Source organism: Salmo salar, chromosome ssa21 (assembly GCF_905237065.1).
Source record: "Salmo salar chromosome ssa21, Ssal_v3.1, whole genome shotgun sequence".
Taxonomy (NCBI): Eukaryota; Metazoa; Chordata; class Actinopteri; order Salmoniformes; family Salmonidae; genus Salmo; species Salmo salar.
In genome coordinates, this window is record NC_059462.1 from 27,920,561 (window position 1) to 27,992,649 (window position 72,089).

Consider the following 72,089-nt stretch of genomic DNA (forward strand, 5'->3'; position numbering starts at 1 on the left):
GTATTATTCTAATGAGCTCTCAAACTATTCATATTTTTATCAAATGTGACTTTTTGGGGGGGCGGAGCTCGTTAGAATAATACCCAGCAGTGTGCTTTGCAAGTGTTCATTTTTACATTTACATGTTGGTAATTTAGCAGAGGCTCTTATCCAGACCGACTTACAGTCACATGAATCTATGTGAAAGCTATGATCTCTTTTTGATGTCACTTGTTAAATCTACTTCAATCAGTGTAGATGAAGGTGAGCCAATTGAGACATGGATTGTGTAGGTGTTCCATTCAGAAGGTGAATGGGTACGACAAAATATTTAAGTGCCTTTGAACAGAGTATGGTAGTAGGTGTCAGGTGCACCGGTGTGAGTGTGTCAAGAACTGCAATGCGGCTCGTTTTTTCACGCTCAACAGTTTCCCATGTGTATCAAGAATGGTTCACCACCCAAAGGACATCCAGCCAACTTGGCACAACTGTGGGAAACATTGGAGTCAACATTGGCCTGCATCCCTGTGGAATGCTTTTGACACCTTGTAGAGTCCATGCCCGACGAATTGAATCTGTTCCTAGGGCAAAAGGGGGTGCAACTCAATATTAATGTTTTGTACACTCAATGTATATGTTTTATTGTCACATATACACAGTCATAGCAAGTAAAAAGATGATGTTACCTTTACCGAGAATGTTGTTGTAGTTAAGCGGGCAACTAATTAAACTGTTAGAAAATACATGAATTGTACTTCAGGCCAGTGAAATACAAATTACAAAATAGGTATTGAAATACCTATATCAAATACATGTTACAGAAATACTGCCCATCGTTGGTACTAGCTGCCTGCACTGTATATCTGCAACAGGTTACTAACCACTATGCTTCCAGAAATACACTGTAGATTCTAGAAATACAGCATGTTGCTGTAGTCAGGTGTTCGAGTAATATGCTGTAAATTGGTATTTTAGTAAAGGTCCTGTAAATCTACAGGCTTCTGTGCTGCCAGTATTTTACTGTATGAATTACAGGACATTTTTGACAGTTTAGATGACGCTGAAGCCAATCAGTAATGTCTGCAGAACCTTTCCCCTGCTCAGCTGAGTAACTTTACACACCCTGTTAGCAGCAACACAAACACCAACAGTGCAGTGGATACATGAACACCATGGCGCTTTAGATGGCAACAGAGCACATACACTGTACACAACAGGTCATTGATATGCAACACAAGTTGCTGTGTCATCAGTTTTCTGCAGAGAACAAGCTGTTTTTGAAAAAGTAAGGATGCACCTCTAAAAGAGACAAAGGCAGTCTACCATGATTACAAATGAGCTGGATCCAGACTGCCTAAATATACAGTAACAGTACCTCCCTAATACCCCACATTACTTACTTTCATTATCGCTGCTGTCTTCGGTAAGGTTGGGTTGGTTTGGTCGCAGTTGACTCTGGCCTCCAATCCACATCCAATCCAGTCTGGCTAAGACCATGATGTAGCAACACCGTATTTACAATGTCCGTCATGAAATACATAGTCCACAGCACAGCAAACAGATGATGCTCGAAGAAAGATCAGCATTTACAGGCACGCACTTATAGTCCACAACAGAGTTTCTCATCATCAGGACATTGACAACACTAATAATAAGCACATAATCAGCATTGTAAAAACCCAAAGCAATGTGAAAATAAGTAGAAGCTTTGCAAATGGTATTACTAATACTGTTCCTCAAGCTACTGCACTGCAACCCCATAGCTTATCATTCAGGAATACACCCCCCTACCAACACATAACCCTTTTATTCCACCCTAATATTAGTTCCCATCCTATCCTGTTTTAATGAGTCCCAGATGATAACGAAATAACTACATAGGCTAAATATACCATTGAATGAAACATTGTTTTCCATCACTTGGGACAAATACTAATGAAAAAGAGTGCTATTATATTTCCATTATTTTCTTTTGTTTTGCAACTATTAAACAATGTATAATTGTCCTTTTCCTTTGGGTATGTTGGGTATGCATTCTCCATGGATCATGAGTATTTTCCCTTTTTAATGGACTACAGGTTTGATCTACCCATTGACATAGGGTAGGTTAGTTTAACTAGATAATACATCTCTGAGCCAATTGGTCTTGACATTAGCATTACAGTCATGGTCTTGTGTTGATTTCCCTCTAGACTGTGTATTTTGAAATTCCGACGGTATGATTTCGAATACCGTAAATATCTAAATGCTACGCCACTGCCTATAAGTTAAATAACTCAATCCCCTCCTGGATCAAGATCCCTGCTGCCCAAATTTGTTTCATGAGTAAAAAAATAAGAATTGTTTAAATGTTTTGTTGGTGTTGTTTTTTTGCTTTTGAAAATAACTAGCGCCCCTTGTGTGCAATGTCGGTAATAATCTGTACCCCGGTATGATACAGGAATGGTAGGAAGGTATGAAAATCTGGATACTGCCCAAATCTAATCTCCCCCATACTTACTGACCACAGGTTAATGATTTCCTCTATAGAAATGACTAAACCGATCACATAACAACATATCTCTCTTGTCTCCCCTGTCCCCCAGTCAGTCAGTGGTCCCTCCCTCAGCACGCCCCATAGTGCTGACTGTGGTGTAACTAAACTTGGACATGGACACCCCCAAAGCCATTGCGTCCTCCTCTCCATCCCGCAGCCCTTGGTGTCGGCAGGGCGGGCGACAGCAGCAGGCGAAGGTGGCAAGCAGCGACTGGCGGAAGCGAGTGTTCATGAAGCAGTAGATGATGGGGTTAACGCAGGCCGAGGTGTAGGACAGAAGGTGGATGAAGGAGATGGGGGCACCAGAGAGGGCACGGCGGGCAGAGGCTGGATGGAAAGCCTTCCAGGTGTTGGCGCAGTAGAGTGGCATCCAGCACAGAAAGAACAGAGCCACGATCACCACCAGCATCCGGATCACACGCTTCTTGGCTAGGAGCTTGGCCTCTGAGGTGTTGCTACGGGCATGCTCCACTTTGGATGTGCTCGCTGTAGATGATGTCAGAGTGGACATCTCCATGGAGTGTGGACGCTTGGAGACCTGGACGTAGCAACCATCGCCGTCGTCGCTGCCGCAAGACACGGTGCCGGTCAGGCCATTCTTTAGACCTGTGTAAGGGACGAGCAAAGAAGAGGTCAAGTAGAGGTCCAAAACCGTGGTGAGGGGTCAGATCAATTCCGTTCCGTAACTAATCATTTCAGAAGTTCACAAAAGTCTATGATCCATTTAACACCCCATACATCTGAATTGAGGCAAAACGAGCCACACACATACACATCCCCTGCTTAACTGTACTTTCCACCTGGACCAGGTTTCTTCTCTTCCATGTCTGATAATTGGCACAATTTAAATATCCCAGTGGAAATTATTTCTGTGAATCATGCCTCTTAAAAACAGTCGCTCACCTTAATTGACACGGCGATGAATCACCAAAAAACCTGCGTCATCTTACATCTGAGGGCTAATGTGCCTTCACATTCTCTCTTTCTCTATATCACAACCCCCCTTGTCCCTCACTCTCTCATATTGGACAGACAGATGGTGAAGGCGAGGCATACTGCCATCAGCCAGTTTCATCCTCTAATGAAGCATCAGCAGCAAATACACTCTACATATTTGATCATCCTAGCTATTTCACTTAGGAGCCGATTACGACCCGAGTTAAACATGCTTAAATGGAACAAAATTTCCTTTTAATGCACCTTTCCCTCTATGCGTATTCTGATCTTGTACAGGTACGAGAATAGCATGCTATTCACCCACTAGATCAAAGAAGTTAAGGTGTGGCAGAGGTGCGTCTATAGATACGCCATATTTTGACCTTGACTTAATTCCCTAATAATTCCAGCACCTTTGCCCACGATGAAACGATGAGTAAGGTCAAGCAGCCTGTTGATTCCAAGTGGAACAACATCTACTTTTCTTTTCTTTACGATAAAAATAACACCATTCTCCATGCACTGTAATTTACAAATTGATAGTAGCTATTGATAAGAGTTAGGTAAATGAGTAAGCCATTTGGATAAGGGGATTGTAAATGACAATTGTTTTAATCTATTTTATCTTATGATCGCTAGAGACAAATGTGAAACCAGTTACATGGTGCAAACTGAAGTACATCATCATATCACCTTTTCCACAGTGAAGTTTATGAAATGCTGGCCTTATAACTTGCAGATATGAAATGTGGAAACCCAAGCTATAGGCTTCTGTAGCCATGTGCAAATTACAGTATAATGCCAACCTACCGAGTTGATTTATGATTTCTAGAATATTTTAATTATATAATATAATTATATTCCCAGACTTTTCACTGTATTTTTTACATTTTGTATTATGTTAAATACTAGCCACTATCAGTAGCCACCATCAGTTAAACCAACATACATTAATAACTGTCACTTTAGTGTTAGTTTCCTTACATTTTGCACCATTCTATTACATCGTTAGTTTACCTTTCTTTCCTCACATTTGTGTGGTTGTTCCTGAGGATTGCTAACAATAGTGCATGATATTAGGCTAACGGATTACACGTTGTGCAATCATTTGGAACATGTAACCTTTTTGAATCATTTTGGAACGTAGACCACACGTAGCAGTTTAAACCTGGAGCCTGGTATATGGTTCACTACGACTGAACAGTTGTCATCACAGTTCTATGGTTAGTGAGGATTATTAAGGTAGATATATAAGAATACTGGTCAACCACTATTGTACACTTTAATCACTTTCCAATATTTCATGGAAATAAACAATTGAATATGGCTACTTTCAGGATATATATTATGTTCATCAATATATTTTCTGTGCAAAGGCTCTCTAAATCATTTTTTTATTATTCATAAATACTTTCCTAACCCTAAATAATATACAAGATCAGAGTATCTACCAATTGGTACTGAAAAGGAGACAAATTTTCATGTATTTAGATGGTTTTCTTTTATTGATCCCTATTCTGAACCCGTTTTCTCAATATATATTCTAGTTTGTCTTTCTAGTTAATGGAACACCATATTTAAAGGAATGGCTTTAGATAAGTAAATGTACTGAAAACCCTGTTGAATGAAAACTCCATGAGAAAATCAGTTGGCCAGAAAGTGGGAGAGTTTTCAGCAGTTGAATTCAATTAATTCAGTGCGTGCCATGGAGCCCTTATAGTAAGTCTGAATACCAACTTCTAAGAAGTGCTTAAATCAAAAGGCTTAAAAAAAGATTTGATTTTGTAAATCTGAATTGAGCCCTTTCATACTGACTAAAGAGTATTTTGCTCAAACCTGCAACACATTACCATGATTGTACTGCTAATAAAATGTTTATTCTGTATGAGCATAATTAGGCTTATCATGCTGATAAACCAGAGAGAGAGAGAGAGAGAGAGAGAGAGAGAGAGAGAGAGAGAGAGAGAGAGAGAGAGAGAGAGAGAGAGTGCACTCAAATCCAAGATAATCTGAATCATAATTAAAACATCTGGGAAGCGCTAATGGGCAGAAACTAGAAGATACACAATATGTTCAGTACTAAAATTCTAACATTTGTTGTTCATGCCAATTCCACATTCTAATGTCTTCTCACTAACCCAGCTGCTGAAAGAAGTGAGTACATGTGTGAATAAATAAATAACAGTAATGAAGGACTCACCGGGGGATGATGTCTTCTGACCCAGCTCAAACTGGATTCCCCGGTACAGCTCTCTGGAGATGAGTCCATAGGCTACGATCATCACCACACCCGGAACAACAAAGAGCGTAAGCAGCAACATCATGTTCCTGGGACACACACAGGAACTGGGATTAACAAGTCAGTTGTACCTTACCCCTCTAATGATTAAGGTTAGGACTTTTGGAGGATAAGCTGATCCTATATCTGTGCCTGAGGCCAGCTTCCACAAGGAGTACTGATATTTTATTTTTTATTTAACTAGGCAAGTCAGTAAAGAGCAAATTATTATTTACAATGACGCCCTACCCGGCCAAACCCTAACCTGGATGACGCTGGGCCAATTGTGCACTGCCCTATGGGACTCCCAATCACGGCCGGTTCTGATACAGCTTGGAATTGAACCAGGGTCTGTAGTGATGCCTCTAGCAGTAAGATGCAATGCCTTAGACCACTGTGCCACTCGGGAGCCCATGATAGATGCATAAAGAAGAAGGCTCGCTCACAGAAGACTTCCAGAAAGAGGTTAGGCAGAGGAAGTTCTTGAATATCTTTGCTGGGATTCAACCGGTGGAGACATGACATAATGGTTACTACCAATGTTTCCTCTAAGCTGTGCGAGTGTGCGGGCTTGCAGCTCCCCTTGGACTGCCATGCAGAAGAAATATCAGCCCGCGCTGAGAAGCACGAGATTGAACTCCACTCAACTTTCTAGTTTTCCCCTTTAGTTAAGACTATCAACGTTTCCCTCTACTGTGGGAATTGCCAATATTAGCCACTTTCAATGCAACCTACCAAAACAAAACGAACTGTGCAAGACTTAGTATGCAAATCTAACTATGCAAGATATTTTACTCTGATAGGCCTACATTGTGATCAAATAGCCACAGTAGCCTACTTCGCCACTGTTATAACTGTAACTTAAAGCAGGTACAGCCTCAGTGTTCACAATAAACGCATGCCAGAAGTTGCACAGAATTTTCACAATGTTCGAGTTTATGCTCAGTAGATCTGAAATTTGTTCAGTGCTGAAAAGAATTACAGGGAATATTGTTTACTACCCTAACACTATAGAAGACACCACGATGTTGTTTTTTATACTATCCATTCCAACCAGTTGTTATCACGAAGGACAAAATATGTGGAAAGAGGAACTCTAAATACATTTGGAAGTGTAATGTCTTGATTGTGAATATTCTATATATTATACTCTATCTTCTCCAGAGGACACGTGGGACTTAGAATAAAATAACTCACAGGTTACAACAGATAAAGTATTTTGTCTTGTATTAGTTCTCCGCCACAAGAACAGCCAAGAATCACATCGACATCAAAGCTCCTTCTCCTTGACTCTGACACAAGCAGGTGGCTTCTGGAAATAATTAAGTGCTTCACAATAAAAGCCTTAAATGGGTACAATCAATACTAGTGACTAAATACAATTTCAGAATACAAGTAATAGTGCCAAAACCAAGGCTACATCTTTCTAGAAACATTGATGTGGTGAATTGAGAATGGGAATTGTTAGAATTAACCTATCACTCTGGGGAAAGTCACATGAATGATAGCCTTAATAGCTCATTGAAAAAAATGTGGGTTTTCCTTTGAAGAGTTACCACGGCCATTATAATTATATTCCTCAATCATAAGAGAGCCGGTAGCAGTTTAGAATAATTTGATTTGCATGCATTTTCCATTGAAATACATTTTCTTATTTTTGGTTCGTAGTGTTCTAGCCTTTGTAACTCACAATTTTTATGAAATGTATGCATTCACTACTGTAAGTCGCTCTGGATAAGAGTGTCTGCTAAATGACTAAAATGTAATGTAAATGTTAAACCCTGAGTGGAAGAAAAGATAAAGAGAACGTTTTGTGCATTTGATCTCAATAGCGATTTGAAATTGATGTCTGACAACTGAGAGATTGGAGAGGAACCCCAGAGAGCCCTGGGAATGACAGCACTGGACGTTAACACACAGTGGAAGACAGAACACACTTAACAAGTTAACATTTACATGTACGGTTGATTTATGTCAGAGTTCCTCAGAGAGCGGGGATGAGGGATGAAGGGTTGAGGGGAGGGAGAGAGAGAGAGAGAGAGAGGTAAAGAGAGACAGATGGACAGACAAACAGATGGAAAGGGATGAGGAGGCAATAGAAAGAGGGCTATGAAGAAGAGGGAGAAGAAGAATTAGAGTGAAAGAGAGTAAGGGGTTGAGAGGTTATGAGGTTAGCGAGGCCGAGAGCGGAGGTTGTACTGGTGGAGATACTGGAGGGCGATGCATAAACCGTGAGACACTAGGCTACCCCTGAGCCTGCTTTGGAGGGAAAGACCCAAATAAAACAAAACAAAACTGTTGAGGTGTGCTTCTCTCTCAAGGCTCTCTTACTGACTATAGCAATGGCAGTCGTGCCGTTTAAGATGAAGGAGGATGTACATTTTTTTTTATGAGCATGGCCTTATTTCTATTATAGCATATTGGATGACTGTTATTCATATTCCATTCACCTAGTTCAATGTAACATCAATGATACTCAATTTTTCCCTATACCCATCATGAGGTTACTAGAACCTAGTCTAGGAATGAAAGTTTACAGCATAGGTGCACACAGGTCGAGAGCAAGATTTGAGGTGACAGACATTGAGGTGACAGATGGACAGACAGTGACACATTCTATACTGCCTTGCACACTCTTGCCTGCGTCTAGCTGATCTAGGCTGTAATCATTAGTCCAACAGTTGCAAATGAGAAATTCTATAGAAAAAATGCAGGTATTTTTTTTCCTGTTTCGTTACGTTTGCTTCCATTTAAGAAATGTTTTTCTACAGAATCTACGGAATGAATACACCCATGATCACAAGCAAATAGTTCACTTTCATAGCCACAGAAACAGCCTGTTGTATTCCTTCTCACATCTACGTGCTCTCCTCCTCTCACCTTTCCCTTCACCTGTGGACTTCAATGCACAACACATTAGCTGTCTGTGACCAGGCAAAAAAAAAGAAATTCAAAATCAAGCCTTCAAATCATAACCGCTACAGACAGCCAACATTGTTGTCACCAAATTGGCTAAAGTAACGTCATAGTCAACATAGCTAATAGAACTAATGCATTAGTAAACCCGCTACAATCATGCAGTACAGTGTACAGTCAGTAAGCAGTTTAGCAGTTACACAGGCAGGCAATAATTTAGTCAAACCAAAAGCTTACCTGGAAGAGTTCCAGTGTTGGATAGTCATAGCCAGCTAGCTAACATAGCATCCATCTGTTTGAGCTGGGTGTTTGAGTTGGCAAAACTGGCTAGCTGCATTTGCTAGCTAAGTAAGTGAAAGTGAAAGAGAAAAAAAGGACAACATATAGCTAACGGTGACTAACCCCCTTCCGTAGAAAGGCTGCAATGAAAACTAATGGGACATCAAAATCTGGGGTGTGAACTACGTTTCTATTCAAGCGTTGATTGACATGGTAATGGCTCAATAGTATTGGAGAAAAGTTGAAAAAAACTGACCACTCCAACGCTGTACGTTAAATTGTGACGTGTCATGACGTAACGTACAGCACGCATAAAGCTAATTCTGTGTCTTACAGCCTCTCTCCACAAGGTGTAGTGCTTCTCTCACCGTTTAACAATAAGAAAGGGACAAGGACAGGGTAAGGGGGATACCTAGTCATTTTTTGCGTCATCACTGCAAGCCATCATGACTCTCAAAAAGCTGTGACAGCCGCTGTTTACTTCTGAAGATAACTTTAGCACCGCCCTAAAAAACAGATTCAAATTCGACACAAACCTTCAAATAGGTATGTAATGACTCATTATATAAACTCTTTATAGTGTTTTATTTACATTTTAGAGGTGATAAGGTGATAAGTTGGATAGATCGGGTGAAAAAAGCCTTTTCCCCACACAGAATATCTCTCCCTTTCACTATCACGCAATAGAGTTCGCTTCCCCACCCACCATTTTTAAAAAGACCCGACGGAGCTCATTGCCTTCTTGAATCATGCAGAGATGGGCATCATGACGGCTCGTCATTGATTTTGTTGGAAAGGGGAGAAATTGTGCTTTACAATGGTATTGATATTACAGTTGATCTGGAAGTATTACGTTTTTGGCCTTTAAAATAAGGTCAATTATACAGACCAGCGCGATGTACAAAAGTGAGTTAGTTAACATTAGTTCTCTCTCTCTCGCTCCTCATTCATTTTTTTATAAATTAATTTGTTCAAAACTGTTCAACTATTGTCTTTCTCTCCCTTTGAGTCTACTACTCACCACAGCTTATGCACTGCAGTGCTAGCTAGCTGTAGCGTATGCTTTCATTATTAGATTCATTCTATGATCCTTTGATTGGGTGGACAACATGTCAGTTCATGCTGGAAGAGCTCTGATAGGTTGGAGGATGTCCTCCGGAAGTTGGCAGAATTACTGTGTACGTCTATGGAATGGGGTGAGAACCATGAGCCTTCTAGATTTTGTATTGAAGTCAATGTACCCAGAGGAGGAAGGAAGCTAGCTGTCCTCTGGCTACACCATGGTGCTACCCTACAGAGTGCTGCTGAGGCTACCGTAGACCTTCATTGCAAAACAGTGTGTTTTAATCAATTATTTGGTGACGTGAATATTTTTTTGTATAGTTTTATGTAAAAAGGATAACTTTTGAAATGTTTCACTATTTTTATTTTTATGAAATTCACTGAGGAGGATGGTCCTCCCCTTCCTCCACTGAGGAGCCTCCACTGGACTATAGCTGTTCTTTTCTGTAGACTGGAAAGCCTCAAGTGTCTTTTTCTCACAGGACTCCACTCCACTCCACCAATAAGGGGTTATGGCAGTAGGCTACCAATATAAAATAATAATGAGAGAGCAGCAGTACGTCTTGTACACAGGCTGTGTCTAATTCCTCCCCCAGAGGAGCCCTACAGTCATCCACAATGCACCTGGTGACCTGGGATGCACTTCTACTATAATGACAGATTAATGGCTTCTCTGGTGGGAAATGGTCTGCTGGAGAACAAGTTTAAATTATTTTTCTGTTGAGAGCATTTTAGTGATCGGTTTATGTTCTACTGTGTATACAAACACAATATTTCTGTATCATCAATTCATAAGTGTAGGCAGATTTTCCTTTCTTTGTAAATACAGTTCCATCCAAACCCCATAAAATTAAGTATCAGGAAAACAGTAGTAAGCAAAAAGTAAGATGAGTATGAGTATGTACCCATCCACACACACACACACACACACACACACACACACACACACACACACACACACACACACACACACACACACACACACACACACACACACACACACACACACACACACACACACACACACACACACACACTCACCAGGTCTGCTCCACCTCCCTGTGGGGCCAGATATGGCGACACATGCGTGCGATGGTGATGTTGTCCTTCAGGGGGACATGGACCAGGTGGCTGAAGACTGGGTAGGGACTCATGATCATGAAGGACAGCAGCCAGGTGGCAGTGATCACCCGGTAGGCATGGGAACGGGTCTGCCACGCCCGTGACTTTAGTGGGTTGCAGATGGCGCTGTAGCGCTCGATTGCTATGGCAACCAGGCTGAAGGTGGAGATACTCACGGAAACACCTGTTGGAAAATAAAGGAAAAGAAACTAGATAACAAACAAAAAAGTTTAGATTATATACAGTTGAAGTCGGAAGTTTAGCCAAATACTTTTAAACTCAGTTTTTTACAATTTCTGACATATAATCCTAGTAAAAATTCCCTGTCTTAGGTCAGTTAGGATCACCACTTTATTTTAAGAATGTGAAATGTCAGAATAATAGTAGATAAAATGATTTGGGAATTTTTACTAGGATTAAATGTCAAGAATTGTAAAAATCTGAGTTTAAAAGTATTTGGCTAAGGTGTATGTAGACTTCCGACTTCAACTATATATATATGGGTATGTATGTATGTATGTATGTACATGGATATATATATTTACCCAAGAAATATATGGGGGATTGGAAATGATGCAGACAATTACATTGATGGAAGCAACAATCTATCCGCAATATTAATGCTGATCAACCCCTTAAAAACCCCTTAAAAAAACAATATATATATATATATATATATATATATATATATATATATATATATATATAACATTTTAAAACAAACAAAAAAATGCTAAAAATTAATACAAATTAAAATAAATTAAAAATAGTTTAGATTATTTTAAATGTTATCTCTTAAGTGAAGTTTCTGAAGGCTTAGATAAGTTTAAGTCTTGAAAGGTTCAAACTTTTCAAACCATCAGGGATCAGATTAAATGTGACCCTAACTGCAGCTCATGAATCAGAGATTAGTATGCACTGTGGACTTCTAAGTGAAGATGTGTTTTTAAGGTCGTGTGGATGTGTTAGTAAAACATGAGTGGGAGACGTTGGCTAGATAGAGATGGCCTGAGGGAGATTGCTATCTGGTGTTTGAGGAAATCACATTGAGAAGGGAAATAAATCCATATCCTCCTGCTAGCTGGAACATAAACATGACATGGGATTGTGATTGTGAGTGTGTGTGTGTGTGTGTGTGTGTGTGTGTGTGTGTGTGTGTGTGTGTGTGTGTGTGTGTGTGTGTGTGTGTGAGTGTGTGTGTGTGTGTGTGTGTGTGTGTGTGTGTGTGTGTGTGTGTGTGTGTGTGTGTGGACGTGTTTAAAAAAATTACCAACTTGGGACATTTTGTTAGTCCCCACAAGGTCAAATGCTATTTTTCTAGGGGGTTTAGGGTTAAGGTTAGAATTAGTGTTAGGGTTAGAATTAGGGTTAGGGTTAGGAGCTAGGGTAAGGTTTAGGATTAAGGTTAGGGTTAGGGTAAGGGCACAAGTTAGGGTTTCGGTTAGGGAAAATAGAATTTTGAATGGGATTGAATTGTGTGTGTCCACAAGGTTAGTTGTACAAGTCTGTGTGTGTGTGTGCGTGCATGCATGCCTGTGAGCCTGAATGCTTGTGTGTGCATCCATGTGTAATTTGCTATGTATGTCTGTGTGCAGGTCTGTGTGGGGTCCTGTGAGCACAGTGATGATCAGCCAACAGCAGATTCCCAGAGCCTACCCTTGACCCACTTTCTCTCTCAATGCATCCTAGTGATGATTCTCTTTCTAGTAATTCCTTCAATGCCACTGAGTGCCAATGGTCTTTTCTAACATCACTGTTCTACTCTACCCTCTACCTCGACCTTCTCAAGCTTCTATTGTTCGCTGAGTATAGGCATTCATTCTAAAGTGTAGGGAAGCTTGAAAATCATTCATGAGACCCACAATTCCCTGAAAACCAGAGACCCATGCATACAGTACCGTTGCTTTCTTTCTTTCACATTCCTTTTTCATGCTAACCGGGCTACAGTTCGTGGTCATATGTTTGGAGAAGTCTCTGGTTGATGAGGGGAGTAGACCTAGGTTTTGGATTTATACTTAGAGCATAACAGAGAGAGTTTGAGCAAGGCACTGAACGAGTGGGACAGAAAGTTAGACAGATATCCATCCTGTCTCTGTCACTCTTGTTGTTCTCTTACCATACCTCCATCACTCTCTCTTCCCATACCTCCTCTCTCTCTCTCAATAAGTCAATATTTTCTCCAGCCTCAATATCTCCCACAGCCGCCCTCAACATTTCCCGTCCACCATTCTTACCCATGAGGTAAGCCACTATCTTGCACATGGCGGGCCCGAAGATGAAGTCCTCCAGGAGGTTGGGGATGAGGGTGAAGGGCATGCAGAAGATGGCCATCATCAGGTCGCTGACCGCCAGGGACAGCAGGAAGGAGTTGGTGACCGTCCTCATGCGCTTGTTGACCGTCAGGACCACAATGATTAGCAGGTTGCCAAACACACTGAGGAGGAAGATTACCGAGTAGAGCAGGATACGCAGCGAGTCCACCTCTGGAGAGAGGAGGAGATGGAGGAGAGAGGAGGATAAGAAAGAGAGAGATAGAGGGGTGGTGGTGTAAAAGAAAGAGGGGGGAGCATGAGAGAGTGGGGGGTGACAAACAATGGTGGAGATAAAATAACATGTTAGATTCAAAACCTGATTGAAGCAATAAAATCCCACCAGTCACAATCCAACACAGTATGTGTGTTGTGTTCATCAGCCACAGATGGTTAGATACATGGTTATTATATCATGTCAACAAAACACTACTCTTCCCCCTGCCAAGCCTGGAGGAGGTCAGGTAAATTCTTTATAGAAGCCCATCGAGCGAGAAAGTGAGTGAGGACAGCCCTGGTCCAGTTTAACAGATTAATCAGCACTGTTGAACATACAGCTCAATACAATCACCCTGTTTCACTGTGTTTCTATTGATTTCTACATCTAACTGGCTTCTGGGTCTACCATAGTGATTTTGGTGGGAGGGAGTGTGTGTGTGTATGTGTATGTGTGTGTATGTGTATGTGTATGTGTATGTGTATGTGTATGTGTGTGTGTGTGTGTGTGTGTGTGTGTGTGTGTGTGTGTGTGTGTGTGTGTGTGTGTGTGTGTGTGTGTAAGAGGAAGGAGGGTAAATGAAAAAGAGAGATAATTCCAGTCCTTATTGACTACCTTAAAGGTACTTCTTCTGGTTTGGAAAGCAACTTATACTTTTTCTCCATGAGACACCATTCACTTGCAGACCATGGCCTAATGCACGCAATGAATTCACAATTACATTTCCAACTGGGTCGGTTAGTGATGAGAAAGTAATTGTGAAGAGAAGAATGTTTCCCTTAATGATTAATTAAAAGGGATAAGGAATGTTAATTGGAGAGAAGTGCTGATAGTGTACAGTAAAACACTATTTGAATGTCACAGAGTATGTTATCATGTATGTCTCTGACACAAACTCACTGTGGGCCAGATCAGATCTAGGTCAGCACAACTCAAATATTAATGTGACTATAACATACTTACATATCTATGTATAGTTTACGCAACCTCCTTTTTCAAACAAATGTCCTACCTACTGTACCAATGCTTTCTCTACCTTTCTGTTCCATTCAGACATCCTATCCACTGGGCTACCTACCCACTGGGCACACACTGGTTGAATCAATGTTGTTTCCACATCATTTTAATGAAATTAAGTTGAATTGACGTCTCCCCTCCACTGACTCTGGCAAAGAGTCCATGTTCTCTCCTCGTAGTATTTGGGTGGTCAGGTTATAGGAGAGCCAGCATGAGCTCTGAGGATTAGGATCCCCAGTGGGTCATATCCTGTTAGTGCCCCATCTTCCTCTGTCTGTATAAAACACCTCCAGTCTGTTCCACCATGTTGCTTTCACCTGCAAAATTATCAGACCACTGAAGGGGAGTCAATGAGGGAGGGAATAGATTAAAGGTGAGGGGGCAACTGTTTGAAATGAAATGCAGCTCAGGTTTAGAAGAGAAAGAGAGAGAGAGAGAGAGAGAGAGAGAGAGAGAGAGAGAGAGAGAGAGAGAGAGAGAGAGAGAGAGAGAGAGAGAGAGAGGTGTTTGGTTGGTCATGTTTTAGAAGATGCAGCGACAGCAGCCCCAGGGTATTTTGGGCTCCAGCAGGTCATATCCTGTTGAAGTCCCGTTTCTCTGCCTGTCACTCAAATCTCAGCCTGCCACCCCACCCATCCCCCGCTGACACACAGACCATCTGAGCACGCTCCAAGGCAACCATGCCCAAGGAATAAGAGTTGCTCTGTACGTTCAACTACAAACACTCACCCTCCGGGCCTGACAGCCTCAGGCCTGCGTGTTTGTTCATGTGTGTGGGTGGGTGTGTGCTTGTGTGTGCGTGTTTGCGTAAACGTGGCATGTGTGCATTTGTTGGTTGTGGTGCTAGTGAGCTGACACACTGGTATTGTAGATAGGGATGGGATTTACTCTTATGCAAGACTGCACCCCAATCAACAAACTGTCTCTGCTGCTCACTCTGATTCCCTTTCACACATACAGTACACTCTAGCTCTTATTCTCTGCATGCTATTATATCACAGGTCTTTCCTCTCCTTCTTTATTGCTGTATTTCTTTAGCTCTCTCTCTCTCTCTCTCTCTGTCTTTCTCTCTGTCTCTCTCTCTTTGTCCCACTCACCCATTATTGTGGTCTCTCTCTCTCTCTCTCTCTCTCTCTCTCCCTCTCTCTCTCATTCTCACAACTTCTACCCGTCTCTTTCCATGTCTATCACTGGCTCTCTCTCGCTCTCTTTGAGACCTCCCAGCTTATCATCCACCTGAAATGTAACAGTGAATTGTTCTCTCTGCTGGTGCTGGTTTACTCAATCTGAGCTGCATCGATCTGTTTATCTCAAGGCAGTTCTGATATCTGTGCCCTGTTTAAATACTTTTTTGGGGGGAGTGGGGGTCATCTTTCATATTGCTTATAGATTAATGGTCTACTTCCAGCTTATCCATACAGTACAATATATATTTACGGACACAGTATATTTTACATGAGTTATCTTTTGTTTGTTGTTGTCCCATCCTTCAGCTATTTGCCATATATTTTTCAACTGTGCTGTGATGTTTCACAAAAGTTCTAAACCTACAGATATTTTACGGACATCATTTTTTTTTACATTAGTTATTTTTTTATTTTATATTTTTCACCCTTCATATCCCCTCAACCCCTCCCATCTATCTCTGAACACTATCCAGTTTTGATTTCTATTTGCCATATTCAACTGTGCTGTGATGTTTCACAAAAGTTCTGAACCTTTCTATTCTCATAGTTTCTATAGATTGTAAATCAAATATAAACATTGAGTATTATTATATTATTGATCAATTGATTATGCCTTTTTAGATCACCCAGCAGTGCTATTTGCAGAGTGAACAGAAGGTAAATGTTGCAATTCTTCAGCCTTTCCTGAACCCACGAGCAAAAACAAGCTACATATGGACAGTACAAAACAAAGGATCTAATGATTCTGTCTCTTCACAGCAAAATCTGCAGAGCTCGGATGGTTGTATTCCCCATACATATATTATTCTATTGGTTGCAAGAATTTTGTATAATAATTTAAATAGAAAAACTCTATGTTGTGAATCCGGCGTCGTTGTGTGTCTCAGTTCATATACCATATGCCATGGAATGGGTACGTTGAAAATCTTTTCCCAACTATTTTGCAATCTGTATGGCACAACTGTCAAATTGTTGGTCCTTCAATGAAACTCGTATTCTTTTTTATTTCTCATAATTTTTCTTCAACCTATGTTGGTATTTAATGCAGGGTGGACAGACAAGTTCCTTACTTTCTCCCCCTGCTGCAATTAGTTGGTTGTAATTTTGGATAGAGCAGACATTTCCACATATTTTTGTTAGCTGCATGTGTGACATAACTCCACCAGTGGTATTTCTGATATCATTTTCAAAGATTATACTGTTTATAAACACTCTTTCTAAAAATAATGTTTTAAATATATATATATATATACAATTGAAGTCGGAAGTTTACATACACCTTAGCCAAATACATTTAAACTCAGTTTTTCACAATTCCTGACATTTAATCCTAGTAAAAATGCGCTGTCTTAAGTCAGTTAGGATCAACACTATATTTTAAGAATGTGAAATCTCAGAATAATAGTAGAAAGAATGATTTATTTCAGCTTTAATTTCCTTCATCACATTCCCAGTGGGTCAGAAGTTTACATACAATCAATTAGTATGTTGTCTGTCTGGCTAGACTGTAAACTCTCCTTCCAGACTCACATTAAGCATCTCCAATCCAAAATTAAATCTAGAATCAGCTTCCTATTTCGCAACAAAGCATCCTTCACTCATGCTGCCAAACATACCCTCGTAAAACTGACCATCCTACCGATCCTCGACTTCAGTGATATAATTTACAAAATACCCTCCAACACTCTACTCAACAAATTGGATGCAGTCTATCACATTACAATCCGTTTTGTCAGCAAAGTCCCGTATACTACCCACCACTGCGACCTGTATGCTCTCGTTGGCTGGCCCTCGCTTCAAACTCATCGCCAAACCCACTGGCTCCAGGTCATCTACAAGCCTTTGCTAGGTAAAGCCTCGCCTTATCTCAGCTCACTGATCACCATAGCAGCACCCACCTGTAGCATGCGCTCCAGCAGGTATATCTCACTGGTCACCCCCAAAGCCAATTACTCCTTTGGCCGCCTTTCCTTCCAGTTCTCTGCTGCCAATGACTGGAACGAACTGCAAAAATCATTGAAGCTGGAGACTCATATCTCTCTCACTAGCTTTAAGCACCGGCTGTCAGAGCAGCTCACAGATCACTGCACCTGTACATAGCCTATCTGTTAATAGCCCATCCAACTACCTCATCCCCATACTGTATTTATTTATCTTGCTCCTTTGCACCCCAGTATCTCTACTTGCACATTCATCTTCTGCACATCTATCACTCCAGTATTTAATTGGTATATTGTAATTACTTCGCCACCATGGCCTATTTATGGCCTTACCTCCCTTATCTTACCTCATTTGCACACACTGTATATATACTTTTTCTACTGTATTATTGACTGTATGTTTGTTTATTACATGTGTAACTCTGTGTTGTTGTATGTGTTGAACTGCTTTGCTTTATCTTTGCCAGGTCGCAGTTGTAAATGAGAAATTGTTCTCAACTAGCCTTCCTGGTTAAATAAAGGTGAAATAAAATAAATACAATTTTAAAACAGATATAGTATTTGGTAGAATTGCTGTTAAATTGATTAACTTGGGTCAAACGTTTCGGGTAGCCTTCCACAAGCATCCCACAATAAGTTGGGTGAATTTTGGCCCATTCCTCCTGACAGAGCTGGTGTAGCTGAGTCAGGTTTGTAGGCCTCCTTGCTCGCACATGCTTTTTCAGTTCTGCCCACAAATGTTCTATAGGATTGAGGTCAGGGCTTAGTGATGGCCACTCCAATACCTTGACTTTGTGGTCCTTAAGCCATTTTTACCACAACTTTGGAAGTATGCTTGGGGTCATTGTTCATTTGGAAGACCCATTTGCAACTAAGCTTTAAGTTCCTGGCTGATGTCTTGAGATGTTACTTCAATATATACACATCATTTTCCTACCTCATGATGCCATCTATTTGTGAAGTGCACCAGTTCCTGGTTATTCCTCACTTTGGTTTAAATAATGCAAAACAATGTGTTGGAGAAGAAAGTAAAAGTGCAATATGTGCCACTTGACGCAGTGCTGGCCAAACAAGATGTAGCGGCAACCATAACAGAGTTAAATCGTTCCAGTCGGCCGTGAAGTGTTCATCGGGTAAGAGTCTAGCTACATTTTCAAATATGCATTCCTAATTTTGTCATAAAGGTGTTTTCATTGCAAGGTAAAGCGTACTGTTCGTTAGTTAGAAAATGTTTGCATGCTGGCTCGCTAACTAACGTTACGTCTATGATCTGTGAAGTAATATTATTCTAATCAGAAAATGATTTGCATTGTTAGTTATAGACTAATGCTAGCTAGCTAACTTTGAACCTAGTTTGTTAGCTTTAGCTACCTGCAGATTCATACTACAACTATGACAATGTTTGTATTGGTATTAGTATGATTTGGGATTATGCCAGTTCATTGTTTAGCTAGCTACAGTAGCTAGCTAGCTACGTCTAATCAAAAGACTCCACTTCGGTCGGATTATTACATGACCCATCAAGATAGCCAGGTGTGTCTGGGGGTGAACACGGCCATCTATTGTATTTCATAAACATGTGTACATGTCTAGACAATAGTGAGCCATCCACTTAGCTAGATGTGGCTGGGGGGTGGTTATAGCATTTCCGTCAAATGACCCATCAATTTAGACAAGTGTGTCGGGTAAGCATCATCTAATAAGTAAAAATATTCAGTATATATGGTATATCTAGACAATTTTGTTTACCACATGGCCTCACATGAATCCTTAAAGAGATGGGTGTGGCTAAGGCTTAAGAGGGTGTGACTGATGTTAAATAGGTGTAGACAAAGATGAGCTCTCCAATAGGTATACCAAAACATTCAATGGTCATTTTCTCAAAGGTGGGGTTACAAGTTTATCAACTTTCAAAGCAGAATTACTTTCCTATTGTTCATCAACTGCAGTGTATGATATACCATTTTCTAGCTCTGAGTCTCGACATTTATCCAATGTAAAAAACACCATTTCAAATTTTGCTACAGGCCAAATCAAAGCATTCGGTCACATATAAGGTCCCACAGTTGACAGTGCATGTCAGAACAAAAACCAAGCCATGAGGTCAAAGGAATTGTCCGCATAGCTCCGAGACAGGACTGTGTCGAGGCACAGATCTGGGGAAGAGTGCAAAACCATTTCTGCAGCATTGAAGGTCCCCAAGAACACCGTTCCAGAAGGACAACCATCTCTGCAGCACTTAACCAATCAGGCCTTTATGGTAAAGTGTCCAGACGGAAGCCACTCCTCAGTAAAAGGCAAATGACAGCCTGATTGGAGTTTTCCAAAAGGCACCTATACGACTCAGTCCATGAGAAACAAGATTCTCTGGTATGATGAAACCAAGATTGAACTCTTTGGCCTGAATGCCAAGCATCATGTCTGGAGGAAACCTGGCATCATCCCTATGGTGAAACACGGTGGTGGCAGCATCATGCTGTGGGGATGTTTTTCAGCGGCAGGGACTAGTTAGGATCGTGGGAAAAAATGAATGAAGCAAAGTACAGAGAAATCCTTGATGAAAACCTGCTCCAGAGTGCTCAGCACCTTAGACTGGGGCGAAGGTTCACCTTCCAACAGGACAACCACCCTAACGACACAGCCAAGACAACGCAGTAGTGGCTTCGGGACAAGTCTCTGAATGTCTTTGAGTGGCACAGCCAGAGCCCGGAATTGAACCCGATCGAACATCTCTGGAGAGACCTGAAAATAGCTGTGCAGGGAATCTCCCCATCCAACCTGACAGAGCTTGAGAGGATCTGCAGAGAAGAATGGGAGAAACACCCCAAATACAGATGTACCAAGCCTGTAGCGTCATACACAAGACTCAAGGTGACCACAGGTAGCCTAGTGGTTAGAGTGTTGGACTAGTAACCAGAAGATTGCTAGATTGAATTCCTGAGCTGACAAGGTAAAAATCTGTTGTTCTGCCCCTGAACAAGGCAGTTAACCCAGTGTTCCTAGGACATCATTGTAAATAAGAATTTGGTCTTAACTGACTTGCCTAGTTAAATAAAGGTCAAATAAAAAAGAATAAAAACAAAGTATTGAGGAAAGGGTCTGAATACTTATGTTAATGTAATATTTCTGTTTTTTAATTTTAATACATTTTTGCTTTCTAACTATGGGTGTGTCTAGATTGATGAGGGGAAAAAAATGTGGAAAAAGTCAAGGGGTCTGAATACTTTCCAAATGCACTGTATAAATTATGTAAATAGAAAGTTGAATACTAATTATTTTATAACATTGCCTATCTTGAATGGTATAGTGTATCTGTAGTTTATTTCTTCATCAATTGTTGTATTTTATTGTTTTCCTGTTTTCTATTAAAATCCCTTCCATTGATAGTATTGGGTGTGCCATTATTTGTCTCCTCTATGGGAACTTTGTATTATTTAGAATGGCCATGGAGTAGACTTAGTGTCTCAGAACAGTTGGTTATCAATGTACAGTTTGGTTACTACAAGAGGTACATGTTTCCCTTTTAGTCTATTCACTTTGAAGAGTGGGTTCCGCTATTTCCTTCGGGAACTGATCATCCATGCCTATTTTCGTGCCAGCGAGTCTTTTGCCCAGGCTTTTAACCATTATTTTATCCTTAAAAAATGCAAATATGGCAACGGTTGGGCGTTCGTATCGATATCCGTTCTGTCTGAAACGATGTACACCTTCGAGCCTGATTTTTTTGGCCAGTATCTGTAGCGCTTTAACCAGGAAATCTCTTCACCACACTCTGGATCTTCACCCTGATTCTCTATAATACCAGTAAGTACCCGATTTTCTCACATAGATCTAGTCTGTATTTCAAGTAAGGCTTCGCTCAGAAACATGTTCTCTTTTTTAACTTCTTTAACGTCCATTTCAATAGTATTGACTGTACCTTTTAGCTTGTTTGTTTCTTTCTCCATTGTCGCAGCTTTTTTGTTTTTGTCACTCATCTCGAGGCTCGCCTTCAACTCCTTTATATCGTTACTGACTAGTTCAAGTATTCACAATTTATTATTTAGCGACTTTAGCAAGTCGGTTTCCACACTTACCATTCCAGGTGGTGAAAAGCATAAATCGTCAGTGTCAGTCGAGGAGTCTGGTTTTCTTTTGGGAATTGGTTCTCCATGCTTACTCTCTGACATGTTTTGGTGTTGACTGTGTTGGTAATATTGGTCGAAAAAATTCTCTGGCCTTATAATTTGTTTTTTCTTGTTATCCAGATTGAAGGTTATTGCCCACGAGTGTACGAGTATGTGGATTGAAGTGCTAATATTTACTCAGATTTACATATATTGAATATTATGTTTTCATCTTGAGGCATTCTGCTCCACTGTCTTCAGACCTGTTCTTCCCTACACTCCTGTTCCTGGCTAAAGACGTATAACTTTACCTGATACTGAAAACCCAATAGGAATGTTAGGAAGAACTCCAGGAGGAGGTCTCTCTCTGTTTCATCAGAACAGCTGTGTGCCCCTGATATCACACACTGAGGTTTTAAGAGGAAGTATTCCACCTACTTTCTCTGACGACGGTGAAAGTAACTTCAGTGAGCTTATGTGGTGCTGCGGAAGTTGGAATCCATCCACCCACTCCTATTACACAACACATGTCCTAAAAGATGACAATATGCAATAACAAAAATATCTTCACACACATGCACACAAACTTTCTCTCTCACATTACCCTGATGCTGTATCAGCTCTAACTTGGAAGAACCTCAGTGTTGGCTCAGAATGTGTTTGGAGGCACCTGCAAATAAACACATTCTCATTAATAAGTTGAGCCTAACTAGGGTGTGTGTGTTTGGGTTTGTGGTGTTTATGTGTGCGTGCGTGTATTTATGTCTGTGCCTACATGCACACCACAATCAGGTAATGGAGAGGGAAGACACAACTAAAATACACTCTGCCTCTCCTCTCTCTCACTCTCCCTCGTTCTTTTTTTCTGTCTCCCTAATGAAATATGTTACACCGGCTTCAGCCTAATCGAAGCCAATTACTTTCCTGTTTGCTCAGTGGCTGTGCAGGGAACAGCCATAACTCCCTGACCACATTTACTTCTGTCATCCTGCTGTTTGTACCAGGAGAGGAGAGGAGAAACCTCTCTCCTTAATCACCCCTGGTATACAACTTGGGGAGGTGGAGGGAAACAGAGACATAGGTAGAAAATAAAAATCAATACAGCCCATTACAAACTCATCCTTCTGTCACTGAGACAGAGGGCTTTGTTTTGACACAATGGTAAATCTTACCGTTGGCGGTAGTGCTATAGGTTCAAGGGAGTATCAGTATTTTTTTAGGAATTAGGAGCTCAATAGCTGCCGGTGGCATGAAAGGGCTGAGATCGATGAATAAATAAAATTGTAGGTGTGGCGAAGGCCTGGCAACTCACGGGCCAATCAACACATTTCATGGCTTAATACTGCATGTGTCTCACCTCCTCAAATAAAAAATATTAGGCTCCCATAAATTGTATGTGTGAGGCACCTTCTCAATAAGCCATATAGTTTAGCCTAGGACTGAATAATTTGAATATGTTTGGAGGAGCGCGTCTTTGGTTACCAGACAAGATTCCGATTATGATCACTGTATTGGTCAATTGCACACAAGGTCCAACAAACATTTGACTTCCACTTTTAACCCCTCCAAATGACACATTCAAGTTTTTTTGGAGAGGTGCGGGGGCTGCCACACTGGGCAAACTGTTGTTGTGTGCGGTTAAATGCCTTGCTCAAGGGCACAACGGCAGGCAATAGCATCTAGGATTTGATACCAGCAACCCTCTTGTTGCCAGCTCACTTCCCAACAGATTTTTTTTTTTACGTCTGATTCGGGATTTGAACTTTATGCTGGCTCACCTCTCTAACCAATATGCTGCCTGCCAACTACCTGCTGCCTACAAGAGGTGCTCTTTGGAAACGGTGATGAGGATACTTGGCTAATGCACTTGGCTCACCTCTCATTCCATGATCGGCATATGGACATGTAGCCTACATGGAGGGGGTTTTATGCACATCCAACACTTTTATTTTATTTTTATTTGACCTTTATTTAACCAGGAAGGGCTCATTGAGATTTTAAATCTCTTTTTTTCAAGAGCGTCCTGGCCAAGATAGGCAGCACCAAGTCATTACACAATTACAGACAGACAACATGAAAAACTACAAGTAATCTAGTTAAAACCATAGAATTCACAAGAGTATAACAAAGTCATAAAACAGCAAATTAAAAACATTGACAGGTCAGGGAATCAGCCTCAAATTCCTTCAACAGTGATTTAAAAACAGAAATTGGGACAAGTTCTTCCAGTTTAAAAGTATTTTGTAAGGCGTTCCAAGCCGATGGCGCAGAGTACATAAAAGCCCTTTTACCAAATTCAGTTCGGACATTTGGAACAGTTAGCAAGAACGAAGAGAGTACCCACCACATTTCTGAACAATAACAATGCCCAAATAAAATGGTAGTAAACCCAAAATGGCTTTGTAAATAAAAGTATACCAGTGACTGAGCCTACTAGAGAAGGCCAGCCAACCCTGGTATATAAAGTGCAGTGGTGCGTAAGAGTTTTGCAGTTTAAATAAAATCTCAATGCGCCATGGTAAACGGTGTCAATTGATCTCAATTACTTAGCGGAAGCATTCATATATCAAATATCCCCATAGTCTAGTAAAGGCATAAATGTAGCTGATACTAGCCTGCTTCTGGCTTCAGAAAAAAATCAACAGGAGCTGGCTGAAATAATGTACAATACATAGATAAAAAGTGGATGTCCGCTCACTGTTTTGCTGCTCCCAAACTCTATCTTTTAACCTCTAAAAGTCTAAGTTGTTGAATTTTAGGACTCCTTTAGGTATACAATTAAACAAATATAGATATATATTTAATAAAATATTTCATTTGGCCTTTACTACTATAGCCCATAGAAACGCATTGATTAACACATTCATAAATGGCAAAAAAGACAGTCAAAAAATAAATCCTAAGTAATAAGGTTTTGAAGTGTCTGTCCTATATCTAGGATAAATATTTTAGCTTTTTTGGGCACATATTTAACCCCTTATTTTTGTTGCCACAAAACTACTTCCATACTTCCATTTGTTTGTATAGGTTACCTTCAAACAAGTCCTGTGACACGTGTGGGGGTTGTAGAGCAAAATGGAGAACACCATCGTGTTCGTGTTCCGCGAAGCGCAAGAAGTATGAATGCACTGACTTCTGCAGAGGCCATATCACAGTAAATGCTGTATGGCCACTGCAGATTTCGGATTGAACATGCAGAACCGCAATGCACAGATATCTTTCAGTGTGTGCTTAGCTTAAACAGTCAGCAGGGAACAGGGTAGCAGATAAACATGACACCAACTGAGTCTGCTTCGTTAGAATCATACGATTCTTACCAGTGGTGGGAAAAGTACCCAATTGTCATACTTGAGTAAAAGTAAAGATACCTTAATAGAAAATGACTCAAGCAAAAGTGAAAGTTACCCAGTAAAATACTACACTCTAAAAATGAGGGGTTCAACAAGGGTTCTTCTAAGATCCTCAAAGTTCTTAGAAGAACCTTAGGGTTCTTGGCACTGAAAACTGCCCCCAAAGGGTTCTTCTAAGAACCCCATAGGAGGTGGGGTTCATCGAGGAACCTCCTTAGCTGTTGGGGGTTCTTGCAGGAACCTTACTGCCCAACTGAAACATTTGGATTTGAATTTGAAAGGACAGCAGGTGCAGGCACTTAACTGAGAAATGTAAAGATCTCAATTTAAGGTAAGGTTTGTCCCTTGTACGATCTAAATTCATATTGTTTTATGATGATACCATTTATCTTTTCAAATTTGTTCAAATCTTTCTAAAACAGAAAATGGACACAAGTCAATGGATATCAATCAACAAATAGCTAAGAATGTGTAGACTATAAGAATATCTTGAAGGCTAGCTGTATTGGGAGCAGATGACTGAACTGCTCACTTTTGTATCTGTGCCTGCCGGTATACAGATGATTAGGCATACAAAGGTATGTCTATTGGCATTGGTACGTTATGTTATGCAGATCACATTTACCATCCTCCTCCCTTACCTCTTCAATGAATATCCCATAGGCCTCTATATTATGGACAAGGTATGTGTATGAAAACCATTATCAAAATAGTTTTTTTTTTTTCATTCACATTACCTACAAAAACCAAGGTATGAATTCTGTCGAGTGCATGTTTTGTTAATCATCTGTATAATTACTATAACTCCCAGCAGAGCCTCAAGTTCAATGGGTTTATCCTCTGGCATGTGGATGTTAAAATGTGTTGATGTTCTCTGTATCCATAGCCAGAATTATTTTGCAGTGCATGGTGATCAAACAGGTTTCATGTTATATTCATCAGAGGTGGAGGGAGGGTGAAGTCTGTGAATCCATATTTGGATTTTTGAATACTGCCTTGCCACTAAAATCATAATAAACACTGACAACTACAATATTGGGTTATCGTTTTGCATATTATTATTATTAGTAATAACAATAACAATAATACTAGGGGAGAGGGGTAGTTCAAAAATTAACCCCAAAAGGTTCTTCAAAAGGTTCGTCATGGAACCATTAAAAGGAGTTCTTTGAAGAACCCTTTTAAAGGGTTCCTCTAAGAACATATAGGGGTTCCCCCATATGTTTAATTTGAATAAACCCTAAAGGAATATTTTCTTTTTAGAGTGTACTTGAGCAAAAGTCTAAAAGTATTTGCTTTTAAATATACTTAAGTATCAAAAGTAAATGTAATTGATCAAATATTCTTAAGTATCAAAATTTAAAGTATAAATAATTTCAAAGTCCTTATATTAAGCATCATTTTTTTATTTATTTTTTTTATTTACGGATAGACATGTCCACCCTCCAAACACTCAGACATAATTTACAAACGAAGCATGTGTTTAGTGAGTCCACCAGATAAGAGGCTGTAGGGATGACCAGGGATGTTCTTTTAAAATGTGTGTGAATTATACCATTTTATTGTCCTGCTAAGCATTCAAAATGTAATGAGTACTTTTGGGTCTCAGGGAAAATGTATGGAGTAAAAAGTACATCATTTGCTTTAGGAATGTAGTGAAGTAAAAGTTGTCCAAAATATAAATAGTAAAGTAAAGCACAGATACTTAAGTACTTTACACCACTGTAACTTACACACACATACAGAACACACACACACCCAGAACATCTGCATGGTTCAAATAACATTAGCATTACTATGAAACATGTGGTTGAATATATTATGAATTTCAACAACACCATCAGTATTTTAAATGAGCTGTTTCTCGCCTAACATAAATTATACTGTTTTACAGCTTTTTTCTGTGTTTTATGTGAGATGTCTGTCATGAAAACCTGATAATGTTACTATACTGCAGCTACAAAGGCTATAAGACTGTGAGTTCCTTTGTTTAGTTCCCAATTTGCTCTTTTCACCCTCATCACACTGTGCAAATGTAACAGAGTTAAGAGCGTACTGTAAGCTCACTCCACAGCTATCTTGAAATGTAGTGGATGGAGACATCCAATTAGTACCTTTTGGATGTCTCAAACCGTTGGAACGTTGTCAAGGAGGGCGGTCACGTGTTAGCAAAGCAGAGATTCTGAGTTCAAGCCAGGTATAAGTCAAATCGGGGAGGAAGTGGTACTCGCTAAGTAAGCAATGTGACATCCGTAACAGTGGTGCCGTGACCCAGATGCGCAGTTGGGCTTAGCTGAAGAAACGTTCTCCTCAGAGAGTAAGATACACGTAAATGTTATACCTAATGGCTAATCTACCACAGTAAATGTCATATCTGTCTCTTCTAACCCAAGGTGCTACTTAAATAGACCCGTTCAGCCAGTGAGGGAGATGGAGTGTTGTCCCCCCAACCTACTGAACACAAAAAAAACATACAGTGGCAAGAAAAAGTATGTGAACCCTTTGGTGTGTTCAATAAAGACATGAAAATGTGTGTTATTAGTTTAAGCACACTATGTTTGTCTATTGTTGTGACTTAGATGAAGATCAGATCAAATTTGATGACCAATTTATGCAGATATCCAGGTAATTCCAAAGGTTCACATACTTTTTCTTGCCACTGTATATCTACTGTATAAGCAGGGTACACTGTAATGGAAAACTGTCATTTTTGGTTTTATCAACAGTAAAATACTGTGAAACATTGATAGCATAAATTATTGTGCATTGTGGGAGATTATTGTGGGTGGGGAAATAATTGCTATTTTATGGTTATAGTGCCACATTGATTTAAAAGACAGGAGTTGCAGCAAGTCTTAAAACTTTAATAGTTGAGCATTTTGCCATGTCCTTTTGGTCTGTTTTTCCCCTGTAGTCGATGCCAGTCTGGAAGCCTTTTTTAAGGCCTCTTGAAGTGCAAGTGATATAAAACACAAAATATTCCTTGATATGCTGTACTGTGTAAACACATTAACTAGAAGCCAACCTGCTTGCACCTATCCCCTGTAATATCAGTAAAATACTCTAAAATATAATACAGTCAATTGTACGGAATTGTACTCTGTGTCACTACACAGTACTTGCTTTGATACTGTATTACGATTACAGGAGGTATACTATAATATGAAATACAGTAACTTACTTGTGAATTAGCTACCTATAAATTACTGTTAAATTCACAGCAAAACGCTACAAATTCACAGTGATGTGATAGACCACCTCCATTAGAGGAATACAACAGAACTTGAGCAATGTGTGTGAATGAGAGGGGGTTGAGCAAGTGTGAGAGAGAGAGAGCTAGAGAGAGAGAGAGAATTGTTCTGCAAGTGTGTGAGAGAGAAAATGAATGAGAGCAAGAAAGTGTGAAAGAGAATGATGGAGTATGTGCAAGAGAAAAATAATGAGAAAGAAACCAGGAGGTATTGTGCGAATATCTTACAGATACAAAACCTGAGTCTCAAATGCCAGCCTATTTTTACACAGTACACTACTTTTGACCAGGACCCATAGAGCTTTTATCAAACATAGTGCCATTTGGGACACTGAATTCTTCTTGTGACTGATAGCCTGTCTTTGGCACCGCTTGTCATGTCCACCCTATTACCACTATACTGCACTATGGGGCATAAGAATGAACTTTATTCTTTAATTAAACTATCAATATGAGTGCACGGGGGTATCATCCACTTTCCACTGGGAGAAGTTTTCTTAGTTTAATAAACATGTACCACAGTGATCGTCCATCATCCAACCTACTTTATGATGTCTTAAGCATGATACGACAGGTGTCAACTGTCAAGTACTTTCATAAGAGATAATATCCATTATGAGCAGCTATAACACTGTGATATTGTATGTAGTGATGTACTGTGGCTAGTGAGAGAGATTGCCATAAGACCTGAGTTGCTGTGTGTTTCATAGCCGTGTTAGATGACTTGTCGGGGGTCACATCTCTTGAGTCATGCATGATGGCAGGCTTTACCTTAACACAGACCAGGGTCAACTACATTTCAACTCCATCGATTCACATAATGAATTTAAATTTAATTGCTTGGCAACCGAAGTGAATTAATGTTGAAGTGATGGAATTGAAATGGAAACGATCCCAGTCCTGTGAAAAAGAGTTTAAATCAGGAATGGCCGTCTATTTTACAATGAGTAGAGCGTTGACAGTGAAGCTGGTGTGGGTAGTCTGAATCCGTTAGAGCTGAACCGATAGTCCTCTGGTCATGGAGGCTTGGCTTGCTATGAAATCACTCAACCCTCTATGTGATTCAACCAGCTGCACTGTATGTCTGTCTGCATCAGTCTACTGCTCTATAAATACTTTACATGGAGCAAAACACATAGGGACAGAGAGACAGTAATAGAAACAGAGGGACAGACTGAGAAATTGTTAAGGTGACTGAGTGAATAAAGATGATGGCAGCAGCTGCGGTCACAGTCTTCGTGTGCACGTGCACGTGCACGTGCGCGTGTGTATACGTCTATTCGGGTCTGATAATGTCTGTGTGGACCAGTTGGAACTTGTGGCTGATCCCGAGGGGTATGCTAAATATATAGCCAGATCACTCAAGATCCACTGCACTCAAAATTTCACGTCGGTCCAGATTAGTGGATAGGGATGGCGGATGGGCGTAAGCCACGAGTTCCGGCTCTGAGGGTTGCGTGTTCAAGGAGAACTTGTTTGTTAACTCTTAACTTCACCATTCAGAATTCATGCCTAGACTTAACCGTTGAGTTGTTTTTGTTTTAACCCTATCCCAATCCTTAACCCTTAATCATTCATAATGAATGCCTATACTTAACCTTCGACATTTGACGTTTATAGACAAACGTCGGATTCTGCAGTGAGACTGTGAGAGCTTGTTGAAATATAGTGTTTGTTACATACAGGATAGTGAAGGACACAAAACTCTCCCCTTTCCCTCCGCAGCCTCAGTTTGAACAAAATGCTGTTGTTGACAGAGCGCTGGTCAAACACACACACACCACACATACAGACATACACACACAGACCACTACAGAAAGGAACACAATGTGTGGTATGGACCAGTATCCTACAGGCTGGTGTCAAGACTGAATACACTGAACAAAATGAAGGTCCTTAAATGGTTATTCCTCAGCTCTTAAGGTTCCTTGGAGAACTCTTGGCCGATAAAGACTCTTTGAGGTAAGTGTGGGCTTCATGACGTGGCATCTACGGTTCTCCAGAATTCATATCACACAGCAAATTGGCTAGTGTTAACGAGTGTTGATTTTTCAGTGTAAAATGTTAGTGTTGATCAAGAGTTAAATTAACAATGTAAAGTGTCAAGGGTGGCAGGTAGCGTAGCAGTTAAGAGCATTGGGCAAGTAACAGAAAGGTCACTGGTTAAATCCCAGAGCCGACTAGGTGAAAAATCTGTTGATGTGCCCTTGAGCAAGGCACTTAACCCTAATGTCTCCTGTAAGTCGCTCTTGACAAGAGCGTCCGCTAAATTACTAAAATGTAAATGTAGTGTAGCAATTTCAGGGGTTGTGTGGTGGATGGACGGTATATGCCTGCGAGGTTTCTGTGTTTTCTGGCTGCCAGGACCATGGACAGCAATGGGAAGTATTCCCCAGAGGCAGGGCCATGGACAGCTCAGGGGAAACTGCCAGACTGCAGCAGAACAGCCACACCTGTCTCCAGCTGTAATTAGAGACTAAATGGCAGACAGGTGAAACCAATTAGGGGCCTCTACTTAACCGCGCCCTGGGTTTGCTTTCTTTGTCTTTCCTTTGACCCCGGCAGGTGAACGAGGAAGAGGCTATTGGAGAGACTGAGCATACGGTGGAGCAGGAGGTTTACCGGAATAAAGGAACTGAAGTTTTCAACAAGGAGTGAACCCCAAAGACCAAGAGTGGAGGCCCTTCCACTGGTGATGACGTATTTACTTTGTTTGAGTTTTGTATATCAGGAACCTTGCCCCTACCTGATTTATAAAAAAAAGTGTTAACCCTTCCCGTGGACTGGTGTTGTGTATGTGTAAACCCTGCCTTATCAAGATTAGGGCGCCGAAACCGCCACAGTAGTTACATTAACACACATTGGTGTAAAATAACCCCAGTGTTGCTGTTTAATAGTAGAGTTGAACCAAAACCATGCCAATCATTAATAATTTTTTTTTCTCCCATAACTCTGTTTTGTACATTGATTAATTCATCTTATGCTACTGAAATATAAATAACAAATGTTTCTAAACAATTCCAATCCTGGACTTATTGCACCCATTACTGAAATGGTTGTTCCAGTTTAGATATTTAAGGTAGTCTCAGATCTTAGTCTTCCCAACCCCGGCAGTCATTCTGAATAAAATTCAAAATGTCAGATATGCCAACTCTGTCTGGATTCCAATAGGAATTACACACTTTGCAAGCCACCATAATGTGATTTGCAGGCCTGATATGGCCAGTAAACTATTAGTTTCTAACCACTATATTAGGGTAAAGCTTTGTATTCAATTTTAAATACAACAAATTCACTTAGGATCTTACTCTGTGAAGTCCTGAGGACTGCACATTCATGAATGCAACAACCATGTCTCTATCAGTAGCAAACACAGTCATGGATGGTACTGGTAACTCTCAAATTCACTCGAAAGGCACCTTGGTAAATATGCAAATAATGCCTAAAACCCTACAGCAGGGCCATTCAAAACCAGTCCTGGGGCCTCATTTATAAATCGTGCATATGTACAAAATATACTCAAATGTGTGTCTGCCAGTTTTCACCCAAAAGCTGGCTTTTTTTTAAAGAAATTGATGTGAGAATGTGTTCACCTCCTGGCAAACTTTAGACCATGTGTATGCACATCTGCTAGTGGTTGAAATATTGTGTTGAAAGCTGGCAAGTAAATATTTTGTGCAAATGGGGGATATGATGAAAAGCGTATTAATCAAAAAAATTGGAAAACATACTAACAAGAATGCCACCATTTGCCATTAGTGAGAAAAGTGAATATCTGTGTCTAAAATAATTACATACATACATATAAATTAGACACAAATATTTTTCCTATTTATTTTCATAACCATTGCAGAATGCAGTATGTTCCTCACATTTTTTGGCCTTGATGGGTTAATATTCCCGAATGAGCCATAGAACAAATTACCATGTGCATCTCTCATTTAATTGTACCTTGTAGTCTAGTAAATAGATAGGTTTTATATATTTCAAGTTTTGCAATATCATAGGCAGCGCAGTTTATAATATCGGTATACAGTCGAATTTAACAGTTGATATTTTAAGTAGGCCTATGTATCAAGTTTAAAGTTTTTATTGTCACGTGCACAAGTGCAGTGAAATGCCTTTATTACTTGCTCTTTCCCAACAATGCAGTAATGAAAAAAAAAAAAATTATACTTAAAAAAATAAATAAAGTAGAACAAAAACACAGTAATACTGCAATTGCATTTCTTTTGTAGCCTCCCCTACAATGTTTCAGAATTCGCGGTCAGTCCCTCATATTTAGGTTGGGGGAAAAGTTAATATACAACATTGTTGAATTCAAATGTTCTGCTGACAGGTCCACAACAATTTGCCATTGTTTACTCGTTCAGAAACGGACACAGTCATTTTCCAGATAGAGCATAAAGTATTGCTAATACAGTAAAGAGACTAGTAGCTTATGTCAAATATTTGACATTATGTGTAGCCTACAGTATCGCTGTGCGTGCCTATTGCCTATTTAATCTCATAGACTATATCAAGGCAGGTTATATAAACCCAATAATCTATTGATAAACTAAATATTGAACAACAATTCGTATTTTGCATTCCCTGTCCTAATAATTCCACTAGTTCCAAATTATACAGGTGAATGGAGGCTCGTTCACGCAAACAGTTTTACAAATCTGATTTATAACGGGAAACATGCGTATGTATGTCGTGCGCTAAGTTTTATCTCAATATTTTTGTACGTGGGCATTTTTGTATGGTTCTTCAAAGAACCATTCCATTTATGGTTATTCAGAAACCATGCATACAATGGTTCCCCTATTGCATCACTTTCAAGAACCTTACTTGGGTCCAACTTGCACCTTTATTTTTATGAGTGTAGATATAGCCTATTTAGAGACAAACACAAATCTATTAACATTCTGCTACCCAAGACTAATTTCTGACTAATGTTCCCATCCCCCCTTAGGATGTGACTCTATTCTATATGGGTTGGCGCGATGCACGATTCACTCCCGCTCCTGTATGACAAGAAACCTCAATCATGTCATGACGATAATTGGTTTGTAATAATAATAGTTTTGTATCATCCCTCGCTATTTCCATGTTAGTATAATTTCTTTGATTACATTTTCTGACACCTGACACCAGCCCATTTCTCATTGGCAGTCAGAGTTGATTTTATTATGGTGTGAGCATGTCAAAATCAATCACTGACAGAAGCAAATAAACTGTAAGGGAATGCTGTCTTTGCCACATTTCTCTGGATATCAAATGTCTCTCCACAGTAGAATATCTGAGAGACAGTCTCACACACACACACACACACACACACACACACACACACACACACACACGCACAGCTCTAGCTGTGAACAACAGTGTGGGAAGGAGCCACTTTGTTAGAAGTGGACAAATATGCCTACAGCTGAAACATTTAGTCAAAGTGCAATGCTGACCTTTGGTATGAGGGTAAAGCCTCAGTCTTCTGACTACACTGGATCAATGGGGACTGGCTTAATTTATGGTTGAGATTGCAGTATTGATGTCTGTCAAAGATTTGTTTAAGGATGGGTGGTAGTCATGGTTTTAAAGGTGGGTGGTGTGTATTCCCAAGCCTGAGAATTTCTGAATAAGTGTGAATTGGTATGGTTTCTGGCATTGGGTTGGATTGTAGCTAGGCTGGATACATGAATGCGTAATGTGCTGTTGCTTTCTCTGCTGTCCCCATATTAATTAGCTACATCACTGTACACTGCACACACACATACGTGCGCGGGCACACCCACACCACTTGTACACACACTGTATGAAAAGTTATTGTAATTAATTTGTGATATACCTATGCATCTGCGCTGGGGTTGACTCGGTTGTCATACAATTCTTAGAAAGAAATGGGACACTGATTACTACAATCAAAACATGATGTTCCAGCCCTTTTAAATGGTATTAATTGGGATCCAATTATTATTATATCAACAATTTGATTTGTTATTAAATGAAATTATAGAATATAATCATGGTAAAGTGTTTAGACTATTTGCACTTCGCATTTACCAGTTGAGATTAACTTTGCTTAAAATAGGTTTTCTTGTCTCTGGTATTTGGATAATGAACGAATTATGAATGAATCGGTAGTTTGAGCGCCTATTGTTGTTGAAATGTAGGCTATGGTGAATTGGGTTTTGTGTCAGCTTCGTGAAAATGCATTGGCTTGGCGTATTTGGTCATTTCATTTAGGTTTTTGAATAAAAATAAATAAAGGTGGCCCGGGTCCTCACCTTTCTGTTTGACATGTTGCGGTTTGAGGACCACGTAAGCGTTTCCACAGTTGGTGATGTTTGTGAGTTCCAGGCTGGAGTTCGGCGTTCCATTTGACGCAGCACCTTGCGCTTCCACACACTCCAAGAACACAGAGGTCTCGTTCAGGGTTTGTAAATCCATCTTGAGGGTTAAAGAGAAAGGTCAAAAGTACTCATTATATTATTTCTCGTGAGCATTTGCTGTGGTCATATGACTGTCCATAGAAATCCTAAAAATGTGTAAATAGCCTAAATCTTTCAAAAAATACTCCAACCAAAGTAAATGTTTGTCTGTAGATTTTCCTATTTTGTTTCCTAATAAACACATTCACGGTATCCTTGAAGTTGTCAGTTGCCAGTATGGGTTCATGAGTTGAGTGGATCTCTGCACTGCAGGAAGGTTGGGGACCCTGCCGTGCCGCTGCGCCTCGCCCGTTGGAGTGACTGCGGCTCAGACTGAGCGCAGAGAGAGCAGCGGTGGGGTAATATGGGGAAAGGCTGAGTGCATGGGGGGTGGGGGGAGCGCGGGATTGGTCGTTGGTTCTGTTTGCGGGTACACTGTTGGGGGTGTGGGAACACTGTTGGGGGTGTGGGACAATGGTCCTCTGGGGTAGAAAGTTATGAATGGCCAACTGAGTGCTCCAATGGCGCCCTCAAGTGGTGCGCAAATAACCCACATTGATTTTATAAGATTAGTATAATAACAATTGGAGTAGGCCTACAAAATGAGAAAACAGTTAGGAACGCTCATTGTTGCAGGGTCTCATTTATTACGATTGACTTATACTTTATGACTTCAGGAGATCTATAGACTATTATTATTGACATAGTATCTAATCATGTCTTTTTTAATGTATTTTTTTTACAGATGAGCCCTGAATTGCATAAATGACTGAAAATACAAACATCAACAACACGCACAGGTGTTTTGTATTCCATAGATTAGAATTACAAAGACAAACAATTTTTGTATATGCTAAACCATATTATTCCATCACTTACATATTTTCCACATGGAAGTAAGCAGGCAGAGATGAATGGGCCACTGGATTGGCTGTAACACTGGCTTTACTATAATCAAAGGACCTGTTGTACTGTAGCAGCTAGCTGCCTGCTGAGGCGTGGTATTGCTGTGAAGAGAAGGGACTATCACACAGGCCTGTGGTTGGGTGATGAGAATGCAAACTGCTCTCACTCAGAGAGAGCGATGACTGTCCGCTACTTCTCCATGCCCCAGAACCCAAACTATCCACAGCTTGAATTAGCCTGGTTCTTCAATATGCAGATCCAATTACCCACCTAAACAAGCCAATCAAAGTGCCATTCAAAGGAGGGAGAGCGAGAAAGGGAGAGAGAGAGAGAGAGAGAGAGCGAGAGAGATAGAGTGAAGACTGCTACCCGCTGGAAGGAGTGTTATTCATCATGGTCTCTCTCTGGGATGACATGTTGATTACACCCGGACGGTATAACAGTAATGACTCCAAATGGTTTAACACTGATGTCGGTATCCACACCAGACCTAGGTTCAAGTGATTTGTTATTTAAATACTTATGTTCTGTGTACAGATATAGGATCTTAATTTGAGCCTGTTTGCTACATCAGGGAAATAATCCTGCAGCAACAGGAAATGTGATTTATTATGTGGATTGTAATTAATGGACATTTCTGTAGGGGTTGATACATTGTAATCTCCACTTTCAAATTTCAGCCTTATGAAAAAACTTTGGAAGCCTTTTTAAACGTTTAAACAGTTTACAATGTCCTGCATTGCAAGAAAGTTCTCCTGCAACAGGGTGATAAAGTTAGGATCCTCTTCCTACATCCATATTTGAGTATTTTCAGATAATGAGGCCGGAATCTACTTTTATTGGAAGTATTTGATAGTATTTTCACATTATTTCCTATAAATAGCCTACTATTTGAATGTATTTTCAAATATGTATTAAAACAATGATTTTTAAATACCTTTGTTAAATGCCTGGGAGTGTATTTGAGTATTTTCAAATACATGCCAATACTTTTCAAGTATATTTCCAAATGTATTCCAATATTCAATTACTTGTCTTTTCAAATAAAACATCTGAATAGTTATCTTGAAATGTATGTGAAAGTAATTGAGATATTTAAAATAGTATTTGAACCATGCAGGTCCAATCCACACACGCACCTATTCACGAGCACACACGCACGGACACACACACGCACACACACACACACAAACAGAAATGAGTCAGACAGTAGTGTTTTCTCAAGCTGAAGAGGATCTCTGTCTCTCTCACACACACTATGTCTCATGGCCCTGCATGGCTCCTGTCCTATCTGATGCCCCTCACATCAATCTGTTCAAACACAGCTCCAGGCCCCTGGTGAGTACCTGCCTGGATCGAGGGTCATCTCTCTCTCTCTCTCCCTGGCTGAACAACGCTCCATCTTGTCTCTACTGTTTACCCCAGGGACACACACCTGCGTATGGGGCCTCATCTCTCACCCAGCATTGTGTGTGTGTGTGTGTGTGTGTGTGTGTGTGGATGCAGACACCAAATCACTTCAGATTTGACTAATGGTTGAGTGAATGCTGTCCTCGGGCAGCCCTTGCCCATCAGACTCTCTGTCTCTGACCTAATCGACACAAATCTGTGTATGACACACACAAATACACATACACACCCTTTTTGATTCTCTCCCTCTCTCATCTCACTGTCTCATTGTCTTCAATCCCATACAACTACAACCAATTCATAAATCTGGCTTGCAGTTTTCGTACAAAATGGGTTTCCCCTTGAGTGAATATGTATTTATTTTCTCTTCTGTCTTGACAGCAGGAGGCAGGGATCAGCTGGGGGAATCCTCTCAAACCTCTGTTACATGGACCCAGATTACCAGCATCAAGGTATGTATTGGTCCAGGTCAGATTGTAACAGTCCCAGCAAATTCACATTTCAATCTTTAACCCTAACCCTAAACTCAGTTGTCAAAGATTGTACTTTGTCATACTGATAACTGAGTTGAGATGCGTCTAGATATCATTGGACAAGCTGTGTGTCTGGCTTTATAGTGACCATCAGTGAGTAAAATACAGATATGAGTGGATTCATTACTTTTATACTGTTCTAAGCTGTTCACAGAGACTGGAAGAGTTTCATCCAACCAGATCACACCATTTCGATTTTAGCAGACACTATTATCCAGAGCAGATTTCTCACCTAGTCGGCTCGGGGATTCGTACCAAGTGACCTTTCATTTACTGGCCCAACGCTCTTAACCATTTGGAGTTAATGCCTAATGTTAAGATTTCAGAGTTAATGCCTAAACTTAACCCTAACCTTAAAAATTCTGGAGTTATTGCCTAAACTTAACCTTAAACAATTCAGAATTTGACATTTGGGACAACTTTGAAATTTGACATTTGAATGAATATCTATTTCTGACGTGAGACTGTGCGAGCTTATTGCAGCCCCGCCATTCGTTCATTTTGGTACAGTGTGTCAATTTATCTGATTATCAGCTGTTGTCAAACACAAGTCAGAAAAGATGACTGAATTGTACTAGATCAAACACTGAAGTGAGTATGCAGCTTAAGTATGTAGTAAGCTAGTACGGGTATTCGGATACACCCATTGGCCACAGAAGCATCATGATATGCCTATTGAAACTGAAAAGGCACGTGCCTCTCTTTATTCAATTGCGGATATATATTGAACAAACGTAAACGCAACATGTAATAATTTAAACGATTTTACTGAGTTAGAGTTCATTTAAGGAAGTCAGTCAATTGAAATAAATTCATTAGGCCTTGATCTATGGATTTCACATGACTGGGCAGGGGCACAACCATGGCTCGGCCTGGGAGGGTATGGGCCCACCCACTGGGGAGCCAGGCTCAGCCAATCAAAAATATTTTCCCCCACAAAAGTGTTTTATTACAGACAGAAATATTCCTCAGTTTCATCAGCTGTCCAGGTGACTGGTCTCAGACAATCCCGCAGGTGAAGAAGCCGGATGTGGAGGTCCTGGACTGGCGTGGTTACACGTCGTCTGTGGTTGTGAGGAGAACTATGGTAGAGAAATGAACATTCCATTGTCTGGCAACAGCTCGGGGACATTCCTGCAGTCAGCATGCCAATTGCACGCTCCTTCAAAACTTGAGACATCTGTGGCATTGTGTTGTGTGACAAAACTGCACATCTTAGAGTGGCCTTTTATTGTCCCCAACATAAGGTGCACCTGTGTAATGATCATGCTGTTTAATCATCTTCTTGATATGCCACACCTGTCAGGTGGATAGATTATCTTGGCAAAAGAGAAATGCTAACAGGGATGTAAACAAATTTGTGCACAACATTTGAGAGAAATAAGCTTTTTGTGGAACATTTCTGGGATCTTTTATTTCAGCTCATGAAACACGGGACCAACACTTTACATGTTGCATTAATATTCAGTATAAATATGCAGTACAAACTATATTTTCAAGTTTCCTATTCACACAAAATGTTTTCAAAGATATTACATTTGGCCTCAGCCATTCATAAGATGGGTGTGACGCTCCTCATATTGGTGGCTTGGTTTGTTCTGATACACCTTATCTTCATTTAATTCCATCATCTATGAAGAGAAACCATACTATAAGGAGGACTATCCCACAGATGAAGTCAATTTCCATAATAAAACACGCAATTCTTCCATCCTGGCAATATGCCCACAGTCAGCCAGTCTTTGCTCCCATTAACCCTGTGTTATGTTACCAAGCATTGATCCTTGACATTGAAAGTAGCTTTCTACACCATTTTCTGTCACCTTTGACCATCTGAACAGATGACTGGGTTGTGATTGGGACATTGGTTTTAAAGGGTTACCTGAACTGGGCTGTTCAGACATTTTATTTTAAATTTTTGTACCTTTATTTAACTAGGCAAATCAGTTAAGAACAAATTCTTATTTTCAATGACGGCCTAGGAACGATGGGTTAACTGCCTTGTTCAGGGGCAGAACGACAGATTACCTCGTCAGACATGCGTCTTCCAAGACGCTCCTGCCATGACACACTGTAAAATAGCTCAGCATTTAGGTCAACCTTTGGACTGTCAAAGTCCAGAGAGAGAGAGAGGGGGGGAAAGAGGGAGAGTGAGAAGACACAGATAGAGATAAGCATGAGCATTAGGTGAGCTCCTCCTTCGAACTGGGACTGGGAGTAGAGACAGGAGGAGGTGAGTGAATGTTCTACTGTTTCTCTAATTAATGCGATATTTATTAACATGGTCAATTCTACGATTTGCTCATTATTTTGATATTGCATGTACTGGTTATCTTATTTGTGGCGGGTGTTGGCAGGTGTTTTCTGTAAGACTGTAATTGACATAGAGAAAGATCAGAGATATAGGAGCAGTGGATAGAGGGGTTCCATATAACGCTATAGGGGTGAGACTTTAGGGTTAATATGTGACATGTACCCCCACACTTTAGTGAGGATTCAAACTCATGGGATATCATCCCTCTAAATAGCATCATGGTTCCACTCAAGGTTTCTTCCCAAATGTAGATGGAGTTTCCTTGCAATTGTCATCTTGGGCTAGCTTGTAGGAGTTGAGGACACCCTCTTCTTCCAGCAGACACAGTAATCTACAGTGACTATGTAATGGATGAAATGATACAATTTGACATATTACAGTGTTCATCATAATCTGACAGTTGTAAATAGATGAGCAAACTGTAGGACAGATAAATATCAGCACAGAACCACACCCAGATTTACACTACACTTACACCTGAACACGCACACATCTGTCACGTCTTTCTTTCTCCCTGTGATAACAGGGAGAAAGAATACATACATTATATATACATTATAAGGATTCCTACGTTGACATTCTTTATTTGGGGGTCAAAGTAAACACATTCTAGTTAAAAGAGCCCTTCGCACCTTCAGCTGGCCCTGGCTGCCGTTAACCATTAACACCCTGCTCACGGCCACGGGAAAGTTGGCATAGCAGGTTAACCTTCTTCTGGAGATGTCAGCAGTTGGCTAAACTATTCAAACAAAGGTCTTCAAGAGTGTAGATCTTTGTGTGTGTTGCGCGTGAGTTAGGGACTCGCCCGTAATGATCGTCAGAATACACTCCAGAGATCTGTCAGTAAAGTATCAATCTGTGTAATCAATGACCACGGTCTTCAGCACAGCCCCACACTGTTACATCTCTGTGGAAAATCTTGTATTTTTTGTCTCTCTGTTTATATCTCTTTTTCTATATGACCAATCAGATTTAGGTTGTGCAATTGTTCCACTCCACACCCAACTGACTTCCATTTATCTGAGGGTGTAGTTACCGTACAGTATGTACCTGTGAGCTGCTACAGAATAGCTACGTTTTACAGCACATTGCGTTATTGAGGTAATTTGGCAAGTCTGACAATGTGGGAGTTTAGGACATTGAGATTAGATAAAATCGGGTTTACCACTGCTCCACACAGGGGAGGATCTGAGGGTGAAAAAATGTGTTTTGTAGGGAGTAGAAGGGAAGTTTGTGTGTTAGCATTCTCACACTCTTGTCTGCATTGCATGATATGGCTGGTTAAAAATAGAGGGTGACTGTGCGCACCAGTATGTGGTGTGGCGTGTTGTGTTCTTACCTTGTGGTGTCTGTTGTAGGACATGGCTGGGTACAAGCCCAGGGTGATAGTTCTGAGTAAGAAGCCAGGTCATAGCTTTGGCTTCTTCCTGAGTGTGGAGAAAGGCGAGGATGGTCACCTGATCAGGAACCTTGAGATGGGCGGGCCGGCCGAGCTGGCGGGTTTGAAGGATGGAGACCGCATTCTCCGGGTCAACGGAACCTACATGGATGAAATGGACCACTCACAGGTGAGGAGGGGAGGGGAGCTGACAGGGCTAGCAGTTGTCCAATTGCACATTAACCCCTAGCTTCTCCCACTGTTATTGTATTGAAATTATACAGGTGTAAGCAACATAGTAATAGTAAGATAATAGTATGGTAATAACCTTATCCTCGGGTATTGTTCACACCTATCAAATCATGTAAAGTGCCTTGAGTAGGTACCAGTTTGGGTTTGGTATATGTGGAATTACTAGATAACTCTAGAGCCATAGGAAGTGCTGTAGCAACATACCATGCTCTGTCCCATCTTTTTGTGCTGTGTGCCCTGGGTAAGGTGGTGGACCTGGTGAAGGAGAGTGGTGCATCCGTCACCTTCCATGTTCTGGATGTGGCGTCCTACAAGCAGGCCAAGACTGAGGGGGTGGACTTTTCTGACCCTCACCCCAAACCCACCATGAACGGAGTGGCAGGAGAGGCACCCAAACCCAAACTCTGCTACCTGACCAAGTCCAGCGGGGGTTACGGCTTCTCTTTGCGCTCTGTCAAAGGTCAGAGGGGTGGGGCACACACACACACAGATGTAATCTCTTTGGTTATTTTTTTGATTGTGTGTGATACAGCTGATAGGACACATAGCAATTATTGTCATCTCTGTTTCGCTTGTTGATCAAGCAAGAGATAATCTCATTGTCTCGCATAGCCAGCAGCGTACCACTCTCCATCCCACTGCTAGCTTCCCTATGAAACTAAGCAGGGTTGGTCCTGGTCAGTCCCTGGATGAGAGACCAGATGCTGCTGGAAGTTGTTTTGGAGGGCCAGTAGGAAGTACTGTTTCCTCTGGTCTAAAAAATTAATTCCCCAGAGCAGTGATTGGGGACATTGCCCTGTGTAGGGTGCCATCTTTCGGCTCGGTGTCCTGACTCTCCTTGGTCACTAAAAATATCATGGCACTTATCGTAAGAGTAGGGGTGTTATACTGTTCGTCTTTTGCATATCCAATGATAATGATTCTGTTTATAACTCAATTTTCTTTCCTCCATTTCCTGACCCAGGTGAGGTGGGCATGTTCATGGCAGAGGTGAACCCAGGGGGTGTGGCCGAGAGGGCAGGGGTCAAGGCCAACGATCGTCTGATAGAGGTCAACGGGGAGAACATGGAGAACGCCACTCATGATCAGATAGTAGAGAAGGTCAGGATTCACCCCATATTTACACTACTCTGTGGTGAACTTTAAGTTCAATATCTGTCATGTTATTCTACAGCCTGTCAACACATTATGTTCAAATCAAATGTTATTTGTCACATGCTTTGTAAACAACAGGTGTAGATTAACAGTTAAATTCTTATGGGCCCTCACCAATACACAGAAGAAAAAAATATATAATAATAACACAAGGAAAAAATACACAATGAGTAACATTAACGTGGCTATATACATGGGGTACAAGGACCGAGTCGATGTGCAGGGGTACGAGGTAATTGAGGTAGATATGTACATACAGGTAGGGATAAAGTGACTAGGCAACAGGATAGATAATAAAGAGTAACAGCAGCGTATGTGATGAGTCAAAAGAGCTAGTGCAAAAAGGGTCAATGCAGATAGTTAACCTTTAGCTACCTGGACGAACTATTTAGCAGCTTTATGGCTTGGGGATAGAAGCTGTTCAGGGTCCTGTTGGTTCCAGACTTGGTGTATAAGTACCGCTTGCCATGCGGTAGCAGAGAGAACAGTCTGACTTGGGTGGATGGAGTTTTTTTAGGGCCTTCTGACACCACCTGGTATAGAGGTCCTGGATGGCAGGGAGCTCGGCCACAGTGATGTACTAGGACATACGCACTATGATCCGTAGCGCCTTGCGGTCGAATGCCAAGCAGTTGCCATACCAAGAGGTGATGCAGCCAGTCAAGATGCTCTCAATGGTTTAGCTGTAGAACCATTTGAGGATCTGAGGGCCCATACCAAATATTTTCAGCCTCCTGACAGGGAAGAGGCATTGTCGTGCCCTCTTCATGACTGTGTTGGTGTGTGTGGACCAGGGGCAATACCTTAGTAATCTGGACTCACTCAGAATGCAAGAGTTGGGGCAATGATAATTTAGCAAATCAGTTTTCCTGATTCCAAGCTTTGCCTTGAGAGCAGAAACAAATGTGATTGGTCAAGTTAAGGAAAGATGTCATAACAAGTCTTTATTCTACATGTATATTCTTCACAATTAATTTCTATCTGATAATTCTTTAACATTGCACCATCCTTAAAGAGCCCCTGTTGTGGCCTCTATGTCAGGTCAAGGCATCGGGCAGCAGAATCATGTTTCTATTGGTGGACGAGGACACAGACAAGTTCTACAAGAACAAACACATCAGGCTAGGTGCATGGCTAGCCACAGTGAAGTTCCTCCCACTGAAGCCACGCATTGTAGACTTGTTCAAAGGATCAGACGGCTATGGATACTTCCTAAAGGCTGAGCCTAACAAGACAGGTGTGTGTGCTTGTGTGAATTTTGAAAACTTGGTTACACTTTACTTAAAGCCAACCAGTATAATGCATTAAGATGAGGTTATGACGAATTTTCAGAATGTATGAATCCCTTATAACAACACATCTACTAATAGCCACCTAGGATCATCAATAATAGACTATTCACCAACAGCCGTCATCAGTCTGCGCCATTTTACATAATAAGGACATGCACTGGCTATATCGTCCCACCTGCAGGCCATTTCATCAAGGACATTGACAGGGGCAGCCCAGCTGATAGGGCGGGACTAAAGGAGATGGACAGGCTGGTTGCCGTGGAGGGAGAGGAAGTGGACAGCTGCAGCCATGAGCAGGTGGTGGACAGAATCAGGCAATGTGGCAACAAGTGCTGCCTCCTGGTGGTCGATGAAGACACGGACACGCTCTACAAGATGGTGAGTAGTCAGGGAGAAATCTTCCTGTTGGATTTAGGAAATAAATGAATGAAACGACAGTCAAAGGAATTGGCTAAAGCACATAGGCCTACAAATCTGGGGCAGTTTAAGTGTCTCAGAGTAGGAGTACTGATCTAGGATCAGTTTTCCTTTTGGATTATATTGAATGAGGGGGTAGCTAATCCTGATGAGCACTCAGAAACCTTTTGAATACTCAGTGAAAGTAACCTCCTCTTCCACTTTACTTCCAGATCATGTCACCTAATCTTTAATAATAATGATAATATTAAATTACATTTGTTGAGTGCTTTTCATTTTCAATCAAAAAGCTATTTCGAACAGGGTTCACAATTATATAATTTTATATATATATGTAAAAGTATGTGTTATTCGATTAACTTCTGCCACATGCCTTTTATGAAGATTTTGCACTTAAGTCCATTGTGCTACATTTTTGCCCTTTGAAGACCATTCAAAAAGCCTACAGAAGTTGAAAAAAATTAAAGGCTGCGGGGCAGTCATTTCCTGGTAACTATGATAGCATATATTACATGCTCAGGAAGTGGCCAGAGAGACAGGGCAGTAAAGAAGACTACAGTGGGGATTGAGATGTAGGTCTGAGATTAATTGTGATATTCCACAGGGAGGCGTGTCTCCTCTTTTCTATTTGGAAGAGATGGGATTCCTCCTTCCAGCGAGCCCTCCACCCAGCTACCCAGAGTGCGTCCCGGCCCTTGCACCAGCCACCACAGCACTCCTCAAGCTGTGTAAGATGGAGAAGACCTCCGCTGGGTACGGCTTCCACCTCAACAGTATCCAGGGGGTCTGTGGCCTGTACATCAATGAGGTAAGTACAATGTAGAGCACCTACTATACCCAATGGGTAGCCGAACGGATAAGATAATGCATCCCAAATACATTAACTTAACAAGACTGTTAATCAGATATGGGAAAGATCAAGGGAACAAAGCACATAACCTCAATTTCATACACAACATGGCCAAAAGTATGTGGACACCTGCTCGTCGAACATCTCTTTACAAAATCATGGGCATTAATATGGAGTTGTTGCTATAACAGCCTCCACTTTTCTGGGAAGGCTTTCCACAAGATGTTGGAATGTTGCTGCGGGGACTTGCTTCCACTCAGCCACAAGAGCATTACTGAGGTCGGGCACTGATGTTGGGTGAATAGTCCTGGCTCACAGTCTTCGTTCCAATTCATCCTGAAGGTGGTCGATGGGGTTGAGGTCAGGGCGCTGTGCAAGCCAGTCAAGTTCTTCTACACCGATGTCGACAAACCATTTCTGTATGGACCTCCCGTGCACAATTCCAGAACAATTGTCATGCTGGAACAGGAAAGGGCCTTCCCCAAACTGTTGCCACAAAGTTGGAAGCACAGAATTGTCTAGAATGTCATTGTATGCTGTGGTGTTAAAGTTTCCCTTCAGTGTAACTAAGGGGCCTAGCCCAAACCATGAAAAACAGGCCCAGACCATTATTCCTCCTCCACCAAATTTTACAGTTGGCACTATGTATTCGGACAGGTAGCGTTCTCCTGGCATCCGCCAAACTCAGATTGGTCCGTCGGACTGCCAGATTGTGAAGCATGAGACATCACTTCAGAGAACGCGTTTCCACTGCTCCACAGTCCAATGGTGGTGAGCTTGTGGTGAGCTTGTCACCACTCCAGCCGACGCTTGGCATTGCGCATGGTGATCTTAGGCTTGTGTGCGGCTGCTTGGCCATGGAAACCCATTTCATGAAGCTCTCGACAAACATTTATTGTGCTGACAATGCTTCCAGAGGCACTCGGCCGTCCCGTTTTGTGAGCTTGTGTGGCTTACCACTTCGCGGCTAAGCCGTTGTTGCTTCTAGACGTTCCACTTCACAATAACAGCACTTACAGAAATTTGACGAATGGACTTGTTGGAAAGTTGGCATCGTGTGACGGTGCCACGTTGAAAGTCACTGAGCTCTTCAGTAAGGCCATTCTACTGCCAATGTTTGTCTGTAAAGATTGCATGGCTGTGTGCTCGATTTTATATACCTGTCAGAAAAGGGTGTGGCTGAAATAGCCGATTCCACTAATTTGAAGGGGTGTCCACATACTTTGTATATATTGTGTACCTCTGAAACACTCCGCTCATTCAGCAACTGTCAACTGTTTGCATTCCAAACCATTCCCAACTCAGCTCACCCCATGCGGTGTTCTCTCTCTCAGGTGGTGAAGGGTGGAGCTGCGGACAGGGTGGGTATGAAGGACGATGACATTGTGGTGGAGGTGGACGGTGTAAATGTGGAGCAGAGCAGTCACGAGCAAGTGGTGGAGTTGATCCGTAACAGCGGCAGCTCACTGGTGCTCCTAGTGGCTGGGAAGCAGGCCTACAACCACTTCAAAGCCAAAGGGGTGGCCATCACACCCCAGCTTCTCACCCCCGCACCCACAGCCAGGTCCCCATCCCCACCCCCCTCCCCAGCCCAAAGACACACACCAGCCCAGATACACACACCAGCCACTCTGGAGGAAGTCCGAGAGGAGGAGGAGGAGGAGGAGGCTAAGCCAGACATCCCACTGCCCCAGACACGAGAGAGAGTGAGTGACAACAGAAATGTGCTCGAGTGCCTTGGTACCTTCTGAACTAGATTCAAATTACTCTGAATGTAGACTGAAACCAAAGTATTCAGAAGCAAGTTAGTATCAATTGTATTTGCCCACAATTCTATTGCAGACAATTATTTGACTCTTTCTCTCCCTTAGACTCCATCTGTGTCTTCAGCAGCATCATCTTGCTTGAGTGTTGATGAGAGACTCTGAGAAGTCACCAATGAGAAACAACTTCCTAACCTTTTCTGTCTCCAGTCAACATTTGTACCATGCAGGATAATGTGGATATCTTGGCATAAAAAGTCTGATCAAACTAAATACATTCCAATGACAGTCTGTTTAAAGGTATGAATGCAATTGGTTTAAAATAGTAATAAATAGTTATGTATTATTTATGTATAATTGCATTGATCAGTTAGATGCCACTGTTACCCAACAAACGTATGGATTCATATGATCCTATTACAAGCAACTGCAATGTAGACAGAGAACACCAGTAATACCAGTTCAATGTGTTATACTATAACAAAAACCATATAGCGACATCGGCCTGCACCTTAATCATAAAACTGTCGTTTAGATAGCATTTAAATGGTCATTTATTTTAGCAGATCCAAAGAGGCTTTCTGCTCAGATGACAAATACCGCTCTCACAAAGAGACAAAGTATCCAGTCCCAGATCTGTTTATAAGTCACTATTCACTTATTCTCTGCTTAACTGGTATATTTAGTGGCATTGCAGTACTTAAAATAAAGGGAACGGAGTAACTAATAACCACATAAATTGGTTTATTCTGTAGCTTTCCCACCTTTGTGAAAGCACAGTAGAGTACAGTAGATATTCGCACACATTCACCAACAAACAACCCCAGGTACATGACATGTACAGACTGGACACCATGAAAGATGCTAGCCAATAGCATCATGGACATTGGGGATACATTTCTTCTATAATTTTGAGTATTCTGTTTGTCAAAAATAGAGTGTAAACTTAAGGTAGTGATGGTCTTTACAACCCATTCATACAACAAAGCTAGTGTTGCAGTGAAGCTGGTCTGTGCTGTATACTATGCAGTTCTCCTGTGGTCAGATTCATTTAAGGCTAGACAGAACCTGTGTCCAACGGGCCAACAGCACGATGACACATCCTCATCGTTAGCTACATTGTTTTAGTCATTCCCCCCCACGTTCACCCCAACATTAGTCCAGCTTTCCATGGCACCAATTCCCCTCCATTGATTCCCCCCAACACCAATGGTCCACATGGCCACACATCGGCCCTTCCTGATTCAGGAAACACAGGCAAAACCTCTTCTTCTCACCACCAGACAGACCAGAGATTTAAAAAAGAGAAAATCTAAATCCCACAGACTCAAAGTTCAGTTCTGGAGGCCAGCTGAGCTTCCAGGTAAAGGGTCAAGTTCAAAGTGGGGTCAGAGGGTCATGTGCTTCTCAGGCGCCTGTTTGTGGGCAAGGTAGAGGAAAAGGATGCTGGAGAGGGCACTGACGAGGAAGATGACGTCGAACCATCGGTGGTAGAAGTTGAACTGCAGCTCGCCCAGCACCTCGGTCACGATAGAGCGATACTCTAGAGGCATGCTCATCCTCACGAGGAGAACAGACGAGACAAAGTACATCCCCTGAGAGAAACAAGAGAGAGACACGCAAGATGTCAGTTGTCTTTGCACTAACCCATCTAAAGATTGAATAGACAACTGATCTCAAAAAAGCATTTGCACTGAAATATATGCCCTCTGATCTTTGTCACAAATCTTGCATATAACAAAACAGATACTGACCATGATTTGAGCTAGGACCAGCACTATAACATTGGAGGACTTGCTGCTGGAGATGGCATAGAAGAACTAGAGAGAAACAGAGTCAAGATCAGTGTTAGGATACATCGTAACATGCCTCGGTAGACTGACTACTTCCTGTCTGTAGTTGGCTTACCTTGGTGAGTGTGATGAGAAGGCCTCTAATAGAGGTGACGATGATGATGCCCACCAGGATGAAGGAGATGTGCTGAGACCAGAACTTTACCTGCCGAGGAGAGGATATGTAAGGAAAACTAGAGCAACAATAGAACACACCAATACAACTTACTATTTCCATTTGGAATTATCCCATAAAAGTGAAGATTGAGTTCAGAAGGACATTTTCATAAAATGACAACCATTAACATTACTTGAGGTGTGTGTGTGCATGAGTAGCAGAACTCACATCAAACTGAATGCCTAGGTAGTTAACAGTGATCTCAATCCCTCTAGTCACTGGATCAGTCTTCCCAACACGGTCAAACACAATGTTAATGGTGGCCTTAGAGGGACAAAAAAACAGGGTTACTACAGATATAGTTTTGGGGCCTGATGTGGATATGATAAACTGACTGTATGTGAAGTATAAGATCATTCAATTTGAAAGCAAAAACAATATGGGTAGAAGAACAAATGTTTTAACTTACAGACACAATACAGGTTACTAAATAGAGATCAAAAGACACTGAATATTCTCTAAACTGTCAGATACCAAACTCAAACTTGATTTTCTCAGATTCATCTGTTTCTAAGGCTGTCAAGCAAGCTAACCAGTAGCTAGTCGGGCCAAGTTGAATCTAGGTCTCAGTCAGACTATGTCTGTAACTCTTACCATAAATATTTTCCACACACAGTAGATGGAGAAGAAATAACCCAGGAAGTTGAAGTATTTCCCCTGGAATGTCTTGGAGTATTCAATCCACTCCTACAGTCCAGGAAGGAAAGAGTGAAGAGAGGGACAAAGACACATTATTACAATCAACCAAACGTGCATAACAATAGGCTTAAGCCAAAACACAACACTACACACACACACAGTACCAGTGAAAAGTTTGGACACCTACTTATTCAACGTTTTTTCTTTATTTTTACGATGTTCTACATTACAGAATAAGAATGAATATATCAAACTATGAAATAGCATATGGAAACATGTAGTAACCAAAAAAAGTGTTAAACAAATCAAAATATAATCTATATTTTAGGTTCTTCAAAGTAGCCACCCTTTTCCTTGATGATAGCTTTGCATACTCTTGACATTCTCTCAACCAGCTTCACCTGGAATGCTTTTCCAAAAGTCTTGAAGGAGTCCCTACATATGCTGAGCACTTCTTGGTTGTTTTACCTTCACTCTGCGGTCCAACTCATCCCAAGCCATCTCAATTGGGTTGTGGTTGGGTGATTGTGGAGGCCAGGTCATGTGATGCAGCACTCCATCAGACTCCTTCTTGGTCAAATAGCCCTTCCACAGCCTGGAGATGTTTTGGGTCATTGTCCTGTTGAAAAACAAATGATAGTCCCACTAAGCCCAAAGCAGATGGGAAGGTGTATCTCTGCAGAACGCTGTAGTTGTCATCCTGGTTAAGTGTGCCTTGAATTCTAAATAAAGGTTTCACCAGTAAAGGACCCCCACACCATCACACCTCCTCCATGCTTCACGGTGGGAACCACACGTGTGGAGATCATCCGTTCACCACTCTGCATCTCACAAAGACAAGTGGTTGGAACCTAAAATCTCAAATTTAGACTCAGACCAAAGGACAGACTTCCACTGGTCTAATGTCCATTGCTCATGTTTCTTGGCCCAAGAAAGTCTCTTATTGGTCTCCTTTAGTAGTGGTTTCTTTGCAGCAATTCGACCATGAAGGTCCGATTCACACAGTCTCCTCTGAACAGTTGATGTTGAGATGTGTCTGTTACTTGAACTCAGTGAAGGATTTATTTGGGCTGCAATTTCTGAGGCTGGTAACCTTAACGAAATTTTCCTCTGCAGCAGAGGTAACTCTGGGTCTTCCTTTCCTGCGGCGGTCCTCATGAGAGCCAGTTTCATCATAGCGCTCGATGGTTTTTGCAACTGCACTTCAAGAAACTTTAAAAGTTATTGAAATTCTCCGGATTGACTGACCTTCATGTCTTAAAGTAATGATGGAATGTCGTTTCTCTTTTCTTATTTGAGCTGTTCTTGCCATAATATGGACTTGGTCTTTTACCAAATATGGCTATCTTCTGTATGCCACCCCTATCCTGTCACAACACAACTGATTGGCTGAAATGCATTTAAGGAAAGAAATTCCACAAATTAACAAGGCACACCTGTTAATTGAAATGCATTCCAGGTGACTACCTCATGAAGGTGACTACCTCATGAACACTTTTTGGGTTAATACACGATTCCATATCTGTTATTTCATAGTTACTATTTTCTATGTTGTAGAATAATAGTGAAGACATCAAAACTATGAATTCAATAGATTTTAGATTCTTCAAAATAGCAATCCTTTGCCTTGATGACAGCTTTGCACACACTTGGCATTCTCTCAACCAGCTTCATGAGGTAGTCACCTGGAATGCAATGAAATATATATGTGTGTGTGTGGAAAGCCTGCATGTCTTTATGTGTGACAAAGAACATAATATGGGGGACAATTCTTCAGATACTGCATCTTGATATCTCCTCTGAATGAATAATATTTACACACATTTTTGGGGCACTCGACTATTTTTAGAATATGGTAACACAGAAAACAGTATGCTTTGAACATAAATACTGTTTACTTAAGTAGAATGTTTTGTTAAGCGCCAATGTTTTGATTTGGAACTCAATGATTTGGGACTCAGTTTTGGTGGCAACAACCCGAAGACAAGATGTGCAACTTGTTTCTGCTTTTCCAAGACTATCCAGTCCGTAACACAGATGGCACAGGAACATCAGTATCTTCCTGCAAGACCATCAGATTCCATCAACAATGGTAAGAAATATTGTACAGCACACCTGTGGATTGAATTTCTAGCTGCGTGGACCTGTCCGGAGGACAATGAGCCCCGCACACTACACAGACCTCAACGCAACAAACTAGTGTGAACCGGATCGAAGCAGAGAGGAGGCCTTTTGGGGTACTGGCAGGGTGAAACGTGTTCACCCTTCCCCAAGTTAAGTAGCCTGCACCTCTCTCATTTCATCCGCAGCCATTGACAATCCTCAAATTCCATTTAGCCATTGGATTGAAAGACAAGTCATTGTGAATCACAGCTAATTTTCTGGCTGAACACTCCCAGTGTCTCCCCGACTGGCTTTTACTCCAAATACTTTGAATACCTTCACTATCGTGAATAGGCATTGTCCTCTAAAAGATCCCCAATAACATTACCCTTGCATCACCTTATCAAACTTTGTTGATTTTACCATTGAGTTGTGTGAATTTATTATCCATTATTGTTTGTTTTCGCTTTGGTATTACTATTTTGGTTTATTGTGAATTTGTTGAATCATATTTGGAGATGTGTTGTGTATTTGACCTATGGCACCTTAGTGCAACAGCGCCATTTGCTGACAGAATCTTTGTATTTCGCTCAGTACAACACCACCCAGGAAGCCTGCTGCAGCTCAAATAAGAGCGTGGTGGTGGGGGGGACCACAGAACAATCCAAAAGGACTTTTAAAACAGAACTTTTACCCTTTTCATCTTTTTGGACTTTTATTGTGTGGAATGCCCTTCTGCCTGGGGTTTGTTTGAATGGTCTACACAGTAGACTATACAGACTGCTCCTCCTTAGGGTTTGTATCAGGGTTCTACTGGACCGATGGTCATGCCCCTGTTATGTGTGTGTGTTGCCTTGGTGGCCTGCAGGTCCACTGTCTCCAGGAAGAGCTGGCGACTCACTTCCTGCTGAATTAGAAACAAGTCTGAAGGGGGGGGGGGGGTCAAGGAAACTACACACACACACACACACAATGATGTGAAGGATATTCTTGCTGCGCGTTGGTGAGGTTGTGACACTTTTGATCATTCCCCAGAATCCTGTCTGTTTGTTCTGGTCCTCCCCTCGCTGGTACATCTGCCTCCGCGTCATCGCAATGCTGCACGGACAAAACACGAAATATACCGTAATTTCCGGACTATTAAGCGCACCTGAATATAAGCCGCACCCACTGAATTAAAATGTTTTATTTATTTTGAACATAAATAAGCCGCACATGTCTATAAGCCGCAGGTGCCTACCGGTACATTGAAACAAATGAACTTTACACAGGCTTTAACGAAACACGGCTTGTAACAAAAATAAATAGGCTTTAACGAAACACGGCTTGTAACAAAAAATAAAAAATTTGCAGTAAGCTTTAGTTGTCTTTTTGCACTGAGTCAATTCCTCACGCTGCTGTTTCCAACGTCTTATCATCGACTCATTAAGACCAAGCTCCCGTGCAGCAGCTCTATTTCCTTTTCCAACAGCCAGATCAATCGCCTTCAACTTGAAAGCTGCATCATATGCATTTCTCTGTGTCTTTGCCATGATGAGGGTGAGAAAATGACTACCGTAATCAGAATGATGGGAAGTTTGAGAGCGCTCGATTTAATCTAAACAGTAAACTAAAAAGTTGTTTGACCTTAACCCGTTCGGCAATTTCATTGGTCTAATGAAAGCTTCATGCCGCCAAAAAACTGAGCACGTCACAGAATGTGTTTTTTTGGAAAAAACAAATTGAAAGCGGGAAAAATCCATATATTAGCCGCATCATTGTTTAAGCCGCGAGGTTCAAAGCCTGGGAAAAAAGTTGCGGCTTATAGTCCGGAATTTACGGTATGACATCAAACACTGGCACAAGAAAACAGCACGTGATTCTCTCTCACGCTCACCGTTTCTTCTTGCTGATGATCATGGCCATGGTCTGAAGAAGTCTCTGTAGATAAAGATGTAATGCATCACACAGGTATAAATGTAGTAAAGGGTAGTACGTTTACTGGTGAATAAAAGGGTAGGTCATTTAGGAGTGACGAGTACTGTATGTGAGGAGTAGAGTAGTAGGTGTCTATGGGGAGTTAGAGAATGGGATTGTAGGTAATGTAGTTGTTTAATGCTGTTTTTGACTATACAGACTTAGTACACTAACCGTAGGACATGTAGGTGTAAGGGCAGTTGACGGCACCAAAGCCGGACAGGAGAGCCATCAAATTGACACCTATGACACCAACACAACTGATCAGCTGCTCAATGGACAGGATACCTGAGGTACAGAGATTGAACATAATGTTACAGTCTATGCCTATCACTGTTACAATCCAGTCCCTTCAGATCTACTAGAGGTGTGTATGAGTAGGGGCTACGGGTTGATTTGGAATAGGGCCTTACACACAGCAGGGCTTGACATTAACTTTTTTAGCAACGAAAGTTCAAGTCACTTGTACCCCCCCAAAAAGGTCTGTAACACCATGGGCAAAAAAGGTGTTGCATGATGCAAGGAACCACTTCACAAAATAACATTCATTATTATCCCTGGTACTGACAATGGAAGGCTGCTGGTCTCTGATCCCATGTATTATAAAGTGTCTCCTGCCATTGTGGCCTTGAGCAAGGCACTTAACCCCCCACAATGTAAAACACTGCACTGATAGTTTACTGTATAAAACACATGTGGTCCATCAACCTTCCATCTGGAGAGCTACTGGGTGTGGAGGCTTTTGATCCAACCCTGCTCAAACACACCAGTCAGCTTATCAAGGTCCTGTTGAGCAGCTGATATTTTATATTGTGGTGTGTTCGAGCAGGGCTGGAACAAAAGCCGGCACACCCAGTAGCTTTCCTGGAATCTCCTGGAGGACGGTTGACCACCCTGCAACATAAAATAATTCCCTCATTCAATGAACTAGGGATCAAATGGCTAAGGTGGGCGAGGTAGCTAGCTAAGACGTACGTTAAAATAGTCAGCGTTCAGGGGAGATCCTTACAGCATAGGAGTTACTTGTCAATCAGGCTATTCTAGGGATATTTTTGTAACTTTGTCAGAATTACATGGCCAGTATTGAATAAAGGAGAATCCTAGTCAATAATTTGTGCTTGAGAGATAGTTTACAACTGTAAAAAAAAAATAAAAAAAGTGCCGGTGGAAAGTTATTTTAGGACATCGGACATGACAATACATGCTAATAGCAAGACATTAATGCATGCTAACAGCTAAATAATTAACTAGCAAGATAGCCAATTCAAAACATATTTTGTAGTTTGGCTGGTTATCTAGTTAGTTGGACTGGGCGATATGGCCAAAATATAATACCACAGTATTACATTTTCTTTGTTTTGTTTTTTAATAATAAAAGTTATACATTTGCTTTATGAGTGGTGTGTGAACCTAGGGTGGCAATATATATACTGCTCAAAAAAATAAAGGGAACACAAACAACACATCCTTGATCTGAATGAATGAAATAATCTTATTAAATACTTTTTTCTTTACATAGTTTAATGTGCTGACAACAAAATCACACAAAAATAATTAATGGAAATCCAATTTATCAACCCATGGAGGTCTGGATTTGGAGTCACACTCAAAATTAAAGTGGAAAACCACACTACAGGCTGATCCAACTTTGATGTAATGTCCTTAAAACAAGTCAAAATGAGGCTCAGTAGTGTGTGTGGCCTCCACGTGCCTGTATGACCTCCCTACAATGCCTGGGCATGCTCCTGATGAGGTGGCGGATGGTCTCCTGAGGGATCTCCTCCCAGACCTGGACTAAAGCATCCGCCAACTCCTGGACAGTCTGTGGTGCAACGTGGCGTTGGTGGATGGAGCGAGACATGATGTCCCAGATGTGCTCAATTGGATTCAGGTCTGGGGAACGGGCGGGCCAGTCCATAGCATCAATGCCTTCCTCTTGCAGGAACTGCTGACACACTCCAGCCACATGAAGTCTAGCATTGTCTTGCATTAGGAGGAACCCAGGGCCAACCGCACCAGCATATGGTCTCACAAGGGGTCTGAGGATCTCATCTCGGTACCTAATGGCAGTCAGGCTACCTCTGGCGAGCACATGGAGGGCTGTGCGGCCCCCCAAAGAAATGCCACCCCACACCATGACTAACCCACCGCCAAACCGGTCATGCTGGAGGATGTTGCATGCAGCAGATCGTTCTTCACGGCGTCTCCAGACTGTCACGTCTGTCACGTGCTCAGTGTGAACCTGCTTTCATCTGTGAAGAGCACAGGGCGCCAGTGGCGAATTTGCCAATCTTGGTGTTCTCTGGCAAATGCCAAACGTCCTGCACGGTGTTGGGCTGTAAGCACAACCCCCACCTGTGGACGTCGGGCCCTCATGGAGTCTGTTTCTGACCGTTTGAGCAGACATGCACATTTGTGGCCTGCTGGAGGTCATTTTGCAGGGCTCTGGCAGTGCTTCTCCTGCTCCTCCTTGCACAAAGGCGGAGGTAGCGGTCCTGCTGCTGGGTTGTTGCCCTCCTACGGCCTCCTCCACGTCTCCTGATGTACTGGCTTGTCTCCTGATAGCGCCTCCATGCTCTGGACACTACGCTGACAGACACAGCAAACCTTCTTGCCACAGCTCGCATTGATGTGCCATCCTGGATGAGCTGCACTACCTGAGCCACTTGTGTGGGTTGTAGACTCCGTCTCATGCTACCACTAGAGTGAAAGCACCGCCAGCATTCAAAAGTGACCAAAACATCAGCCAGGAAGCATAGGAACTGAGAAGTAGTCTGTGGTCCCCACCTGCAGAACCACTCCTTTATTGGGGGTGTCTTGCTAATTGCCTATAATTTCCACCTGTTGTCTATTCCATTTGCACAACAGCATGTGAAATTTATTGTCAATCAGTGTTGCTTCCTAAGTGGACAGTTTGATTTCACAGAAGTGTGATTGACTTGGAGTTACATTGTGTTGTTTAAGTGTTCCCTTTATTTTTTTGAGCAGTGTATATTCTAAGTGATTTGGGTCTTTCTCCAATAAAAAAAATATTCATTTCTGCATTTCCTGCACTCATTTGAGGTCATTTTCACACTGCAACGTAGGGCTGCACTATATGGGCAAACAATCTAGGCCTTATTTTTAACCAAATGTTGCAATTGGGATTTCACTAGCGATTTGGAGCAAAACACTTTGGTGAACTGTTGGAATAATGGACATTGAATGGTTATTCTAATTCTATAGTTAGAATATAATAATGGGAACTTTGAATACAGTGTTGTTTGACATGACCACGAATGAAAATGCCAGGAGTTATTGTGACAGGGTAGGAACACAGTGTTAAGTGTTTCCTAGGGGACACTATAATCTTTGGCTACATTGAATGTTTTGTCTTAGCTACTTCATGTAGCTAACATATTCATGCTTTGTGTATTCCTCTTTGATTTAGAAGATACTGTTGCACAAATAACACCGATTTAGGTCTACACCATCACTGGTATTATCAGGCTGTATTACAGGGTTCCCCAACTGGAGGCCCAAGGGCCGAATTTGGCCCCCCCATGTTCTGAGCAAAAAAAAAAAAAAAAAGTTTCATTGTAGGACATACGACTGTAAAAACACCAGGGAATCAGCATCAAGTGATACATTTTTTTTTTTGTTAACCCTTTTTCTCCTCAATTTCGTGGTATCCAATTGGTAGTTACAGTCTTGTCTCATCGCTGCAACTCCCGTACGGACTCGGGAGAAGGCGAAGGTCAAGAGCCATGCGTCCTCCGAAACACAACCCAACCAAGACACACTGCTTTTTGACACAATGCCCATTTAACCTGGAAGTCAGCCGCACCAATGTCTCGGAGGAAACACCGTACACCTGGTGACCATGTCAGCGTGCACTGCACCCGGTACGCAGGACAGTGTTCCCAAAAGTAATCAAAGTTTGAAATTATTATGTTTTATTCAAATATTATATCTGTTAAGGCTTCCAGCGGTCAATTTGCAGTCTACATGTTTTTTATTATGTTCTGGCCCCCCGACCATCCAGTCAAGAATCTTGTTGATGATCCCTGCTGTATAGCTAGTTACGTTTGCTCTGACTCAGTACATTTAGCTGCTAGCATTAGCGGCTAACACGATTTAGGCCCAACTTGCTAAGACAAACTAGCCGTTTGCAGATGTAAGAAACACAAACTAATAGTGTGCTTATAGAACGCTTATGGATTTATATTAAGAAGCAATGTGAAAACAGCATTGTCATCATCAACATTGTTGCATGTGCTGCATTGACCATGCAGACTGAACCCAAATGTCTCATGGTCGAGGAACAACAAACATGCTCTAGAAGTGACAGGGGGCAAGGCTAGAACTGTGTGGAAAGTGGCATGGAGAGAGAGAGCGGAAAGAGATGACTCAAGTAGTGGACTAAACTATAGAATTGGATGTTACACACGGTGTATCACATTTAACAAACCAAACATTTAAATACTATTATAGAAGGTAAAGTAAAAACCCAAACCGGTCCGTGCATCAATACTGGTATATCGTAAAAATGTGCTATATTGCCCAGCCCTACTAGTTAGTCTGTTGTATATCATTATTTTACCTGCTGCTCAAATGTCTGTCTCTCTCTGGCACACGCAGGTGATGCACACACAATTACCTTTCCAGGATTTTCATTGCTGACCATAAATGAGCTATAACTGGGCAAATAACTCACTAACTAGCAATGAATATCCACAAATGTGCACACATGGCTCAAAAACGCATCTCGCAACTGCATGATTGAAAGACCACTCTTGGCTGTCAATGCAGGCCTACAATAATTATACTACGATGAGCTCTGTAGAGATTGGGAGAGCAGTGTGCAACACATTGCATCCGGAGGACACTGATTCAATTCTGATCAGAGTAGCCTAATTGTTTGATATTTAGATTTTAGCATAATTTTTTTAACTTGTCCATTCTGACAATTTAAATCTATATTCTTCTTGTCCGACTATTATATTTACTTGTCCCGGGCAAGTGTTAATGTCGAGCCCTGCACAGCATTGGGAGAGTGAGAATAGGGAGAGGGGGAAGGGGAAGGGTAGGCACTCACCGTGTTTGGGACTAAGGATGGGGAAAGGGTCCCCCAACTTCCAGAAGAAATACATGAAGGTAAACCAGACGACACAGGCAAAAAGCAGCTTCTGTCTCTGCACTAGACACAAACACACAATATACACTTGAGAAACTGCGTGTAAGAATCCCCAGCAAGAGAGCATCCATCATACACTGTAGCATCAAACATGGAAGGATCAATTAATTTATGCTACAGCTGGACTAATATGGACAAAATGTCACTCACACAGGCGGATGTTGCTGACGACAAAGTAGCCAATATAAAAAGGCACTACGAAGATTAGAAACAGTAGAATCACATACAGGTTGAACTTCCAGTGGAAATACCTGGAACTGAGGGACACAGATACAAGGACATATGACACATCGCCTAGCTGGTTGATGAGAGCAAAGTATAATACTGAATAAACGTGGTAACATAAAGAATGCATTAAACTATTGTACTAACCTAGTTTCTAAGGCACCCAGTATCTCAAAGATAATGAGCTCAAACATGGTGCAGGAGAAGGCAAAGGTGATGGAGAACACCACCTGGACCACATACTGTCGTACCTGTTGACCGGAACATGACCATAGGGTTAGATTAGGCTGTAGGTGCGGTCACAAAATATCACTACTGTCTAAGCACCCATGCTGATGTATCAGTCACTTTCTGTTTCATGCTGGTTCTCACAACTGGTCTTATAGGCAGTTCCAGGAACAGAATTACAGCAAGGCATCTAGCTCCAGAAATAAAGGCACAGCCAGTAGACTAGCTAAATATCCTATTCCACATTATTTTTGTCACTGGCCTACACACCCCATAATGTCAAAGTGGAATTCTGTTTATTGAAATGTTAACAAATTAATAAAAAATGAAAAGCTGAAATGTCTTGAATCAATGCAGCCTATCACAGTGCCATCCGTTTTGTCACCAAAGCCCCATATACTACCCACCCCTGCGACCTGTACGCTCTCGTTGGCTGGCCTTCACTTCATAATCGTCGCCAAACCCACTGGCTCCAGGTCATCTACAAGACCCTGCTAGGTAAAGTCCCCCCTTATCTCCGCTCACTGGTCACCATAGCAGCACCCACCTGTAGCACGCGCTCCAGCAGGTATATCTCTCTGGTCACCCCCAAAGCCAATTCCTCCTTTGGCCGTCTCTCCTTCCAGTTCTCTGCTGCCAATGACTGGAACGAACTACAAAAATCTCTGAAACTGGAAACACTTATCTCCCTCACTAGCTTTAAGCACCAGCTGTCAGAGCAGTTCACAGATCACTGCACCTGTACATAGCCCATCTATAATTTAGCCCAAACAACTACCGCTTCGCCTACTGTATTTATTTATTTTATTTAGCTCGTTTGCACCCCATTATCTCGATTTCTACTTTGCACTTTCTTCTACTACAAATCTACCATTCCAGTGTTTTTACTTGCTATATTGTATTTACTTTGCCACCATGGCCTTTTTTGCCTTTACCTCCCTTATCTCACCTCATTTGCTCACATTGTATATAGACTTATTTTTCTACTATATTATTGACTGTATGTTTGTTTTACTCCATGTGTGACTGTGTTTTTGTATGTTGTCGAACTGCTTTGCTTTATCTTGGCCAGGTCGCAATTGTAAATGAGAACTTGTTCTCAACTTGCCTACCTGGTTAAATAAAGGTGAAATAAAATAAAATAAATAAAAATAAGCATTCAACCTTTTTTTTAAGTGCAAGCCTAAATAAGTTCAGGGGTAAAATGTTTCTTAACAAGTCACATACGTTGCATGGACTCATTATTTTTGCAGTAAAAGTATTTAACATGATTTTTGATTGACTACCTCATCTCTGTACCCCACACATACAATTATCCGTAAGGTCCCTCAGTCGAGCAGTGAATTTCAAAAACATAAAGACAGGGAGGTTTTCCAATGCCTCGCAAAGGGCACCTATTGGTAGATGGGTAAAAAATGTAAAAAGCAGACATTGAATATCCCTTTTGTCCTGAAAACAAAGTGTTATGTTTGGGGCAAATCCAACACAACACATTACTGAGTAGCACTCCCCATATTTTCAAGCATAGTGGTGGCTGCATCATGATCTGGGTATGCTTGTAATAGTTAAGGACTGGGGAGTTTTACAGGACAAAAAAGAAACAGCTAAGCACAGGCAAACCCCTAGATGAAAACTAGTCTCTGTCTGCTTTCCACCAGACACTGGGAGATTAATTCAACTTTCAGCAGGACAATAACCAAAAACACAAGGCCACATCTACACTGGAGTTACTTACCCTGAAGACAGTGAATGTTCCTGAGTGGCCAAGTTACAGTTTTGACTTAAATCTACTTGAAAATCTATGGAAAGACCTGAAAATGGTCGTCTAGTAATGATCAACAACCAATTTGTCAGAAGCTAACGTTAGGATGTTTGCACATACACTGTCTGGTGCAAGTTAACTAACATGGAAATCTTCCAACTCTCTTCCCAGGTGCTGTTCTTTGGCTTTGGGTGGCTGTTCTTCATGCGGCAGCTGTTCAAAGACTATGAGGTATGTTATATTAGTTACTAGCTACACAAGTAACGTTATTGCTACAGTGCCTTCAGAAAGTATTCATACCCCTTGACTTATTCCCCATTTTTTTGCATTACAGCCTGAATTTAAAATGTATTCAATGTTTTTTTCTACACACAATACCTCATAATGACAAAGTTGTGAAAATATGTTTTTAGACATTTTTGCAAACGTATCGAAAATTAAATTATACTAATTTACATAAGTATTCACACCCCTGAGTCAATACTTTGTAGAAGCACTTTTGGCAGTGATTACAGCTGGGACTCTTTCTGTGTAAGTCTCTAAGAGCTTTCCACACCTGCATTGCGCAACATTTTTCCATTGTTCGTTTCAAAATTCTACAAGCTCTGACTAAGCAACGAGATCCCAAAATGTTGTGACGCGTGATCTAGCTAGCTAGCAAACGTTAGTTCTTACCTGTGAGGTGAACATGATCACTGAATCCATAAGAAACGACATTTTGATCAGGAAACCACGGCCTAAAATCTATAGAACACTTCCAGTTCAAATGTTCTACATTCAGGCCATGTCTGACTGCAATACAAATGTCAACTAACACGTGACAACGTGGTTATTTTGTTATTATTTGCATTGTGGAAACGCGTTGTTGACCTGTCAACTTGCTGAACTGATGTCTACGTCATCAGAATAAGAGGGAAAAGTCCATTCCGTCGCAATAACGTGACGTTCGGACACAGAGGAAGAGGTCAGGCAAGAGTTTTCACTCTCGCTAAAATCTGTCCAAAATAAGGCCAATTTGTTTCTTTGGGGTTATGCTGGGACAACAACTCTCACTGCTAGGGCGGAGACATCAGCATTTCATAATTATATACAGATCTCTGCTTTGAATGGTTTATTAAGTTTAAAGGGATAGTTCACCCAAATTACTTGTATTAAGTCGGTGACCATCGTTGGTCAAGGCTTTCAAAGTGTGTTGTATTATGGTTATAAAAAAGATCAGACTTGCAACTAAATATTGACTGCATGAACTTGACAAAAATTATGTGAGCAAAGGTCATGCAGTTTTTGATTAAGTCGCCAACTGCACTATGCAGCCATCACCGGCATTGTGGGTGGCACTATTGGTCAAGGGTGTTTTTGTTTGACCTACACAAACGTGTCTAAAGACGTGACTGAATCAGGAACCAACTTTTATTTTATTCTAAAGCAACAGGGCTTACAAATGAAAGTAATATTTGAGACATCTCTCTCGTCAATTCATTATACACCTTATGTTTTCATTGTGTTATACTGTATGGGGTATATATACTGTAAGGGCGGCAGGTAGTCAAGTGGTTAGAGCGTTGGGACAGTAACCGAAAGGTTGCTAGATCGAGGTAAAAATCTGTCATTCTGCCCCTGAACAAGGCAGATAACCCACTGTTCCTAGGCCGTCATTTTAAATAAGAATTGGTTCTTAACTGACTTGCCTAGTTAAATAAAAAGTTTATTTTGTCATTTATCCAGAAAAACTTTTATCAACAATATCAGCTTTGTTGATACTGACATGTTGATCTGAGCCTTGCTGTTGGAAAACCACTAGTGTCTGACTTTCAGCTGTCGCAGATGCACCTCCCCCGACTTTACTCGTCGACTTTCGTCTACAGTAGGCTTCGTAAGGCTTACTGCTTAAACCCACCTATTGATATCCTTACCATGTAAGCAGTCTATGGACACAGTCTGGTCTCATAGTCAGACTAGACATAACATACTAAATGTATAACATACTAAATGTAAATCCAGGACACTCAAATTAGTATGACATGCTACATCTGGTATGGTTACAGAAGACAAAAGGTTACTTAAGGCAAAAACAAAGGTAGGGAGGTTGGTTGTGTAACTCGAACATCTCATCACAGACAACTTTAGCATTAGCAACTACTTACTACATTCGAGCTACTGTGCACTGCTTAGCATGTTAGCTAACCCCAACCCATTAACTTAACTCCTAGCCTTAACCCTAGCCTAGCTAATGTTAGCCACCTAGCTAACATTAGCCACAACAAATTGGAATTTGTTACATAGACGTTTTGCAAATTCATAACATATTGTACGAATTGCAAATCATACCATATTGTACATACTGCAATTCGTAACATACCATACAAATTGTAATTCGTAACATATCATATGAAATGGATGATGGACATCCATAAATTAATACGTACCATACGAAACATAACATATCAGACAAATGAGTGTCCCGGATTTATCCTTACTATGTCACGTCTACCCCTAGTATCTTCCAAACCAGGATTGAGTTCAGTTCAATTGAACGTTTGCTATGTTGTGGAATGTTTTGTTTCCCAAAACGTTCTTGAACAGACTTTGAGGTACGTTTTCTCCATTTGATGGGTGTTGTGGGGTGTCGCTTGAAGCAATGAGTGATGTATTTAACACAACCCCTGTGCATTTTTCAACTGGTTGTTTAGTACAGTACCGTTTCCGTTTAATTGAATGTTCTATTATGTTTTTTTTGTACTGAACACAGCCCAGGTTTGCCACTATACTGTTGATGGGAGACAGACAACGGACAGGTGTTCAATGGCTACAAACAATTCTTATTTCAATGATTTAGAGCAGGGGGGTCAAACATTCCATGGAGGACCTAGACAACCAGGTGAGGGGAGTTCCTTACTAATCAGTGACCTTAATTCATCAATCAAGTACAGGGAAGGAGCGAAAACCCGCAGGCACTCGGCCCTCCATGGAATGACTTTGATACCAGGGGTGTATTCATTATGCCGAATCTGTTGCAAAACCTTTCTTCCCGAATTTGTCTAATAGAAACTCTTGCAATTCTTTGGACTAATAATTACACCTGTAAATTAGAGAAAAGATTAGCCTACATGATTTGCAATAATTTATTAAAAATATGTTTAGGCCTAATGATAATGACCAACAATAAGATTGATAGCCTATGTGACGTAGAAGTCCGTCACTGGCCGCGGGCAGCATTTGGTACTTTAACGCACGCACACATTCATCACTCCTCCCTGCTCCGTTATCAGATAAGTTAACAATGTGGGTCGACACACAAGTTAACGTCTCTATCTTAGTACATACATTTCACACTTACTTCAGTAACCAGTTAGGGTATAAAGACAGGTGTTCATATTTAATATAAGCAATATTTAGTATACTTATCGATGTTATGGATGAGCACGGTTGTTTGTTCTGTTCCTCTCTCTCTCCATCTCTGTAGCTTCCAGGTATGCTGGATAAGGACCCGAGCTAAGGGAATTGGGCTTACTTTGTAGTGCCTGTCCGGAATGGCTCATTAATGTAAACGGGCATATTGGAAGACACTGTCAGTAGTGATGTAATTTTGTAAATGTTATATTGTGATGTTGTTTCATAAACGTGTTGCAATGTATATATTTTGGTATGTTTAGATAAATGGAAACTGTATGTTGAATAGGTAATTGCTTAATTAATTAGTGTTAATTGTTCTGAGGGGAGGGGCTACCCCTACAAAAGGAGCCTCTCTTTCAGTTCATGGAGAGGCATTTTGGATTGAGCTGTGGGTGGGGCAGCTTTGTTTTTAAGCTGTCCCATAAGGTATACGTTTGATGGCAGTACTGTTGTTTTGTTCCGGAATCACTATGTAAATAAACACCGTTGCACAGAAGAACTTTTGCGGCTCCGCCATCTTTTTATTTTTTATAGAGGTTAGGTTTTCCAGTTTAGCCTTCTGGCCTACTCTACGTGACAGCCTATATGCATAATGATATGCACAAGGAGAGCGGTAGTTGCTAGGTTGGGCCTCTTCTGACTGGGCTTCAAACAAATGCTTCCAAAATAGAGTACCACAGTATGAGTCATTGTCACGTCCTTACCATAGAGAGCTCGTATTTTTCTATGGTAGAGTAGGTCAGGGCGTGACTGGGGGGTTTTGTCTAGTTTATTTATATGTTTGGTTCTAGTTTCTTTTTTCTATGTTGGGGTTTTTGTCTAGTTTAAATTTTCTATGTTGTGTTCTAGGTTCTTTTTTCTATGTTGGGGTTTTTGTTTAGTTTACATTTTCTATGTTGTGTTCTAGGTTCTTTTTTCTAGGTTGGGGTTTTTGTCTAGTTTACATTTTCTATGTTGTGTTCTAGGTTTTTATTTCTAGGTTGGGGTTTCGTATGATTCCAATTAGAGGCAGCTGGTCATCGTTGTCTCTAATTGGGGATCATATTTAAGTTGTTTTTTCTCCCCACTAGTGTTTGTGGGAGATTATTTTGAGTTTATGCATGTCGTACCTCTTCGTTATGGTTTGTTGTTTATAGTTTGTCTGTCTTGCATAGTTTCACATAGAAATAAAGATGTGGAACGATACGCATGCTGCACCTTGGTCTCTTTCATACGACATCCGTGACAGTCATAATACCCATAAAACCTAGCTGTCAAATAGGGAAGTGTTTCCAATCATTTTTCAACTGTTCATTTTTCCCAAAGAGAATTTTAGAAAGACTTAAAATAAGGGCTATGTTTTGTGTAGGCTTACCCTGCGGTATGGTTTTGATAACCGTGTAAATCTCTCTAGGACAAGGTGACTATCAATATATTCGCCTGTATTTACCCCACAAAAATGACATGCTAATTAGCTGCTGATGTGGCTATCATAAAGAACTACAAATGCCATGGTGATCTGGATGAGACTGCTGAATCGAGGCAAAGGTAAGAATCTCTGGATTTACTATCAACTGTTAGCTAAATGTAGTAATGAATACACTTGCTAAATTTCTTTAAATGGATAAATCTGTGAACTGTCTTGTGCAAGTTTTTAATTGGCACAATACCTGTTAGTAAAGGTGACAGCTAGAGATTATGTGCAGGAGCTTGCAGGGATTTGTAGTTTTGCATGATCTCTACTTTGATACCTAATTAACATTTTCGTATCTGAGAATAAATAGAGCCCAAAATATTGAAAAGTCACCTTGTCCGAGAGATTTACATGGTTATCAAAACGTCATGCCAGGATAAGCCTACACGAAACACAGCCCTTATTTTAAGTGTTTTGAAAAATCCCCTATGGGAGAAATGATTGGAACCATTGTCCTATTTGACTGCTAGGTTTTATGGGTATTATGACACCTCCAATGTGGGGCTCTATGATCATGGAATAAAGCCCATAGATGTTTGGATTATGTGAGCAGTGCTAACAATATACAGGTAATTATTACAAACATGTTCTGACGTTAATGAATATTATTTGTTTATGTCGGTGCTTCGGTGATGTGTGATATGCTTCATACGTTTTCCACTTCAATATGTTATAGAGAGCAATGCAATATGGCAGAAACTTGCAAAACATTAAACCACTGGGGGTTGTATGTCAGAATGGATTTCCATGTAATAAATTATGCTTATCTGCAGAGCTCACGGTTGTGTTCAGGTCATAGAGCCTACTCAATAGATCAACACACCTCCAACCACAACCTAACCATCTCCTCTGACCCACACAGGAAATGGCCTTCAGCCCTATACTGTGTAGGGTTCTAACTTCAGTAACCACATCCTTGTACACAGGAAGTAGACACGAGTATGCCATTTATGCTCTAGAGGCTCTGCAATGGGAGACTGTGTGCTCTCTGTAGCCATGGCATTAGAGCAACAATGTTGTGATTCAACGTAAAGACCGGCGATGACGTTTTGTGTAACATAGAAAAACCCATGGTTGCACTGGTGTGAGAAGAGCGACAGAGAGAGGGATACAAGGGAAAGGGGGATGCCTAGTCAGTTGTACAACTAGGCTATAGTGCATCGTTCAACAGTTGTGATTGAAAGAGGAAACGGGCACCAGTGGTCCTATCTGACAGATTTCATAGGATCAGCTTCAAATGAAGCCCCATCATATCACAGTCTTCCTCGCTCTCCAGCTCCTCTCCATAGGTAAACATTTATTGATTGTCTTACAATGACCTATTTACTTTGAATTTCCACTAACATAAACATCTCCTCCTTCCTCCCTACAGAGGTCCCAGAGGTGTTGGCTGAGACAAGGACAGCCTTTGAAGGTCAGTCCATCATTTTGACCTTACCTAGTGAGCAGATTGAACCTCAAAGTCAGGTTGAATGGAGATATAGCCAACCTGGAAAAAATAAGCTGCTGTCTATAGTACAATTTAACAAAGATGGTGACCACAAGACAACCATCTTTAACAACCGGACGCAGATCCAGAATAATGGATCTCTGAGTATCCAGGGTCTCCGTCAGGGAGATTCAGGGGATTACACCTGCAGTGTGGTCTCCACAGGCAGAACCATCCAGACATACATTGTTACTCTGAATGTGCTGGGGGAGAGGGAATCACACCCAACTGTCAGTGTCATCTCAGGTAAGAGCAGTTTATTTCTATTTTCTCAGGCTATTTCAGCTCCGAGTCAATTGTAGGAACAGACGGAAGCTCAGAATCTGAGTCATAATTTCCTTCAGACCCCAATCTTCAGTTTGATCTGGATGCTGTCTACCCCTTGAGCACTTTATAAATTATTTAAGTTCAAAAGCTTTATCGCCAGTTTAGGGTAAAACATTTAATTTCATTGTGTTTGAGATTATACAAAAAAAATAGTGGGTTGTTTGGTTGACCCAACTGCTGTGTTGCAGGCATTGGGTCACTTAGTTAAGTAGTTTGCATTAAAAACTGCTGGGTTATTGATTCTGGGGGCTGGGTTATTAAGATATGATCCAGTGTGTCAGATCAAAAGACTGGTGGCATAGTTTAGTAGGGGTGTGGCTTTTTTTTCACCCATGAGAGTAAATGTCATTCATTAATGTTCATTCTGTTCTGTTTTATAGTTATCAAACATTAGCATTTTTGTAGCTTCAATGAGCCTTACAGAAGTGTATGAATTCCCCTAAAAGCCTATGTAAATCTCACTGTTGGGATACAATAAGGTGGTATACCTTATTAGAATATGTAATAAACAATCTTACTATTCTAGACGAATGTGGAAAATGCACACAAAATAAGGGGAAATTTGAATGTAAACTTTACATGATGAACAGGAATGACATGTGTGAAGATAATGTTTTATACACTGATCTTTACAGGAAACCTACTGATCGTAACAGTTTGTTGAGGGCTGATAGTTGTCACCCACTTCCCTTGAAAAATAGTTTGCCCTACAGCCAATTCTGTCGAATCAAAAGAATTTGTATTAAACAATCAGATTTCGACAGAAATATGGCTGAGACTCAGGATAAGTTCAAGGAGAGGGGGTACAACAATGATCAGATTAATATTGCCATTGAGAAAATTCAAAACAAAACGAGACATGACCTTTTTCAAGGTCAGTCTCGCAAAAAGACGCATTCTTGCGTTCTCACTACCCGCTATTCAAAGTGCTCTGAACAAATTAAAGGAATCGTTCACAAACATTGGCACATTCTGAAATATGATGATAGTCTCGTTAATGTGTTTTCTGATCTTCCCCTGGTCGTATTCTCGCGGGGAAGAAATCTCAGAGACCAATTGGTACACTCTGATTTACCACCCCAAGATATTCCTGAACAACGTCTATTTGCGCCCATACTGGATGGAAATTACAAGTGTAATGGCTGTGCTCAATGCAATGGCACTTATAAATGTAGATCCTTCAAACACCCCCAAACAGGGAAATCTATCCCAATTAAAGGTGTTATTACGTGTTCCACTAAGGCAGTTATTTATCTTATAACTTGTCCTTGTGGTAAAAATTATGTGGGTAAAACAAAGCGTGAATTAAAAGTACGTATCTCAGAGCATCGTAGCACCATTAGGTGCAAAAACTTAACTTACCCAGTTGCGGCCCACTTTTTGGAAGCAAACCATCCGATTTCGTCTCTGCGTTATATTGGTATCGAACATGTCACCCTCCCGAGGAGAGGGGGTGACCTTGATAATTTATTGTTAAAACGAGAGGCTGCCTGGATCTTTAATTTAAAGACCCTTGCTCCCTTCGGTCTCAACATAGACTTTGATCTGAAGCCATTCTTGTGATAATTGTGATTTTGCCATTGTAATTGTTTGTTAGATACATTTTAGACTACAAATGCTATGTTCGTATGCTATCCATTTGTTTGTCTTTTTGTATGTTCTTTGTATGCCATTTTTTTAAATATTTGAGTTAACCAATGATATTAGGCCATACTTGGCCATGATTACAAACACCTGTGTGTCTCTTGACACTATATAAATGACTCATCTCGCAGTGTTTGATGATACCCTGATGAAGACAGCTTCGCTGTCGAAACGTTGGTTATTAAATTTTTGCATCTGAGCTCTTAGAGTGTGCGGCTTTCCTTTATTTTCTAGTGGCCAATATGATCTACCTGAAAGCCAAACCCCTAATTAGCCACGCATCCTAAAAATAACCTAAGGATTACACTAAAAAGAGCCAGTGTTAAGCCAACCCACTATGAGACTTAAAAAATACCCAATTGATTGTTAAATTAACCCATGTTTGGGTAATCCCAACAACCCAACTGTCTGGGTCAAAATTGACCAGTGTGTGTTCTGTCCAATATTTACCCAGCGCTGGGTTAACAAATAATCCAAATTTGGTTGTTTTTAACTCAGCATATTTTAGTGTACAGCTGTTTTAGTGGCCTGAATATTTATTCTTTGATTTTCAGATTCACAGAACGTGACTACAACCAACACTTCATCTAGCACCTCAGATGTACCAGTTGGTGGGGAAACAGGGGTAGCACTGTGGATTATCATCACAGCGGGTGGATGCTCAGCAGTGTTTCTTACTAGTGTGCTAGCTGTGGTTGCATTTCAATGGAGAACGAGGCAAAGATCCAGCACAGGTAAACTATTTTGACAATCTATTTTGGTAGAAAATTGTATCTCAATTTACAATGTTATTTTAAGTGATGTATGTTGCATAATGACTAGGTCCCAGAGCTTCACACAACCTTGTAACCTGACCAAAAAAATACTCTGGACCCTAGAATTGAATGTATTTAATGTAATGTAACTGATTTGGAGTGAGAGTAAGAGTAACTGATCTGATGTGAGTTAAATGATCCCTTCCACAGATGAACCTGTCTATAGTAATACCTCCTACATCAGACATGGGCACTGTCATGTCAGGGACTCCTGCCAATCACGTTAACACTCCGGGAGTTACCAGAGCAACGACACATCCTAGCGCAGGAAGGGGGATGATAGGAGAAATGTCTTGAGCGATAAGGATGAGAGGGAAAGGAGAGGAAAAGATGTAGAGAGAATAAGAGAGGGATGCATTTCCAGCTTGAAGGTGGAGAGCAAGAACAAGTAATAGGGTGAGATCAGAGATGCATGAGAGGAACTTAATTAAATGTCTGGTTTCAATAAACAATTGAACTGCAACGTCTTCTTAGTGTCTTCAATATGCCTCATTGTCTAGAACGCAGCTAGGTGAAGTGAACGTCTGCGCTCGCATACTCCCTTAAAATAACTTGGATTGAAAAACTAGAAAGAAAAGAGTCAATATTACTGTTTGTCCGTCTTGAGACGCTGTTGCCAAATCACATCAACAAGTACAATTCCTCAAAATAGTCTGAATTAATCTAAGATGACTCAAGAAATCTGTAATTGTGATGTTTGCAGAGGTCTTAGTCGCACTATTTTACATCTAAGATGTTTTGTGTAGTATATTTCAAGTGATTTTTTTTTTTTTGCATGAACATGGTCGTCTCTCATTGAATGACAACAAACACTTAATAATTGAAGAATCCCTACTGTTGACCAATCCCCAATGAAGGGGTGTAGACTTTTTCATAACATGACCATCAACCTGGAAGCACTCGCTTCTGTCATGATGAAGTGCTTCGAGAGGCTAGTTAATAAGGACCATATCCCCTCCACCTTACCTGACAACCTTGACGCACTACAATTCTGCCCCAACAGATCCACGGACAACACAATTGCGATTGCACTGCACACTGCTCTATCCCACATGGACAAGAGAAATACAGTACCTATGTAAGAATGCTGTTCATTGACAACAGCTCAGCATTCAAAATCATAGTGCCCTCCAAGCTCATCACTAAGCTCAAGGCCCCAGGTTTGAACCCCTCACTGTGCAACTGGGTCCTGGACTTTCTTACGGGCTGACCCCAACTGGTGAAGGTCGGCCATAACCCTTTCGCCACGCTGATCCTCAACATGGGGGCCCAACAGGGGTGTGCGCTAAGTCCCCTCCTGTACTCCTTGTTCACCCATGACAACGTGGCCATGCACGCCCCCATCTCCATCGACGGGCCGCAGTGGAGAGGGTCAAAGGCTTCAAGTTCCTCGGTGTGCACATCACTGACTACCTGAAATGGTCCCTTCACATAGACAGTGTGGCGAAGGAAGTTGAAGAAATTTGTCTTGGCCCCTGAGAACCTCACAAAATTCTACAGATGCACCACTGAGAGCATGCTGTCGGGCTGTATATTGGCCTGGTACAGCAATTGTATCATCCGCAACTTCCGGGCTCTCCAGAGTGTGGTGCTGTCAGCCCAACGCATCCTCGGGAGCACACTGCCTGCCCTCCAGGATATCTATAGCACCCAGTGTCACAGAAAAGCCCAAGAGATCAAGACCTCAGCCAACTGAGCT

The 72,089-nt window shown here is 41.2% G+C and overlaps 3 protein-coding genes and 1 pseudogene across 4 annotated transcripts; 2 read left to right on the forward strand and 2 right to left on the reverse strand.

The window, feature by feature from the left end:
* Positions 1 to 588: 588 nt before the first annotated feature.
* On the reverse strand, positions 589 to 35,219 carry LOC106582126 (cholecystokinin receptor). The gene is made up of 5 exons (XM_045704750.1): positions 34,757 to 35,219; positions 13,343 to 13,591; positions 11,028 to 11,292; positions 5,652 to 5,779; positions 589 to 3,121 (listed from the first exon to the last, which is right to left on the reverse strand). Exons 1-5 carry the CDS (start codon positions 34,917 to 34,919, stop codon positions 2,565 to 2,567), a joined length of 1,362 nt encoding a protein of 453 aa, XP_045560706.1. The 5' UTR covers positions 34,920 to 35,219; the 3' UTR covers positions 589 to 2,564.
* A 4,738-nt stretch (positions 35,220 to 39,957) lies between these two features.
* pdzk1 (PDZ domain containing 1) lies at positions 39,958 to 47,900 on the forward strand. The gene is made up of 9 exons (NM_001140090.1): positions 39,958 to 39,982; positions 41,422 to 41,631; positions 41,940 to 42,153; positions 42,658 to 42,794; positions 43,890 to 44,085; positions 44,322 to 44,518; positions 45,162 to 45,365; positions 46,742 to 47,113; positions 47,279 to 47,900. The coding sequence occupies exons 2-9, from the start codon at positions 41,425 to 41,427 to the stop codon at positions 47,333 to 47,335; spliced, it is 1,584 nt and encodes a 527-aa protein (NP_001133562.1). The 5' UTR covers positions 39,958 to 39,982; positions 41,422 to 41,424; the 3' UTR covers positions 47,336 to 47,900.
* Positions 47,898 to 60,162, reverse strand: LOC106582125 (Golgi pH regulator-like; annotated as a pseudogene).
* Positions 60,163 to 66,939: 6,777 nt separating this feature from the next.
* LOC106582054 (uncharacterized) lies at positions 66,940 to 70,845 on the forward strand. 2 transcript variants are annotated; one of them, XM_014164749.2, is made up of 4 exons: positions 66,940 to 67,404; positions 67,488 to 67,850; positions 70,130 to 70,309; positions 70,541 to 70,845. In XM_014164749.2, the coding sequence occupies exons 1-4, from the start codon at positions 67,353 to 67,355 to the stop codon at positions 70,615 to 70,617; spliced, it is 672 nt and encodes a 223-aa protein (XP_014020224.1). In that variant the 5' UTR covers positions 66,940 to 67,352; the 3' UTR covers positions 70,618 to 70,845. The 2 variants fall into 2 exon arrangements, with proteins under 2 accessions (XP_014020224.1, XP_045560572.1); XM_045704616.1 differs by having other exon boundaries at positions 67,488 to 67,529.
* The last annotated feature ends 1,244 nt before the right edge of the window (positions 70,846 to 72,089 follow it).

Excerpts from the sequence above, each read along its gene's own strand:
- LOC106582126 (XM_045704750.1), bottom strand. The coding sequence starts at position 34,919 with ATGGATTTACAAACCCTGAACGAGACCTCTGTGTTCTTGGAGTGTGTG. Across the intron at positions 11,293-13,342 it reads GATAGTGGCTTACCTCATGG|GTGTTTCCGTGAGTATCTCC; the intron begins GTAAGAATGGTG and ends ATTTTCCAACAG. Across the intron at positions 3,122-5,651 it reads TCAGAAGACATCATCCCCCG|GTCTAAAGAATGGCCTGACC; the intron begins GTGAGTCCTTCA and ends TCCCTTACACAG.
- pdzk1 (NM_001140090.1), top strand. The coding sequence starts at position 41,425 with ATGGCTGGGTACAAGCCCAGGGTGATAGTTCTGAGTAAGAAGCCAGGT. Across the intron at positions 44,519-45,161 it reads CGGACACGCTCTACAAGATG|GGAGGCGTGTCTCCTCTTTT; the intron begins GTGAGTAGTCAG and ends GATATTCCACAG. Across the intron at positions 45,366-46,741 it reads GTGGCCTGTACATCAATGAG|GTGGTGAAGGGTGGAGCTGC; the intron begins GTAAGTACAATG and ends TCTCTCTCTCAG.
- LOC106582054 (XM_014164749.2), top strand. The coding sequence starts at position 67,353 with ATGAAGCCCCATCATATCACAGTCTTCCTCGCTCTCCAGCTCCTCTCC. Across the intron at positions 67,405-67,487 it reads TCTCCAGCTCCTCTCCATAG|AGGTCCCAGAGGTGTTGGCT; the intron begins GTAAACATTTAT and ends TCCTCCCTACAG. Across the intron at positions 70,310-70,540 it reads GAGGCAAAGATCCAGCACAG|ATGAACCTGTCTATAGTAAT; the intron begins GTAAACTATTTT and ends TCCCTTCCACAG.